The 58,922-nt window shown below is 38.8% G+C and overlaps 1 protein-coding gene and 1 pseudogene across 1 annotated transcript; one reads left to right on the plus strand and one right to left on the minus strand.

The window, feature by feature from the left end:
* Positions 1-8,978: 8,978 nt before the first annotated feature.
* LOC137030469 (macrophage mannose receptor 1-like) lies at positions 8,979-13,720 on the plus strand. Its single transcript, XM_067400803.1, has 3 exons — positions 8,979-9,312; positions 12,285-12,629; positions 12,794-13,720. The coding sequence occupies exons 1-3, from the start codon at positions 9,078-9,080 to the stop codon at positions 13,153-13,155; spliced, it is 942 nt and encodes a 313-aa protein (XP_067256904.1). The 5' UTR covers positions 8,979-9,077; the 3' UTR covers positions 13,156-13,720.
* A 26,254-nt stretch (positions 13,721-39,974) lies between these two features.
* On the minus strand, positions 39,975-42,823 carry LOC137031246 (macrophage mannose receptor 1-like; annotated as a pseudogene).
* Positions 42,824-58,922: the final 16,099 nt, after the last annotated feature.

Consider the following 58,922-nt stretch of genomic DNA (forward strand, 5'->3'; position numbering starts at 1 on the left):
ACAGAGTTAGACAGACTTCCAGTCACCGAGAGCCAAAACAAAACAGCGAAAACACCCCAACAGTTCACTCCTGAGCAGAAAAGCATTGCCAAGCAATGAGCTCCTGCTACTGCAGGTTATCACGAAGAGTAACTTTATAATTATGAGATGGAAACCCCGTGAGCTCTACTACCTGGAGCATTTCTATTTCAACACAATCCACACCAGAATAAATCTGCAGCAGTGGGTGGAACAAGTAAAACTCTGTAAGTTGTTTAATATTCATTCATTATTATTTAACATCATTTCTGTTGCTTTGAACAATAACATTTCTAAACTTGGGATGATCTCACATTGTGTAGCTTGATGGCTTTTTGGTAAAAGGCGTATTGAGGTTACACTTTTACCATCACTGGGGAGACAAGCTTCTGTTGACTGGGTACTTGATGTTGGTGGTGCTGACCCTTCCAACGTGATGAAGATATTCAGCTTTTGTTGACGTCAGCTGAAGTGTTTTTTTCTAATCAGAAGTAAATGTTCTGGAGTCGTTATATTTAATTTTATATACAGTGCATCCTATAAATTAATGGTTGTAATTTTAAAAGGATTGAACTCACTGTTGTTGCAGATGAAAGTTTGGCCATGATATTACATGGCCAATCTGTGCCATTGTCCATTCTTCATGCAGCACACTCCTCATCTCTGCACATATGGTTGTCCAGTAGACCCGGTTCGAATGGAAAACGCAGGTCCACCTGAAGACCCACATGCCATGTCAACACTCTTCTTCTGCCCGGCCAATCGAACCGCAGTTATCAGGATTGGCACTCACATTCTTCACCTCGTTCATGTCGTTCCATGTTGTCAGCAGATGGCCAGATCATGTAATTCTCTCACAAATGTCTCTGAGCACAGTCCAGCTCTTCTGCACGTTTATAGCTAATACCAAAGCGCTGAACTTTGCCTGAATCTGGGCTGAAAGCTGTGAAAGAGAGGGTTTGATTTAAATACTTTTCATAACAGGGTCAGGCTTCTGATGAAACTTCTGTATCAATAAAACAGAAACACACTCACCAATGAGAAGAAGAATGAAATATAGAGTTTGCTCCATTTCTGAGGAAGAAGCTTATTGAAAAACTCAAGAAAATTCCATATTCATCTTGTAGTAATGCACTGTGAATCATGTCATTTAAAAAAACAGTAAATTCTACAATCATTCAGTGACAATATTAACATCTCAAAGTCTGATTGTGTTTGAAGAATGAACATGTGAGTTGTTCTTACACTTTTGAAGAGGTTGTGTGTTTCTGTCCTGAATCTGATGTGTCTGTCTGCAGCTGTGAACAGTGTGATCATTATATCTGCTCTCATCCCTGTCATTCCAGTACAAAATATTTGCAACATTACTCAAAACCCCCACACTCATATTCACTTCCTCTGTATTTGAGTGTTTGTCCACTACCACTCCCTTTATTTGCATGTTAACGTCCTGTGCCAGTCAGTATTGATCTATATTAATATGGACCTCAATCAAAAAATTATATGAACATTTTATATTTTATAACACATTACACACTTTTGCATCACTGTGAGATAGTGTTATGTGAGCCTTGGATCACCTGAAGATACAATTTATATCTTAACATTCTAAATAAATTAAGCTGCTGAAATGATATTGCTGGACTGAATAACACAGTGTTTTCATCAACAATAATCTTCAAGCTAACTTGGAGACTGTCCACACACACTTAAGCTTGAGTATCCCTTACGGAGTAAAGTATATGGGAAGATGCTGCAAAAAATATAATATAAACAGAAAGGTGGTTACTGAGAGCTTTAAGAGCTATATTTGAAGATCCAGTCAAAGAGGAAGAAATGTGTGTGAGAAGGAATGAGACTTGACTATTTAGAGAGTTTGGAGCTTCAGGGGTGAGGCATTAAAAATGCTTAAAAGAAGAGGAAGGAAAGACAATCCCCTTTTGCTTTTGGTTTTTTGGGAAAAAAAAGTAGAAACTATTTTGCTCATGTGTATAAAGCTTCTTCATTTTGCTCTCACAGGAAACTGAGACTCTCCACATTCACATCAGAGACAAGATAAAGACTCTGTCCAGTGCCTTTAAAGTGCTCATATTGTGCTTTTATTCCCCTAGTACCCGTCCATTTATGATGTTGTAGTCAGTGTTGTTGGACTCATCTTCTTCTTCTGTTTCATCTTAGTTTCTGCTGTCTGAATACTTGATTGGGATTGGCTGGGATGTGATCATTAAACCATTGTTAATTTTTTTAGAATTAGTCATAATGAGAAAAATTCTTATTTTGTTTAATTTCATCTTAGTAATGTCAACGGACAGTCTGCCAGTGGCAGAGAGTTTCACAAAAACCGAGGGTTTATGGCATGATTCCTTCAGGACTATACATAAGCAAAAGTGAAAATTCCCATGTAATCATATTATATCTAAACAAAAATGTTGACAAAAATAAACCATACTAAAAGAATACAATCGTGAATGCTGCACAGACATACAAAGAAGCACTTAACATTTACAAAATCAATACCAAAATATAGGCAAACAGCCCTATAAACCTACACCCTGTGTCCTTGACCCACATTCAGAGCAACAGTATACCTGAAACTCTGGATCTCTTACAGTATGTCTACGGCCTGAACAGATCTCCCTCAGACAGTTTCTCAGCAGCCCTTCATATAAACCTCTCAAAGACACTTACACTAGAAAGGATGCCTTTCCATTGACTACAGTTTCTGCTTTTAACACAGTTATTCCCCACAAAATTCACTGATAATGACACTGTTCAACATTGCAGGCTGAACTCTAGAATTACAGAATTGGAAATATCACATCTAACAGGCATTGAGATGAATACTAGCAGTACCAAACATGGATATTTGTGTCTTTAGCCCCATGCTCTACACAATGTTCACATTCGAAGCTGCGTTGCCAACTATATGTGTAATATAAATATATATTAATTTTTATTGTTCATGGTGGAAAGGAAAAATAAGAATTCCATTGTAAAGGGAGCTTTGCATATGATAATAACGGATGTGAACTTGTGTTTGTCCACCTCTGTTCCCTTATTTGCATATAGAAAGAGAGAAAAACTTTTTTTTGCTCTGTATATTTCTTCTTGCTTCCATCTTCTGAGAGCAGGAGGCCCTAGTGGTGAGGAGGAGACCACAGCAGACATTCCCACAACAGAGGCAGAAGATAAAGACATTAAAGTGCTCATACTTCTCGGTAGCTTTCATTCCCTGAAGTTCATTTATACAATGTTAGTAAAGGTTGTTGGACTCTCATTATCCCACTGAAATAATGACATCTTCTGCTGCTACTGTTTCCAGTCTTATTTCCTCTAAATACTTGATTGCTTGATTGGCTGGAACATTAAAATATTGTTACATTATTTTTTGAGGAAATGATCTACTTTTGTGAAAATGTTTCTTTTGTTTCATTTCATTACTCTCTTGCTGCTTTACTGTTTCATTGTTTCTCAGAAACACATATGAACACATTTGCATGTAAACACATCTTTCTCATTTTGCTTATGTCCACATTTAGACATTCAGGGGTGACATTATTTACATCTCTGACATGAAACAGAAGGCCTGCCCAATCTGTGAGCTTCTAATCCACCGCCTCACTCATCTCCAAGCTCCAGTGTAACACTCCCCTGCATATCTCCATCCACCTTGACACCTTGAGCATTTTCTACTGTTTCTGGAACTCCCATAAGAAGTTGGAGAACACCACCTCCCACCTCTGCTTCAATGATTGTGTTTTCCAACTGAAGGATATAATTGTTGCTTGTTCAGTAACGCTTTTGGCTGTTGAGTTCGAGCTTTTAGATTTCTGCGTTTGCCAAAAGGAGGGATGATTTTCAGCTCTTCAATGGTGTTTGAATTTGTCTTGATCATTTCTTCAAGGGAGTCAGCTCTCCTGTTGAGGCAGTGATGATGTTTCTCTTGAAGTTCATGTATACTTGAGAGCAACCTTTAGATTTATTTGACGCTGGGATATTTGTCGGTGTTTTTTTTTTTTTTTTTTATGTAGGTTCACAGTATTTGGCAAACAGCTCTTTTAATGTCTCCAAGAGTACGTGTAAACACATTACTAGCCAATCCCAGTCCTGGTGCAGCGCTGCATGAGGCTCGAACACACCTATTGGTTTAACTGTCTTGATTATGTTCAACAAACCCTACAGGACAGTGTGTGTTGTCCTAGTCATTCAGTTAGTCGTGTGACCTTTGCAAGCCTCATGTTTGCCATGTGTCTTTGTCAAGTATTGTCAGTGTAACCATTGTGGGTCCTGGCCATGCCATGCTAAGTTAGTCTATTGGCTTGTTCGACTTGATGCAGCGCCGCTACAGACTGATCAGCGGCTGACTTGAAGCAAGAAGAAGTAAGCAAATTTTGTCCGACTTGGAGACAGGCGCTGAAGTCGTAATGTGACTGTGACGTATGGATTCAAAGTACCGCGAGAGCGATGGTCGAGATCAGCCGCCTGAGTTATTAGCCAGCGCAGTTTTCTCAAGAGGAGCTGCACCAGCGCTGATGATGACACAGCTGTTTCACGATTGGCCGGATTCACCACATGAACAACGATCATGTTGTGTTTCGGTGTTTTATTGTCACGCCTTCAGTTCCAGTAATGCTTAAAAAAATCTGTTTTTATAACAGTTAAAGCTCTTTAGTGTAATGGTGTGATGTTGTATTGTGTCATGTTTATCAAAATAAAACTGATAAAATATGGCATAAAACTCCTTGTGACATTGGTATTTAAATAATATATCAAATTTTAAATATTTAAATAGTTTTACTAGTCCTAAAATCAACAGATTAATGATTTATCTCTTATTTTGAACTACAACCAATCCCAAAAATTAATTGGATTTTTTTCCCCCACAAGGCCTACTGGGCCCATCCAACCTACAGATCTGCACAAGAGAGCAGCAAAAGCACGTGACGTTGCCATGACAACCAGATACATCGCGCACATGCATTACTTGTAACACCACGGCTGTGTCCAGAAAATTGCTCCCTATACCCTTAAATAGGAGCACTATTTGAGGGAACAGCCATTTTTAGTGGTGTCCGAAACCCATAGTGAATGATGTTGAGTGCACTCATTCAATCCCACAATGCACCGCCAATAATGAGTGTTACAGCCGATGCACATTTCCAATGGCTTGAGAATACGGGAGCCACCCATAATGCACAGTGATGAGTTGCTGGCGCTGAATAAAATTTCCCGCGTCTCGCCAGGAGATGGCGTCTACAGCTGAAGGTCAATCATCCATTCATTTCCAAACCCGTTGCTGGTCCAACATAGTATAAATTCAATTGATTTTTTAAATTGATCATTTAAATACGATTTAATTAAGGTTTTGTACATGCTAGTTTCCATGGCAGAGTTCAACATAAATATTCATTACTACTGGAGCTGCCAGTTTTGCTACGTTCACTGAGCGCACTCAGTGTCCGAATTCACTCATTCATTTTCATTCACTCCATGTCAAGTGGACTTGTTATTCTGTTAGTGAAAGTAATGTCATTAATATGAGAAATATTATAGCAATTTGAACCACTTGCAAGGCGATCATTTGTGTTTTACTTTAAAAAGCATATACAGTTGTATTTTTCCAATCGTTTCTCTAGATAAGACCCTTATTCCTCATCTGGGATCGTTTAAAGTCCTTTGGAAGCTGCTGAAACTGTCATTTTGACCTTCAACCGTCTGGAGGCCATTAAAGTCCACTATATGGAGAAAAATCCTGGAATATTTTCATCAAAAAACCTTAATTTCTTTTTCGACTGAAGAACATGCTTGGATGACATGGGGGGGGTGAGTAAATTATCAGGAAATTTTAATTTGAAAGTGAACTAATCCTTTAACTTCAACTCTGTTTCAAAGTGTTATTTTAACACTGTAGTGTGGACACACATGAACACTGAAGTTATTTTTAACACTGGAGATGCTGTGCATCATTTGTGTATGTTACTCTAATTTTCCTTCCTCGTTTACATGTTTCATTTTGAATGTGCTAAAGAATGGAGCGTCTGTGTGCAAACTGTATTTCCTTATCAGGACAAAATCTCTGGTGTTAAATAACACTGCTCTGTGTCTCCTGGGATCCACTCTACAGGAGGTGTTAAAAACTAACACTGAAGCAGTGTTACAGTTAATTAAATAATAGGAGAAGTGATTATTGAACATTAGTGATAGAGCGTGCTGTTAAGAAGCAGAATCACTGAAGGAAAGAAAGATGAACAAGCTCCTAGGCTTCATTCAGACAGACACACACACACACACACACACACACACACACACACACACACACACACACACACACACATCATGGAAGTCAAGGCGTATGACAGTTCTGTTAACAAGTGGAGAACAATCAACAAAAAGCTGAATGCAGCAATGCATGCTGGGTGCCACCATAGTACAAAAAGTCCCAGCATGGGCATTGCAGCATGCAATAAATTGTGCAGCTGAATGGTGTTAGTTCTTTTCTCCATTTGCTTTTTATTTTTGCTGTTGTTTTTTGTTGTTTTGACTTTTTGAAGCCCTGTTTTGTGATGTTCAGAGTTCGTCTTTGTTTTATTGTCAGCATTGTTGAGATTCATGTATGCTGATTCTTGATGTTTGTTTGTGTCTTTGATGATGCTGTAGTTTTAAGACTTCTTTTTGTGTGAATGATGAGTTAGAAGATTCTTTAAAGTAACTAAGTTGCTGCTGGAAGTCTTGTTGTAGTTTCACACTGCTGCTAATGTAGAGTTCACATGTACTCAGATAATCCCACATTCATCTTGAAGTAAAACATGATCATGTCATTCAAAATTCGCAATCATTCAGACAATATTAAGATCTTAAAGTCTAGTTGTGTTTTAAGATTGAATGTGAGTTGTTCTTTCTTTAGAGGGCGTTTAGTTAGGACACAGTGTAGGTTTATAGGACTGTTTCATAGTTTGCATTGATTTGTAATGTTAAGTTTGTGCATTGTGATTGCATTCTTTTAGTATGGTGGATTTTTGTCCACATTTTTATATTAAAAGCTTATATATAATATGATTACTTGGGAATGTCATTGAATGTCATATCGCCAGAAGGAATTACGTCATACCCTGATTTTGTGAATCGTTGCCACTTGTAGATCGTCCTTTGAATGTGAACGCACTTTTCTTCCTCTTGACTGGAGCCTCAAACAGAGCTCTTAAAGCTCTCAGTAACCAGAGTCACCTGACTTCACTAATTAACTCAACCCTCATTGTTCAGTTCAAGCAGAAACAGAGAAACACAAACACGAGGCCTGTCCAAATACCCACACTTGCAGTCTTGACCACTAGAGATAACTAGAGAGAGGTAGCAACAGGTGACACTTCAAAGTTAATACTGAATGAAAACATGTTAACGCATCATTTGTAATTGAAAGGGTTTAATGACAATATCTGGCTATATGGTTACGCTTTAAATAGATAAAAGAGAAGCAAAGAACAGACCTCAAGAAATAGAGAAAACAGTTATAATCTTCTTTTATTCCTTCTTTGATCATGTGACTGAAACCCAAATGTGAGACATTCAAACTGACCAATCAGCAGATTACAGCGTCCTCCACCGTACTAAAGGTGTGACAGATACAGTCGGCCCTGATGTACACACTTCCTGTAGGGGGTTAAACCAGGAAAAGCAAAAATCTTTGTTGATTTTCATTCTTGTACATTTTAAAAACATTTCAATCCTCCCTGCCAGTCACATGTTCACTCTACACCCAAATACCTGTTGCCACATACAGCCATGCACACACTCCTCACTAATCACTACACCCAGCTGCAGCTTGTTACCTGGACTATAAAAGGACTCTCACTCACACCATCCAATCGCAAAGTCTTGATTACTCTGTATCATTTCCGAGCATTATTATTCCTGTCTGCCTGTCTGCCTGTCTGCCTGTCTGCCTGTCTGCCTGTCTGCCTGTCTGCCTGTCTGTTACCGTTACTGCCTGTTCCTGTTTCTTGACCATTTGCTGCCTGTCCTGACCCTTGCCTGTTATACTGTTCTGTGAATGATATCCGCCTGTCCTCGATCTACTGCCTGTACTCTGATTACGACTCTGCCTGTTCCTTGCTGTTCCTGTTTACCCCTGATCGACCCAGCCTGTACGACTATGCTCACATTGAATATAAGCTTGCAAATGGATCTCCGCCTGAGTCCCGTTTCATTACAGTAAGTGTGTCTCGTTTGGGGATCAAACGTTCTACACACTTGAACGCTCAAGCAGACAAATGGACAAGAAAGTGTGGATGGACAGTCCCGTACATGAAGATGAGAGAGATGAAACACGAGTTATGCAGTCCAGCAAAATCATTAAAGCAGCTGTTTATTTGTGAATGTTAAAATATAAAAGGTTCCAATAATTTTCTGATGGAGGTTCATATTAATATAGACTAATACTGACTGACACAGACGTCAACATGCAAATAAAGGGACAGAGGTGGACAAACACACAAATATAGAGGAAGTGAATATATATGGGGTTTTTGAGAAATAAACAAATGATGTGAAATGAGGTGATGAAAGAGGGATGAGAGCAGATATAATGATCACACTGTTTAAAGCTGCAGACAGAAACATCAGACTCAGGACAGAAACACACGACCTCTAAAGTAAGAACAACTCACATGTTCATTCTTCAAACACAACTAGACTTTGAGATGTTAATATTGTCTGAATGATTGTGAATTTACTGTTTTTAAATGACATGATCATGTTTTACTCCAAGATGAATATGGGATTATCTGAGTTTTTCAATGTGTTTCTTCCTCAGAAATGGAAACTCTATATTTCATTCTTCTTCTCATTGGTGAGTGTGTTTGTTGTTTTATTGATGGTTTATAGTTTCATCAGGTTTGACTCTGTTATGAAAAGCATTAAATCAAACCCTCTCTTTCACAGCTCTCTGCTCCGTATCTGAATGTGTTCAGCGTCAGTATTACTTTATAAACGTGCAGAAGAGCTGGACTGAAGCTCAGAGATACTGCAGAGAGAAATACACAGATCTGGCCACCGTTGACAACATGAACGACATGAACGAGGTGAAGAATGTGAGTGCTAATCCTAATAACTATGTCTGGATTGGGCTGAAGAAGACGAGTGTTGATGAATGGCAGTGGTCTTCAGGTGATCCTGCGCTCTATCTGAACTGGTCTACTGGACAACCAGATGGCAGAGATGAGGAGTGTGCTGTGATGAAGAATGGACAATGGAGTGATGTGTCATGTAGCAACAGCCAGACTTTCATCTGCAACAACAGTGAGTTCAACTTTTTAAAATTACAACCATTAATTTATAGATGCACCATATAGCAAATATAACGGCTCCAGAACATTTACTTCTGATTAGAAAAACACGCTTCAGCTGACGCCTTAATGTTTAATATCTTCATCACAAAGGGTCAGCACCACCAACATCATACCCAGTCAACAGTTTGTCTCTCAGTGATGTAAAAGTGTAACCTCACAGCGCTCTCACTGTGTGCTCATACTGTGGTCACAATGTGAGATCACCCCAGCTAGAAATGTTATTGCTCAAAGCACAGAACATTACAATAATAATGAACACAAACAACTTACAGAGCTTTACTTGTTCCACCTGACTGCTGCAGATTTATTCTGGTGTGGATTGTGTTGAAATAGAAACGCTCCAGGTAGAGCCTCACGGGTTTCCATCTCATAATTATAGTTACTCATGGAGTGAACGCAGCAGGAGCTCATTGTTTTGGTTCAGGAGGAACTGTTAAAGGCGCCGCTGTTTGTTTTTGGCTCTCGGTGACTGAAGTCTGTCTAACTCTGTATAACCTTATGAAACGCTCTGATGACGAGTGATGCAGGTGCATATGCATTTATCAGAATTAAAAGTTTTTTTTATTTATTTATTTATTTTAGGTAGGCTAATTATGTTGCTTAAATAATTTATTTAATTTGTACAGAGCCCCTAAAGGGACATGGTGGTGGAAAAAAATTTGGGATGGGAAGAAAACATATTTTTCAAATCTTTTGCATTCTCTGACAAAACCAGTTGTGAGTTCAGACAAACACTTCCTGTTTAATTTCCCTCTGGCAGTGGTTCAGACAGCTCTGTGTCTATGTGTGCACATGCCTGGTGTTCAACAGCTGTACAACATTTTTGTAGAAACACTTTCAGGTTTTGCTCTTTGCAGACGGTCCCTTCAGCTCCTGCACATAGAGATCAATGTATTTACAGTGTGGAGGAAGACTTTTTTAGGAAAATTAGGTTTTAGCTCGTTGTCTACGATTGTAAAGAGATGTTATTGTGTTTTAATAAAGTTTAGCTCATGAGTTATTGATCCAGGAAATCTGAATCTGTGAATATGTTTCCAACTTTACCGAACTTATCCGTTCAGGTGTCTTTCACTGACGTCAAACCGTGTCTTGAACTAAACACTGAACAGATTTCTTTATATTTCAGTCTCAGTTCAGAATCAAACTCTATTAACTGCTCCATTGTTAACGTACAGAGCTGTCTGAACCACTGCCTGAGGGAAATTAAACAGGAAGTGTTTGTCTGAACTCACAACAGGGGTACGTTCAAGCTCAAACCGGTGCGCAACGTTTTTCTACTTTTTCCGGGTTGAACGACATGTTTCCTGGGAAATGGTGTGCAACGGGTTTGAGATGCGCTTTCTCTTGTTTGGTGGGCGTGTCAGAAATGTCAGCCCAATCAGCGGCAAGATGTATATAAACCACGCGGTATTAAAGAGACAGCTCGCACAATGAGTATTAATGTAATATAAAAATACTATGTAATATAATGTAATACTCTACTCCTCTGATTATATAATGGTAAATATTACAATATCAAAGCACAACAACAGTGATCAGCAATAATAAGCCTAATTAATACAAACAATAAACATAATATAGATCATAGCACAGTCCTAAAGGTAAGAAGTGGATTATCCTTCACCTTTCATGCTGAAATGCAAGGGCAAGTGTTGTATCACAATAATGAGAAGTTTCCACAAATCCTTTCACTGGATTGGGATGTTCTCTTTTATTCTGAACGGCAAGGACAGTGACTGTAACATCGAGTGTATGTTGCAGTATTAAAAACCTATAAATACCAGCTTCATCAGGCTCCGAAAATTCTTCAAAAATAACCAAAAAATGTCCTTCTCAGCTGCCATAGTTGTAACTCTTGCGTCATCAGAACGGGGTGTTCAACGCATCACCTTTTCTGTTTAAAAAACGTTTTGCAACGTTTTGTTGGGGCTGAACGCAGCCCAGGTTTTGTCAGAGAACGCAAAAGATTTGAAATATATTTTTTCCTTCCATCCCAATTTTTTTCCACCACCATGGACCATTAGGAGCTCTGCACATCTTAAGTGAGAAAAATATATAAGTTCAGAAGTTTTGTAGACAAATGTTTTAAATGTGTTCATTTTGTAGGCCATGTGTGAAATAATTTTAATGAAAAAAGTGTAAAAAAAAAAACAATACACAAACTGTATGTATACTGATAAACTGTTTGCAGATATTCTCTTTAAGTAGTCTAGATCAATTAGATTTTAAGCCAGATTACAAAACTATCACAAACCCCTTATCTGTTCCAATAATAATAATTAAAGTAAATGAATTAATTGACTCACTGTATTCCACACGAGTAAAACAGATCAGAGATGTATTATTACTCTCATTATCAATATTCCTCTATTCAGATATCTGAAAAATGCAGCAAATGAATCTGAACTCTTTTATCTTCATCAGTATTTACACTGTTTTCTTCATTTTTAATAACAGTGTTTATTATTAGCTGGTCGAATCCACAGCTTAGTTCTCACTTAAATTACTTTTTTACTCTTACTAATTACTCTTAAAGTAATTTTTACTCTACTCACAGTACATTTTATGGAAAATAATGTTAATTTTACTTGATTATATTTTTTCAGTACTCTTTCCACCTGATGATAGGTTTAAACTAACACTCATTCTGTTCACCTGTAGGTGTCGCTGTTACTAAAGTTATTATTCTACTTTTTTAAAATCATCATGATGTTCACAAATGTTACTTCATGTTAAATCTTTAAAATAATCCTGAAGATATTGAGAAGATTCAATATATCATCAGCTGTAGAAACAATCTTTGAATGAAACGTGTTTCTGATGTTTCCACTGCTGCTCCTGTTCTAACAAATCATAAAACTGTGTGAGAATAATGAATAACTTTTTTATTTTTATTTTAATTTTTTAATGTTTTTCTTAAAGCGAACACAGAACTCGTCTTTGTTAATCAGACGAAGAATTGGAGAGACGCTCAGAGTTACTGCAGACAGAATCACATTGATCTGGTCAGTGTGAGGAACCAGAATGAGAATCAACAGCTTCAGAAGTTCATCAATGATAATCTCATATCTGGTGATGTCTGGATCGGTCTGTTCAGAGTCTCATGGCAGTGGTCAGATCAGAGTGACTCCTTATTCAGATACTGGAGGTCTGGTGAACCTTATGAGGCTGCAGTTGAGATCTGTGTAGCGATCACTAGTAATGATGCTCTGAGAGAATGGAATGACGTCTCTTGCAACAACCCGTATCCTTTTGTGTGTCATGAAGGTGAGCAGATCCTCACAAACACACACAATCCATCCATCACCTCCAGATATCTTAAAGTTCACACTACATGTCTGACATGACAAATTCCTCCACAGTGTTTGTTCTGCATGTTGTTTTTGATCAGTCTCTCTCTAGTTTCTGCTTGTGGTTTGTTTTGTGTCCAGAAAAACTGATTCTGATCAAACAGAAGATGACGTGGTCTGAAGCTCTGAGATACTGCAGACAGAATCATGTGGATCTGGTCTCGGTTCATTCAGAAGAGATTCAGCGTGACGTGATGAATGTGGTTAAATGGGCGTCTACTGGGGCGGTGTGGTTGGGTTTACACAACTACTGCAGCATGAACATGTGGCTCTGGTTGAGCGGAGAGATCGTGTGCTATCAGAACTGGGCTCCAGGGAACGGAGCAGAACCGGAAGACTGCCGCCTGGAGAAGAGAAAAGGAGCAGTTCAGTCTGGAGGAGATCAGCGCTGGATCAGCCTTCCTGAGACTGACAGACTCAACTTCATCTGCAGCAGAAATTAAGAGTGAAGGATTCGTTTGTGCTGTTCTTTCACGACTGGCACATGTTTTTAAATTGGCAAATACTTTTAGTTCTGCTTTCATCAGATAATGTCAAGAAATGAATTTAAGAGTATAAAATACCAGTGTGCACTATATATGTTTTAAAGACCCCATGAAATCTAAATGAGTTTTCATCTGTGGCTTTTAGAAACATTTGGAAATTGCAGTCATTCTCTTCTGGAAAAATGGCTCAATATTTTAACACAGACTGTTCAATCAAACACACTTACAGTCAACTAGACATTAGAAGATCATGATTCAAGGATTTGGCATAAATCATATTGACTATTTAAAAGAAAATCAAAGTAAAGCACAATCACATCAGTTGATTTCATGGGATCTTGGGATTCTGGTGGTGTGGATACTTTCTTTTCTCCTGTTTCTAGTCATATCTTTACAAATTACTTGTTTAAAATGATTGTGAGCATCTATATGTCTTAGTGAAATGAAATATGGTTTATTCTTAAAGAAAAACTAAAAGTTTCTTGCAACCTGTAATTCAACACCAGCTCAAATAAACTTCTTTACAAACATCATTCTTGTGTTGTGACGTTTATAAAACACAAATATACATACAATTTTAATAACAGAATTTTTGAATGACAAAAAAAATTCTTTAAACTTCATTTTTATGGACCACTCTACATTCTTTGCAGTAAAGTAAATTAAATAATTAATAATGGAGAACGTTACATTGACGTGATTCACAGCAAAACATGAGTGTTAAATGAACAACTCTGTGTCTTTATGAGTCAATCTTCTGTTAAAGAAACACTGAAGCAACAGCATTTAATGAGATGTTTAAGTGATTGAAGTTTGACTTTATTTCTCTCATTCGTCTACAGAAGTTCGTATTGAGAATTAACAGAGGTTTAGATGTTGATGTTTCATTTAATGTTTCATTTAAATTAATTATGGTGATCAGTGTTCCCCCTAAAGAAGACTTCATCAACGTCAACATAGGAAGAAGCTTTACTAATGTGACCCTTAATGTCAGAAAACTACCATTTAAAAATGGTATCTCTGAAAAATAAATATGAATGTAGATATGAGGGGGGAAAAAATCCACTCCTGCTGTAAATTTAACTCCCTATGAATTAATGTGGTCTCCTCATCTACAGGATCCTGTATAAAAGAACATGTCGACATGTTTTGACAAAAAGTTTTTTTGAGCAGCTAGTGAGGTGACTCGTTTGGACGTCAGAGTGAAGGTCAGAGGGAATCGTTTGGCTTTTTGAAAGATTCACCACTGATTCCATGTGAATCAGCGATTCAAGATTTTCATCTCAAGAGGATTCTTCAGGAACTGGGAATGCCATCAAGCTTTATACACGTATATACTAAGGGTTCAACGAGCCGTATCGAACCATACTGTTCTCCACTTACGGTTCGGCACACACTAGTGTAGCAGTTTTACTCTGGTTGTGTTTTGTTGTTCTCAGTGAAGACAGTACGGCACACACAGAGCACAACTAAAAAAAATACACTTCTCTCCCCTTCAGTGGAAGAAAGCAGCACTCTCGTTTGAAGAGCGAGAGAAAGCACAACCGACCTCATCAACAGCAAATGTGCTTCTCAAGATTACATATATATATATATATTATTGTGCAAAATCTGTAACTTTTGACATTTTTCCCCATTTAATTCCTTTATATATATATATATATATATATATATATATATATATATATATATATATATATATATATATATTCAATATATATATATATTCAATTTGATAACATCAGGATACAGACCTCACTCTTTTTTATATCTATCAAAGTCATATAAACTCGATAGTAAACACATTTCAAACATTTCTCAACATATAACACAATAAACAATGAACATACCTGCAGAAATACACAGAGCACAATTAATTGTTTGGGATACACGTCTCTCCCTTCAGCGGTCCATACAGCATGGAGAAAGAAAAATGATGTACATTATTCCTCATTATAACTCTGAACACAAACATGAAAATATAAGAAAATAACACATTTTGATGAAGTTCATTAATGTTAATCTTTATGTATATTGTAATATTTGAACCAGCTACACTACACCACGGTCCATCTCGACACATTTATTGGTTAATATGGTTTGTTTAAAATAGCAATGTGGAAAATAGACGTTATTAGTCATTTTCACGGATTTGTATGAATGGGGATCATTTTAACGGTGGTTTTGTCTGTACTTGGAAAACACAAAGGAAAAACTTCTCTGTTTTAATCGTTGTGTAAACGCACCCTAGAGTTCAGATAATGTATGTTTCAGTCGATGGATGCGCAAAACGTTACAACAACGATAATCAAAAAGCGTGGTCAAAACAGTCACTCTTTGTAAACTGTTCACTTCGAGTGCCGTATGCTCTAATGTCCAGTCATTTACGCCGTCATCACCCAGGTGTTGATAGCTCACGAGCGCAAGTGAGACCAGGGGTTAACTATAAACCCCATATAGTCCGGCTATGTGTAACCCACTTTTAGCCAAAACAATCTTTAATTTGGTTACATGTCGTTTTTGCCAAAATAACTTCCGAGATGTATGATATTGCATCATGTAAGTGAAGTCAACAGTGATTTCAAGGTGTTTGGTTTCATATCTTTGACATGTTATATTGCGTAGGCTGTGCGTAGACATGATTTAGCTCGTAGTCAGACCGGCTATTTGTAGCCCACCTATAGTCAGTCCTGATTTATTGTAGTTTTTGGACAGGAAGTTCATGAGATGGTTGATATCCCATCATGTTCGCAATGTTATATATATATATATATATTGTTGAATAGATATAAAGGACTGTACTGGCGTTGTTATTTTAATTTTTGATCACCAGGGGGCGTCAGTAAGAACGCACAAAAACCAGAGGTCGGTGCTCAATTGATGCTCCGTTTATTATGCACGCTTTCACATACATATGGCACGTGTGTGGTGTCTAAAATAAATAAAGAAATATACATAATAAATCACAACTGAAATAATACACTATACATAATAACAGCAGCAGTAAATGTTTAAATAAAACAATCAGATAGAGCACCATTTGGTGGTGCATTACCGTACATTAGCAGAAATAACAGCCATAAATATGCCAAACAATACTGCCTGGAAAGTTTATTCACAAGCAAAAACCCTATATGCTGATTAACATATTAATATCTTAATAATCATAATGCAATACACACACTCGCTGTATTAAATGTGCGCGTTATAGATGGCTGGATACGCTCCGGACTCGCGCACTTATGAGATGACGCAGTTATGATAAATCGAATTCTCACACTAAAGACAAGAAACAAGATGTTAGAATCATATAAGCACAAGATACAAACAACACACTTACTTCTTTCAAACGCACACACACAATGAAAGCAACTTTATAGCGAGCAGTTGAGAGAGCTGTAAGAACTTAAATGTCGTCCTTCTTATGGGCGGGCCCAACTAGTCTGTCAATCATATCAACATCAAATCAGTAAATAGTATGGAAAATACTGGGCCTTATCAACAGCCGCCCCAATTTATGTAGTAAATTCAATACAGAAAAGGCTTAAGAGTCTTTGTCATCATTTGGTAATACTGGCAAACGGATTAGCTTACTTACGGGTCTAACATATTTACGATCACCCACTTGCACTTCAGTAGTTCGGATTTGACCATCAGTTCCTGGTAATGTGTCTGTGATCTTACCCACTGGCCAAAGTGCCCTGGGAAGTTGCTGGTCAACTATCATCACCACAGCTCCAGTCTCCAGGTTCTTGGCCCCTTCAGTCATCCACTTTGAACGGGTTTGTAATTCAGGTAGATACCGCTTTATTAAGTGTGCCCAGAAATGATCAGCGAGGATCTGACTGTGTCTCCAGTGCTTTTTGCTCAGTAGTTCTGACTTGGGGTATACAACCTGTGGTAAGTCGGAGTCCGGCCGCCCCATTAGAAGGATGTTTGGAGTGATAGGATCAACATCTGCCACATCTGAAGACACATACCCTAAGGGTTTAGAGTTCAGGATTCCTTCGATTTCTACAAGGACTGTAGTCAGCACTTCCTCAGGCACATGTTGTGCTCCAAGAGTCTGGTTGAGTGCAGCTTTCAGGGACCTGATTTCTCTTTCCCATATACCACCGAAGTGGGGAGCTCCTGGGAGATTAAAGTGAAACTGGATTTGCTGCTTTGCAAGTTGGCTCTGCAGGTTGGGCTGCAGGGCTATGAATGCTTCTGACAATTCTCGTTCACCTCCTCTGAAATTAGTCCCCTGGTCCGAAAAGAGTTCATGGGGTTTTCCTCTGCGTGCAATGAATCGGCGTAACGCCATGAGGAATGAATCTGAGCTGATGTTGGTCAGCACGTCAATATATACTGCTCTAGTGGTCATACATTTAAAAATAATTCCCCATCGTTTCTCATTGCGCCATCCTATTTTAATTGTGAAAGGCCCGAAACAGTCAACACCAGTTGAATAGAATGCAGGTTGGTAGAGGCGAAGTTGGGCAGGTGGCAAATCAGCCATGTGTGGGATTTCAGGTTTCCCGCGCCATTTTCTGCACTCACTGCCCTTTTGTTGATGTCGACGTACAGCCTCTCAGCCTCTCAGAATCCAGTATCGGCGTTGTATCTCAGCAAATACTCTTTCTGGACCTGGGTGATGTAATTTTTCATCAAAATGCTGAATTAAAAGTTGACTAAGGGGGTGTTTGGGTTCAAGGATTATGGGATGAGCAGTCTCTTGGTCAAGCAAATCACTGTGATGTAGACGGCCACCTACTCTTATGAGGTCAGTAGACTTATCAAGCTCTGGGGCAAGTGTGAGTAACCGGCTGTTAGAAGGCAAAGGTTTGCCAGCCATTAATGCCGCAATTTCAGCAGGGAAGCATGTCGCTTGTGCTTCCTTTAGAAGAGAGATCTCAGCTGTTGCATAGTCTGAAGCAGATAAATCTTCTGATTGTTTTGTTTGTCCATACTGTTCTAGTGCTCTTTTCTCAACCAGTTCTATGAAAATGTGAAACTGAGAGAAGTCTTGCATAGCCTTAGAAAGATCTATTGTAGTAAGACCACAGAAGCTCACCTTTTTCTCTTCTGTGCTGTCTGTGGCTGACTCCACTGGGTCATTGGGCCAGTATTTTGGGTCCTGCCTGAGAAAGTTTGGCCCTCGGTTCCATCTAGAAGGCTGAGAGAGCTGCCAGAGTGATTTACCGTGAGTGATGTCATCTGCAGGGTTGTCTTCAGATTTAACGTACCGCCATGTCTGAGGAGAAGTCAGCTCCTGAATCTCGGCAACTCTCATGCTCCCAAACACTTTATATCTGCAAGATTCTGACTGAATCAATGTCAGCACTGTTTTGAAGTCACTCCATAAGGTCAGCTGCCGAATGGCCAGGGTGAGTTCTCTTTCTAGCAGCCTTGCCAACTGGGCCCCTGTGAGTGCTGCACATAGTTCTAATCTCGGTATAGACAACTGGCATTTAGGTGCCACTCTAGATCTTGCTGCAATGAATGCAACCTCCACATGGCCTTCCACATTTTGTGTTCTGAGATATGCAACTGACCCATATGCATGATCCGAAGCATCACAAAATATATGAATGTCTCTTATGCAAGCCTCAGAATCCAGTTGGGGGCTGCTATAACATTGTGGGATGGCAATTCTCTCAATGTCCTGCAGCTCCTCCTCCCACGTGCACCAGGCTTGATGAAGGTCACTTGGCAGCTTGGGGTCGTCCCAGTCGCATTTTTTGTCCCGCAATCGTTGTACCAGGACTTTGGCTCTTGTTGTGTATGGGATCATGTAACCCAAAGGGTCATACTGACTGGCTAGAACGTGATAGATATATCTCATTGTGGGCACTTGTGGTTCTAGCTGCCGTGCTTTGTAGCCAAGAGTGTCTGTTTGGCAAAGCCAACGTAGACCCAGGGTGGATTCTGAGACATTACACTGCTTTTCTGAGAGCCACAGCTCATTCTTTTCCGATCTAGCTTCTACTGGAAGGTTGGCAACAACAGAAGGAATGTTACTAGCCCACTGTCTAAGTTCAAACCCACCTGAAGAGAGAAGAGCTTGTAGTTTATTCACCAGTTCAGTGGCTTTGTCTGTGGAAGGTACACTTTGAAGAAAATTGTCGACATAGAAATGTCTTTCTACGGACAAGCGTACATCTTCATCTGGTTGGGTGTGGTCACGGACATGCTTCAGTACAGCAAAGGTTGCACAGCATGGGCTGCAAGTAGTTCCAAAGGGTAACACTTGCCACTCATACACATTTACAGGGTTCTCAAACTGCATGTTTCTCCACAGAAATCTGAGCAGTGGCTTATCCTCTGGCAGTAGACGAATCTGATGAAACATGCCTTTGATGTCGCTTGTGATAGCCACCGTATGCTCTCTGAAGCGGAGTAGTACGCCTAGCAATGTGGAAGTGAGAGTGGGCCCTGGTAAGATATACTCATTGAGATTATGGCCCTCAAACTGGAAGGAGCAATTGTACACTACTCTGTTTTTACCATTATAGTGTACCATATGGTGAGGTATGTACCAAGATTCAGGGGTCTGGTCTACAGCCTCAGGAGCCAGTTTAACTGCATAACCTGCACAGCCTTTCAATTTCCTGGTTGTATGCTTTGGCCAACTCTAGATCTTTACTAAGACGCTTTTCCAAACCTCTGAGGTGGGGGAGGACTGCCTCCTTCGGTGCTGTCAGCTTGGGCATCTCTTTTTTGTGTAAGAGGGGTGTAGCATACCTTACCGTCTTGGCCTCAAGCATATCTATGGCCTCTTGATCACATCTTGAGCGTGTCACCACTTTCTCATTATGGTAAGGTAAAGTGTCTAACTGTCTTAACAGTCTTTCAACATGTTGCAGGAGCTCTGATGCTGGGGAGGCAACGGATGTGAAAAGACACTGCTGTGCTGGTAACTGGTGCTGAACTACATTTGCAGGCCCTTGCAGTGTCCAGCCTAACCTAGTTTTAACACCAGCTGGCCCACCTGGTGGTCCGAAACGCACTGGCTCTATAGGGGCAATCAAATGGTGGTGATCAGAGCCTATGAGTAACAGTGGTTGCACTTGAGAAAAGCCTTGAAGAGGCAGACCTTTGAGATGCTTGAATTTCTCCTGTAGATCTGGCATTGGATGTGAATGTTTGGCTAAACCTAAATGTTCTGCAGTGAATGCATCCCTTATCTTGAATCTTTTATTGGGCTGAAAGGCAGGGGAAAGTGTGAAGGACACTTTGGTGCCTGAAATGACTTGAGTGTCGTGTCTGACCGTTCTCAAGGAAAGATTCTATGGTTGGCCATTGAGTTGGAGTTGTTGTGCTGCATCATGAAGTAAGATTGTACGCTCCGAACCATCATCCCAATTTGGCATAAGTCATCAAATTATGTTTGCCATGATGTAATAGCACCTTACTGAGTTTCAGGAGAATTTGGCTACCCCCTACTGGACGATCCAGATATAGTGTTTGACTTTCTTTTTGAACTTCAGTGTTCTTTGTCACTGTGGACCTGCTATTTATGTCATGCAGGGCTGTTAGGTGCTTTCCTGTGCAAACCTTACATGTGACTTTCAATCGGCACTGGGCTGCCTGATGTTTCCGTCCACACCTCCAGCATCTCTTGTTCAACTTAATCCAGTTAGTTTTCAACTCATTTGTTAACTGTGCAAAATTACTACACTGGTTGAGGAAGTGTTGTTTATTGTCACAGTAGTGACAGTACACAGACCTGCCAGGCGTTTCTGTCTCTGAGTTAATGGCAGCTGTAATGCTTGTGGACTGCTCTCCTCTGTGCAAAATGGCAGCTGCCTGTAGAGGGTGTCTGCTCTTTCTGCAAAGCACCACATCCCTTCATCTTACCTATACAAACTCTACTATCTGTGGGCTGAACCTGCAGTTCAAACTCAAGCCAGTGTGAGAAATCAAGCAGGTTTGGTATGGGGTTTCTGAGAGGGTGAACATACCTTTTGAAATTGGCTCTAAGATCGTGAGGCAGTTTAGACATGAGTCTAGCTACATGTGAACCACACTGTAACTCAATGCTTCCTTTGTCACCCAACTGATCAAGCATCCCCACCAATGCTCTGACTCTGAGGGCAAACCTCCTGAATGCCTGGGTATCTCCGCTACGAACGTTAGGGCCATCCATCAGTTCCGCAATTCTCCCCAATGCCAGCTGGTGGGGCTGTCCATAGTGCTCAGACAGTGATTGCATGGTGTATGTATAGGGATAACGGGAGTTACTATAGGAGTCTGCGATTAGAAGGGCCTCCTAAAATTTCAGATGCTCTAACAGAATCTGGTATTTGAACTGTTCCGTGGCAGTATGCGGCAGTAAATTCTCGAGCGATATCTTTAGCCTTACAAACTGCCTTGGGTCCTCTGCTGTAAAGTCAGGAATGGAAGGTGTAGGACCACTATAGATGCTCTCTCTAGTAGGAGGTATGCGGCTATCAGGGATAAAGTCTTTGGGTGGATGATAAGGCCTTGTGCTGTAGTCTGGCTGTTCTCTAAAACTAAGAACAGGTGAGGGGGCACGATAAGGCAGCCATTGCTGATGTGGGGCATAGTTTGTGTAGCATTCTGGGCTGCGTGCTGGATAAGACTGGGTCAAACGTTTTGATTGACACTGCATGAAAAGTAGGATTTTCGTCAGTAAGCGGCACTGTAGATTGTCGTGGAAGTTCAGTTTTACGACTGCACACGGCAATTTGCAGGCAACACCGAAAACTGCCGTGAATTGTCAGAAATTGACGTGGGCCTTGCTTGGCAGTTGTCCCCCCCGTGACCCCCCTTCCCCTAATTCCAGGGGAGGCTTTAACATGTAAATGAGAATGCTGTGAGCTATACAAATGCAAATTCTCTAAGAATTGACTAATTTTGAGAGAAATGTCTGCAGGTATCCATATGCTACTTCCAGTCCATTGATGGATATGACTCTGGAGCAGAGTATGATACAAGCCTGCACAAAGTCAAGTTTTTATAATTCCTAAGCCAAAGCAAAGTTGAGTTCAAATCAGTCATAAATCCAGAATGAAACATGGTTGTTTTAGGATACAGAGTGTACTTGAAACCTAAGCAAGAAATCTTAGAAAATAAAATCAACAAAATCAGTAAAATCACATAGAACAAACACAAGCCAAAGTATCTGTTTTTTTCCCCTTAATATATGTAATCGCTCATAAAATAAATAATTTGATTATGAACAATAGCAACAACAATTAACAAGACTTGTTAATAAAAACATTAAGGACTTTGCAATTCATGTTTGCTTTAGATAGCCTACTGCTAATTTTAGCTTAATCTGTCTCTTGTAATTTGTGTTTAGAAAACATGGCAGCACACTACAGACACAATATGATACACTATTGTTGAAAATGAATATTTATACTTTACTTAATTTCGTTGACAAGTTTAACATTCATTGAAACTAGTGTCCCATGTTAACGTGGGCGTGGTTTGTGAGCGTGACGTGAGAGCATGATAAACTTCCTTAAAACTGCTCCAAAAACGCAGGAACGAACACCGCATAATCGAGGCGATTTATTACGCATTATACAGCTGGTGAAACATACGTTTTTAAATCTATAATCTGTGGAATATCGCATGTGACGAATCTGTCGCCGTCTAACATCTGCTGGAAATCCAGGTAAAACTATCTGCGTGCTCGCGTGCGCCCCCAGTTAACATAATCCCCAGTTGATCCGTAACACCGGTGAGAAGAAACTGCTGAATGCTATCAGTGGGCTGCCGATGTGAGCAGTTCACTTTAGTAAACTCCAGGTTGCTGTCCATAGAAGATAGGTTGGCTGCTTTGGATTCGAAATACTGTGTGGAAAATACTAACTCTAAGAAGAGAAGACGGGTGAACAATCCTAAGATTGCGGTAAGACTGCTATTTAAGCTAAAAGTAGCCTAAAAATAAGTTTTTTTAAGTAGCACAAGTGTAAGTAACTTTTACTATTTTCTCCTTTATTGTTTTTATTGTTTAAGTTCTTTTACATGTTGTTTTTTATTCATATCACTCTCATTTAATTGTTTTCCAGCTACCTGTAAGACATATATAGACAGTACACAGGAGCTTCAGGTAACGTACAAACATCCAGATCTTGCATCGCAGGCGGAAGCTGTGAAGCGTTCAGCTCGGAGTTGAGCGAGAAGAAAGAGGGTAAGATTTATGAGATTAGATCAGTTTTTGGTCAGTGTGACTACTTTTTAAGGTGCATTAATAGATGTGTTGAGTCCATACGCAGTGCATTGCGCAATACTGATTCTCTTTATTGGTTGTTTTTACAGCTGCTAGAAGCAAGACCGTGTGCTAGCTGAGGATGTGGTGGGCCTTTGGAAGTGCGCTACCGTAGACCTGATGTCTGATGAGGAAGACGGCATCGTTGACGGGGTGTCTGGATGGATTGCACCGAGCTCTGTGCCACGCTGCAGTCGAGATTTGAGGCGATTCCAAAGTACAGGACAACGCACTGCAAAATGGACTGAATTCAGACAGAATGCCGCTAGTTACCTACAGCTCCGAAGCGGAAAACAGACATTTCATGGTGCTGTAGGATTTTGGGCTTCTCGTGAGCTTCCCATTTGTTGTGTGGGCAGATCTCCTACGTTTTGTACATGGTTGTGTGGTTGTGTTTGTGCTAATAAAGCTCTTTCTTTGAATAAACGGCACATCTCTGGCATGTTGGAAACTGGGCATGCGCAGAAAGACTCGTCAGTGAAACCAGGAGGCGGAGGCGGAGTCGCGGTATCAAACATCCGCCCAGACGTCTGCGTCACCAAGATCAGATCACCTATTTGTTTTATTATCTATTGTTTATTATATTTTTCTTTTCCTCCTCCCTTTTTCATTTGGCTTAAACGATGCTAATTACATCTGGCAATAAGGAATTTTATTTATTTAACATTTATTTGAATGTTTATTAATGCACATTGTTCAGTTTTAAACTAATTTACTCATAACTAGGTCAAAACAACATATCGTAATTGATGTATTTTAAATAAATAAATTATACACAAATTAAAATTATACTTGTAAAAAAATATTCTGTTTCTAGAGCAATAATGCTTTTGAATCCTCGGTAAAGTTGAACTAACTCTACAGCAGATCGATTGCTGTAACGTTAGACAGTGCTCTTTAATTAACTAGAGTAGGGATTAGTTTTGTCATGATAATTATTATTTTATACCCATAAAGATAATTAGTAACTGCCAGATTATGATCACCTGCTTTTTACGTCATGGCTAACATCATAACATTTAGCTTATAAAGCCCACATTTAACGTGACCGAAAAAAACTCAGTGATCCGTCAGATCTGTAGGTCGGTTAGGACAGTTTACTGCTGAACAACAACTTTTGTCAGTGAGAAATAACACAGAAATCGAAAAATAATAGGTATTTATTCATCTTCAATCTCCCCTCAAAGCTCCGACAGTCCTCAGAGAAGCTGTCAATCAACTGTAAATCGTGACGACACGCCCCGTTTCTATAGCACCAAATTGCTTGCAAAAATCACACTGATCACAAAAATGAACTATTGAATATATATCAGCATGATAACAACTACCTTAAATGACCAAAACCATCTTTCGGAAAATTTTATTGTATGTGTTATTAATTTTTTGTTATTTTGACAAGTGCCATTCGTTTGCATTGAGAGGGCGGGTTTATGACTTGTACTGCATCCAGCCACCAGGGGGCGATCAGAGAGCCCACGGCTTCACTTTTCAGGACGTATGAGACACACCCGTGTGGCACAGATGAACGCGATGTTCACAGGCTGTAAATTGCCGTTAATTGTCGAAAATTAGGGAGATTTCCGTCCGTTTACGGGGACGAAAATCCCATTTTTCATGCAGTGTGAGGATGGCTAGGGGAACTTGAGCGATACGTGACAGGCTTGCCCTGGTGACTTGAGACTCATTCTGCACAGGTCATCTGAAATGGCAGAGGCACTAACTTGTTCATCATCCACAGACTTTGATAATACAGAAGCACGCTCTGAATCCCCTGTCTCTTTAGCAGCCTGTCTACTGCAATCTGCAATGGACTTGTGGGATCGTGGAGCGGGCATGGGTCTAAGTTTAGTCGGGGTTACAGAGGCCTCACGTGGTGATTTGGTACGGGGCAGAGGGACGGGGAATCTGTGATGAGGCTGTTTCATCCATTTCTATTTTATGTTTCATATCTCTAATGGTTTGATGCAGTTGCTGATTCTCTTCTCTGAGCTGCTGAATCACTGCTTGAGCATCTTTGTCTGCATATGGTTCTCCAGTGATTTCATCCTCCTGCTCCAACTCCTGCCATCGGGTGAGGGGTGTCATCTCGGCAGCTCCCTCTGACTGATAAAGTGCACCTTGCGTTTCTGATTCTCTGTGGTGCGCGAGTTGCAGTCTGGAAACAGGTGGGTATGTGTGCTGGAAGCCTCTCTATTCTACCTCGTAATCCACCAAGTGACGTGGGGGCCTTGGCACCCATCTGTGGACATCAGGATCAGACTCTGTCATTACACTGGCTCTGGACATCTTATTCCATGGCAATCACAGACTCCGGCTCGAAGGTCCATGTTGAATAGATATAAAGGACTGTACTGGCATTGTTATTTTAATTTGTGATCACCAGGGGGCGTCGGTAAGAACGCACAAAAACCAGAGGTCGGTGCTCAACTGATGTTCCGTTTATTATGCACGCTTTCACATACATATGGCACGTGTGTGGTGTCTAAAATAAAGAAATATACATAATAAATCACAACTGAAATAATACACTATACATAATAACAGCAGCAGTAAATGTTTAAATAAAACCAAACAATACTGCCTGGAAAGTTTATTTACAAGCAAAAACCCTATATGCTGATTAACATATTAATATCTTAATAATCATAATGCAATACACACACTCGCTGTATTAAATGTGCGCGTTATAGATGGCTGGATACGCTCCGGACTCGCGCACTTATGAGATGATGCAGTTATGATAAATAGACCGGTAACAGATTAAAACTCGAATTCTCACACTAAAGACAAGAAACAAGATGTTAAAATCATATAAGCATAAGATATAAACAACACACTTACTTCTTTCGAACGCACACACAATGAAAGCAACTTTATAGTGAGCAGTTGACAGAGCTGTAAGAACTAAAATGTCGTCCTTCTTATGGGCGGGCTATATATATATTTGACCCTCTTTGGTTTTTCTCTGGCCCGTCTTGTCTCACCCTTCATTAACACGCAACTCAGAATACGGATGATCACAGTATTTATTTGTCCTGCGCAGAGCTGCACAGAGCAGTAGAAGAAAGAGAAACAAGTGAGTAAAGTTGCTTCAGCTCCATCTGTACGAGACATTTCACCACAGCAGTTCTCTCTAGCTCTGCTGCTACCAATATAACAATAAACAATTTGACTTCTTAGATTTAATGCTTTGTGATCGTATAGTAGTTTTCAATATCAGATAATAATATGCATAGACAGAAATATTATAATATATTAAATATAAGATATAATAATCATCCACTTTATATTAAACAGAATAAAATGTCTAGAAATAACATTTTTTTTCCGTAAAACAACATGTTCTACAAAATAGTAAATTCTTAAATACAAAAACAATTACCTGCACAGAGCAGTAGAAGAAAGAGAAACAAGTGAGTAAAGTTGCTTCAGCTCCATCTGTACGAGACATTTCACTAGTTCGGGAGCACATGGAATGACGCACATGGAAAGATTCGGTTCATTACAAACGGAAATAAAACTATCAAATACACAAAAATATGAACAGAAAACACACTCTATAAGTCAACTAGTGTTCAATGTGTGCAATCCCCTTCATACATCGTCTAACATTCAACATGAAACTTATATTTTTAACTTTTAATACGGAGCTGCAGCAGAAACGACTCACCCACAGCAGTTCTCTCTAGCTCTGCTGCAGATTGTTCAAACTCGGTGGGTTATAGCGCCACCAGCGCAACCAATAGGAAGCGTGAACACATTTCAGCAGGATTTACTTAAAGAACCCTTGAACTATGATATTTATCCCGTTACAGTATATATATATATATATATATATATATATATATATATATATATATGTACATATATGTATATATATATACACACACACACACGCACACACACACCACACATATGACTGTCTTTAATTTTAAGTTAAATACAAATTTACGATTACAATTATTAACGACTGGCAGCGTGAGACTTGAACGTTAGCTCTCGATCACTGTTGCCAGATCTCGCGATAAACATTTCCTGCATTTTACAGCTATTGGAGAGCAAGAAACAGCAAATGTTAAAGCAAATTCTTTCCTGCTTTTGGTTTTGTAAGTATCTGTGTTTTTCATTTTGACATGCATTATTTATGTACATCATGTGTTATCATGTGTAGGAACCTTGACATTTTAGCTGGTAATAGTGTAGACTCAGAGTAAGCCATGTTGTGTTTACATTAACATACATGCACATGCACATGTAGTGTTTCCTTGTGCCCTAAAACTCTCTAATTATATAAATTCAAGGGGGTAAACGTGAAACCTGTGCACCCTATTATTATTTGTTATTATTATTTGTTATTGTTTCTCAAAATACTTATCTCCAAATTATTTTATCTGACAGTTTGGGGGCTCGTCCGCGAAATGGGGGGGATTCTCCCTGTGAACTGGGAAAAGAGAAAAGCGCGCCGGGGATCGGAGGACCTACGGAAAAGGGGGTAAGTGTTTTTGGATATTTCTTAAATGCAAAAGTATGCACTTACCCCTGTAGGATCCTATTATAACATCTCGTGGAAATACGAGAGTTTTTTTTTGTAATCACTAGTAGCTAGTGGAATATATCCATTGTTGTTACACTACGGCTGGCAACAGTAGTTTTAAATAACTATTATCATAACAGTGATTGGGTTGAATCACCAATTGTTAGTGGACTATCAGTTCCATTGTTGTGACACTACGGCTGGCAACAGTACCTTTGATTAAGCTATTAACTGGGGTGGTTGGAAGTGCAGTACTGATCACACTGTACTTCGGATCACGGCAGCGTATACTAATTTGCGGAAAAAAAAAAAAAAGAAAAAAGTTGTAATATTTGATATTGATGAAAATGATTTCAATTGTTATTGCATGTTGATATATTGTGACATAAAAAAAAAAGTGTTCTAGGGGTGACCTGAATTCAGTTTGGCGGGAGCCAGACTAATTTGGCGAGAGCCCAAAATTAGCTGAAAACACCCCAAAAAAAAGAAGGTGACATAGAGGCAATCAGGACGAAAAGTCTTGTGTGAGCCTAACATAGGACCATCACCCACGTCACAATACAATGCATGTACGGCAATTGAGGTTGGGCAATTGAGTACAGAAAAATTTGCGTACGCTACTAACACTGAAATTAATTACTTATACTGAAGTGGAAGATGGGGGGTTCGGTCTCTATACCACTACTTAATGAAACGCCAGTTGAATTCATGTTTAGAAACAATCAGGGATTTTACACTGAACCCTATGTCAGTAATATGGCAGGGTGGTCAGAACAAATGAAACCACAAATTGAATTATCATACCCCCGAGAGGGTTCGCACAGAAGAAAATATGCAATTGGCTAAACGTTTAGTGAAGCAGGGATGGGGGGACCCGCAATGGGATTATGATTATATGACAAAAAGTTTTAATGTCTGGAAAGAAATAAAGAAAATTTGGGATGAGGGGCCAGAAAAGAAACAGATAGCTGCTTATGTAGCCCAGAAAAAAGCACTTGTAGCAGAAAAAACCCACCCTATTGTATGGGTATTGAACCATCTGCACCTTCTGTGATAAAACCAAAAAAGTTGCAGAATGATTCGAAAGTTGTAAAAAGGGGAAGCGAAACTGAGGCGCCCAGCCTGAACGCAATGGTGTGGCTAAGAGCTGGAAATGCGATATCTGTGAAACCATTAAAAATGTCTGATATGGGGGCGCTAGAGAGCCTGAACAAGATGGCAGCATAGTTTGACGGCTCCGTACAACATCGCACATTAAACAGCTCCAGACCTTTGCAAACCTGGTCAACTTCATAATACAAATAATGCCTAAACCCCCTGTACCAAAGGAGTGTGAAATCTTCTCGAATGCTCGCAAAACAAGCGCACGAAGCGCGAAGATATCTTCTCCGGTCGAGAGTGTCGAAGAGAACAGCATGGCTAGTGTAACCGACGTGCTAACTGAGCTTAAATCACTCCGCTCTGAGTTCAGCTCGAAGCTGGACGGAATAAACAACCAACTGGGGGAGCTGACGAACTCTATCTCTGTGATCGAGAATAATTTAGGTGAAATTAAACGAGACGTGACAGCTAATGAAAAACGAATCGAGGAAGCTGAAGCCCGCATAGCCGCTACAGAGGACGCGCTGGATAGGAGTGAGAGGGATCTGGCTAAAGCAACAAGGCGGCTCGCATACCTGGAAGAAAATACAGAAGACCTAGAAAACCGCGGTAGGAGGAAAAATATTCGGCTGTTTGGTCTTAAAGAGGGAGCTGAGGGTAAGCGTCCTCTTTTGGACTTTATAACCGATATGTTACCCCAGTGGCTGGGCATCGAATCCGACAGAGTATTCATATTAGAAAGAGCCCACCGTACCCTGGCCTCAGCTATCCCCAACCAGAATCGAGCCGTCCTCCTTCACTTTCTCAACTATCAAGATAAAGAATTCGTCTTACGCTCCACAAGACAACGGGACACTGCACACGACGGATCCAAACTCACATTTGTCCAGGATTTCTCCGCGGAGACGATCTGACGAAGACGGGAGTTCAACACTGTTAAAAAGCTGTTTGTTGACATGGGGACCTTCCGAGGATTTCACCTCCAACCATGTAAACTGAGAATGCTACACAACAGGAAGATCCAGATGTTCTCCTCCCCACAAGAGGCTGAGGAATTTCACCGCAAAATTACTGTAAAATAGCCTAAATGTACCAGGTTTGATCTGAATCATTTTCTATACCCGAAGAGGGATGAGTACACACATTTCTGTGCAGAAATCAGGCTCACTATTGGGCCTGTTGGTGGACAGTTAAGCCAGGTAACGTTGGGCTCTACATCGGTGGGATATATGAACAATCCGCAGCAGGCACACACAGGCTACTATAAAACAGTCTGTTGCTTTATCTTTATTTTATTTATTTATTTTCCATGAATATTAGCAGCCTTTTTATATAACTGTCACTTTATTTTGGATATATTTGATACTTTTCTAACAAGGTATGTAGAAGAGAGCAAAGCTGTGCAATTTTTTTTATTTATTTATTTTTGTATATATGTATATATATATATATATATATATATATATATATATATATATATGTGTGTGTGTGTGTGTGTGTATATGTATGCACTTGAGAACAATTATTATACATATATCTTTTTTATGCTATTATATTGTTTATTTGGACAAATTTAAAAGGTGTTTTTTATTTATTTATTTATCTATTATTATTATTTTTTTTTTACATTACCTGCATGCTTGTTGTTATGTGGAGTGAAGTACCACCCAAGAAATTTAAGCTTTAACTCTTATCTTGCCATCCTTCTGCACAGAGACGTTGCCTTTTTCTAAATAGTTGTGCACTGTTGACAGTTAGTTGTTACTTGCCAGTCAACTTGAGGGTGTTACATGTTTCAAGGGTGTTGCCTTGTCGTTTGGGGACTAGGCTAGGGTTTTGGGGAGGCGGGGAAGGAATGGGTAGAGGGGGCCCCTCATGCTCTACCCATGTTACATTTTTGCTTTCATTAGTTCTTTGGTCTTATATTGTTTTTTCTTTTACTTCATTTCTATCATGGTCACGCGAACGCAATGTAACAGGCAAAACTCTGTATGTTTAGTACACTTAATGTAATAACGTTTAATGTCAGAGGCCTTGGCCACCCAATCAAGCGGAAGAGAGTTCTTACATTCTTAAAAAAAGAAAAAGTAGACATAGCTTTCCTTCAGGAAACCCATTTGTCCAACGAAGAGCACAAAAAACTCAAGAGAGACTGGGTCGGGCAAGTTTATTTTTCTAGCTTTACTAGCAATAAAAGGGGAACCGCAATACTTATTCATAAAAGAATACCTTTTATAATTAACGAGCAATATAGGGATTTAGGTGGCAGACAAATACTAATCAAGGGGATGCTTTATGGACAAGAACTAATGTAATTAAAATGAATGTTCTGCCCCGTTTTAGTTATTTATTTCAGTCACTGCCCTGTTACTTGGATAAAACTTTCTTTAAATCTGTAAACAAAATGTTAACCTCTTTCATCTGGAAAAATTCCTCACCAAGAATAGCTTTTAAAACTCTAACAAAATCCAGAGAGAAAGGGGGACTGGCAGTACCAGACTTACAGAGGTACTATTGGGCCGCCCAGACAAAGAACATTATTAGCTGGGTGCAAAGACGTAATAGTGCAGTCTGGATAGACATAGAAGAAGAACTCTGTACTCCTATTTCTACAACCTTGCTACCATTCATTAACAACATAAAGGAACTACATCAAATAACAAAAACGTATGTAGTTTACAACACTCTACGGGCTTGGCAAGACACAAACAAGTTCTGTGGGAATTTTGGTAAAATCTCCAGGCTTTCCCCCTTATCCCTAAATCCAGATCTGCCATCATCTATTGGTGGTTCTTTGTTTGCAGAGTGGAGAAGTAATGGCATATACCAACTCCAACAATTGTTCGATGGTGATACGCTCAAGTCCTTTGCTGTTTTAATGTCAGAATATGAAATTAAACGGGACTTTTAAAAATACTTACAAATTCGCCATCTAATAAACACCCTAAAAGGGGAAAAACGTCTATCTTTGGGGCTAACAAATCTTGAGGAGATTTTGGTAAAATCGACATCATTAAAAGGAAAAATCTCTGAAATATATAGCACTTTGTTGGATCATTACAGGTCTTCCTTAACCCCACTTAGGAACATATGGCAGAAGGATATGGGATGTGCTTTTGATGACGATCAGTGGGATACGATATGTCAGAATGTTTTTTCCTCAGTGTCCTGTAATAAAATAATCGAACAAAATTATAAATTATAAATTCATGCACAGAATGTACCGCTTAAGAAAAATGTTTCCTAATTCATCCCCCAGATGTCATCATTGTAAAACATGTAAAGGGTCAAGTATGCATGTTTTTTGGGAATGCAGGAAATTAAAACATTTCTGGAAGGCAGTTCATGATCTAACTGTTAAGATCAGGGCCGGCTCTAGCCCTTTGGTTGCCCTAGGCGAGATTGCCCAAACATTAATTTATTGCACATTTATTGGAAAGTCTGAATTTATCAGAAGTCTGAATGTGTGAATATAAAACCAACTTTACCGAAGTAACACCACTATCAGCATAATGGTTACTGTATGTGTATGAGCCTGCTAGTTATAATGAATGTAGAGTAGAGAGCAACTGTACTTTTCATAACTAGCATGCATACGTTATCCGAAATACTGGTCTTTTGACATTTACATCCATGTAGGTTATCAATGAAGTTACATTTGCTAGTAATACGTAGCAAACTAGCAAAGTAACTAGCTAGCTAGTGATAGCTTAGTGACAGCAATGAAACGTTCAAGGTAGTGGTTCAACGGATCACAAAACTCACGGTTTGGATCATTTTTCGGATCAGCAAAAAAAATAAATCAATAATATAATTAAGGGTTGGGGGTAACTTAACTTTGCATTTATTACTTAGCCCACTTTAACTACTCTGATACCACAGCAGAAACTACAAGCCTAACTAATACATTATTAAAGGCAAGTGAACAGACTGCAAAAAGGACAAATACTGTACACCAATTACAAGCATAGATAAATACAACAAAGTTACAAATAAAATATGAGTTCTAACTGTAGTATTAATTTTCGTGTACAGAAATGTAATAATTAAATATAAAATGAAACTGTTCACTGTGTAAATGTAATGTAATATAGATTAATCTTTGTTAAAGCTGTGTTTTGTTGTTTGATTTACATGACAGACAACAGCAGGTATTTTTAGGTTGCTGTCACTTTAAGAGTAAGACTCCATGCACGCGCACATCCGATAGATACACATCCGATTCCGAATTCTCACCTCGTTCAATTAAGACATAACCGATTGTGTTTTCGAGAATACTTTATTATTTTGACTGACATAATTCGTGTATGTGACCATCCAAGTGCATTGAGGACGCGCCTCTCTCTCTTTCTCGCTCTCTGTGCGCGCGAGCCTGTACCGATAACAGACCTGCGTGCGATACCGAATTAAATCCTCTTTTTCCTTTTCTAGCGCTGGAATGGTTTTATATCTATTTAATGTGTGAAATAGCAAGACAAAACACGTTCAAATTATAACCTGTTAACTCTATTGCGGTGAAACTTGCAAATGATCCGTGAATCACATGCGTCCCGATGTTATGATGCACAATACTAAGCAAATTTATTTCATTTAACACCTTAATGGCTGAGATGAGAAGATTTACCTCTATACTGGGTTTTCCTTTTATCTTCTTGCTTTCTCCGTTTTCGTCCCTGTGCACCGGAGGGTTTATTAGACCGCTTCATTTTCTTCATCAACTGCGCACTTGCCTAACGTAACGTAACGGCGACCCTAGAGGGCGCCCGCGCCCCCAACATATTTGTCGCCCTAGGCAACCGCCTAGTTCGCCTATAGCAATCGCCGGCCCTGGTTAAGATTGTGGAAACCCCGTTGGACATTACACTAACACTGTACCTCTTTGGTACTGAATTGGACAACACACTGGACACCACATGCAGGAAGAGGATTATCTTAATGTCGTATATAGCAAAGAAATGCATCTTGCTCAATTGGAAACAACAGAGACCCCATCATTTAATCTGTTTAAACAAATCCTAAATGAAACTTTAAGGCTGGAACAACGCACATATGTCCTAAAAGATAAGTGGGATGCCTTCAGGAAGATATGGGAACCGCTTATGGACCTCTGACACTACAATGTCTGGCATGTTTACATAACATTTACAAAGGTTGAACTGTGATCTATGACCATGGACTGACTTGATTTAACTTGCTGTTTTTTTTGTTTTGTTTTGTTTTTTTAAATTTCTATTTTATTATTATATATATTTTTTTCTATTCTGTGCGTTATGTTATTAAAATGTCAAAAATCAATATAAAGATAATTGGAAAAAAAAAAGTCTGACATGGAGTCAATATGCAAAAGCCTGTCTTCTCCTCAGAACCCTGGTAAATTCGTGACTGTTCTGCAAACGCATACAAAATATGCTCACCTTACAGGGGCAGATTACAGAGCAGTTCTGTTAAGAACGTTGGAAGGAGATTTCACTGAGGCATTGTTAATCAATGAATGTCCAGCACAGCTGCCTCGCCCCATGTTTATTACTGGGAAGAGCCTGAAAACTGTAATACCTTTTTTAAGGAACTGAGAGCTTTCTTAGTCAAACGCATCGGTGCAAAACAGACACCTCAAGGGATAGTGCATGACCAAAAAGCAGAAGTAAAACCACCCTTGACCCAGCAAAGAAACTCAGCAGTAGTCTGCTATTACTGTAGGTGAGAAGGTCATATACGCCGTGATTGTAGGAAATTAAAAGGTCACCAAAGGAGGAAGCAATGGGTGAAGCCACAACAACAGAGAAATAAACCACCATTAGCCACGTATCCCACTACAGAGCATGATAACCAACAACAGGGGAGCCAGAGTTCCCCAGTCTGAGTCAGTTCCGACTTATCAATGATGACCCTAACATTTTCAAATCATAGTGAAGATTTAGATTATATTAAATTGATGGTGCATGGTCAGCCACAAACGTTCCTTTTGGACATCAATGTGACATCAATGTGACATCAATGACCTCCGCACATTATGATGGTCCAATCTCTAACCAAGTAGTTAACTATGTGGGTATATCAGGAACTGACATCTCATGTCCCGTAACACCTCTTGTAGAAATTTAAATTTTGATTTAAACCATTTTTTCATAAATTTACAATTATAACAGGAACTCTAATTAATTTATTGGGGTATGATATGCATAAATTGAACATGGATATTAAATTTACTGATAAACAAGTTGTGTTTTCCTTCCAGTCCAGTTTGCCGGTCTCAGTAAATCCTTTGCCTACATGGGAGAAGCCCAGTGAACCACAGCCTGTCTCACCACAGCCTGACACACCTCAGATGGTACATCACATGATTAACCCATCATTGTGGTCATAATACAATGACAACACAGGTTTCATAGACAAGGAACCTTATAAAGCTAAATTGAAGACTAACAAACCAGTCTATATTAAACAATATCCTTTGTCTACAGATACGGAACATGGTATCAAACCATTAATTGATAATTTCATCCAGCAGGGTGTCCTCGTACCAATACATTCGCCGTACAACAACGCCTGTGAATCCAGTGGTCAAGGCTGATGGAAAACTTGGCAATTGACCCAGGACTTAAGGGTTATAAATCAGTTGATAACACCGTTGGCACCGATCGTCCCTGACGTTCCAACTGTTAACTCTATCCCGTGTACGCACAAATATTTCACGGTTATTGATTTTTGCGCAGCATTCTTCTCTGTACCTGTACATCCAGATACTCAGCCCATTTTAGCTTTTATGTTTCAGGGTAAACAGATGTCGTGGACATGCCTTGCTCAGGGCTCCATTGATTCACCCGCCGTTTTCTCGGCAGCAGTGCAAAGAACATTGGCTAAAATGACTGATTTGCCTTCTACAGTTTGCATGCTTCAATACGCAGATGACATCCTGGTTTCCGGGTAGACAAAAAAAACTGTGAAAAGGCCTCCATCATCATCTGCAATGTGCTCGCCCATCTGGATTGAAGGCCTCGAGAGACAAGCTTCAAGGGGTCTAGTCTAAAGTGACATACGTGGGACACATAATAATGCCAGGTATGAGAGCGATCTCATATGATAGGGTCCAGATGATCAGAAAAATGAAGTCCCCTCGAAGTGAACTATTATAGATCATGGATAACTGATTGTGCCATACATGATAGGCATTTGCGAAACCTGATTGACCACAGAGCTCCCCCAAGTACTTTTTTGAAATGGACTGATGAGGCAGAGCTACATTTTACTGCCTTGAAACAAGCCATCACTTCGGCACCCGCATTGGGCCTTCCAGACTATTCTCGAGATTTTCATTTGCATGTCCGAGAGGCGGAAGGGTCATGATGGATCATGTTCAAAACCTTCTGATGGCGTCTACCTTTGTGGCTATGCTGTGGTGTCAGACACTGGAGAGGTAATAGAGGCTTTTGCCTTGGATTATAATTCAGTCCAAGCTGCTGAATTAAAAGCGTTATCTCAAGCATCTGAACTGATGGCAGGAAAACGTGCATCTGAACTGATGGCAGGAAAACGTGTAACTATTCACACTGATTCAAAGTATGCATGGGGGGTGGTGCATAATTTTGCTAAAACATGGGAAGCTAGAGACTTTAAAACAGCAGATGGCAAACCCATAGCACACTCTAACCTAATAGGACAATTGACTAAGGCAGTACAGTTACCCTCCAAAGTGGCCATAGTAAAGGTTAAAAGGTCAAGCACCAGGGGATGATGAATAAGATGCAGAAACAGAAACGCAGATGAAGCCGCTAAGGAAGCAGCAAAGGCCCAAATCAAATCGACATTTGTTGTGGGTAACCAGAGTCAGGTAACTATGACTACGCATATAACTAATATACCTAACATTGACATTAAGATCCTGCAGAGTCAACCAACATAGGCTGACTTGGAGCATTGGGGAAAACATGGATGTGCCTCAGATAAAGATAGGATCTTGAGAGGTGAAAAGGGAAGAATAGCATTTCTGAATTTAGGATTAATAATCCTTATCAGGCATTACCAAGGCTTGTCACACATAAGCTGTGCAAAAGTAGTTCAGGTAATCAATCAATTATATTGTATTGCAGATGTACACAAAATGGCGAAGCTCGTTTTAGATGCATGTCTTACATGTGCAAAAGTAAAACCGCACAGACCAGATAAACATGACACACTGCCGCATCCGTAAACACTGTTTCAGAATCTGCAGATTGATTTTGCGCACATGCCGCCAATAGTAATTTGAAATACCTTTTGGTAATTGTGGATAGATTTTCAAAGTGGCCAGAAGCATTCCTATGTCCAAAAGAGGATGCTAAGTCTGTGGTAAAGATTCTAACCAAAAAAATTATTCCTCGATTTGGTATACCTACCACTATTGAAAGCGATAATGGGATGCCATTCACGTCTAGGGTAACACAGCTCTTGGCCAAAGCATTGTCGATTGATTGGCATTTCAACACACCCTTCCACATTGTCAATCATTGTCTGATGTGGAACAACTTAACCAAAACCCTCAAGAGAAGGCTCACAAAAGCCTCCATAGATACCAGAAAGAAATGGCAAGATTTGCTACCCATGGTGTTGACAGAAATAAGAATGACTCCATCTTCCACTACTAAATTATCGCTGTTTGAAATACTAATGGGTAGGCCTTTCCTGACACCATGGGTCAAAGGCCACGCAGGCATTACTTCCCTAGGTGATCTGGAGCTGATACAGGAGGACTACGTAACTTCCCTCATCAAGAAACTGAATTCTGTATATGCTGATGTTTTTCTGTGTCTTCCTCTCCCCTAAGAAAAGCCTACTTACCCCTTTGTTCCAGGACAGAGTATGCTGATCAAAAGCCTGAAACTGACAAAGGTGGGAGAACCGAAGTATCTTGGACCAGCTACAATGATCGCCGAAACGAGGACAGGAGTTCTGCCAGATTACTAACCACAGTGGATACACGCTTGGAGAATAAAGCACTGTCCTACAGGAGAGCAGGCAAGCTCCAATTCAGAATAGAATCTCAAATGGGGATTCACCTTACTGCATAACAGGGAGGAGCAAAACACTGATTAAGCTGAGGAAGGAACTACCTCTAATAGTGAGGTGGGGGTTATCCAAAGCCAGAAGATAGATGGCCCATTGAGCCAAACAGTGTTAACTCCTTACACACCTCTGTATGCACTAAGGGCCAAATTTTATTAATGAATATACCACCTCTAGAGTTTTACAGTGTTCAGTTGCAGAAGCTGTGTCTGTCTAGTCATTGGTACCCGGGTATACCTGCTTTTCTGTGCTAGATCGCTCAACCTGAAAAGATTTTCTCAAAATACTTGATCTCCAAATTATTTTATCTGACACTAATCGAGAGGTTTAAGCTGGCTCGAGAGGTGTGAATGTGTTCAGGGAGACTGAAACTGAATGGGACACTTAGCACCACAAACACAATATCGACAATACCCTTGAATAGATGACAATAAACATCAGTTAACATTTTAGAGTCCTTTCTAAATACAAGGCCAACTTCACTTTTATTTTCATAAATATATTTAATAAAAATAAATTTCTAATAACTTTTCAAAATTTCAAAGCTATTTTAAACTATTTTCTTCTTTGTGACAATAATTAATTATGAGTTTACCATAAACTGCAAAGTGTCTGCTTTCAAATGAGACCTTACTTATGCTTTTAGTGCAAAGGGTTCATGAACTGTATCTGTTTTAGTTTGGGTATGTCATTTTTTGGGATTTTCCAAAAGCGGGGGTGGCTAACAGGTTAAGAGTCACTGATTCATACGAGTGTGTTAAAGGGTTAGTTCACCCAAAAAATGTTAATTAATTACTCATCGTCATGCCGTTCCACACCCGTAAGACCTTCGTTCATCTTCAGAACAGTTAATATATAATATTGTAGAATGTAGGATTGTGTAACAATGACATTTGCTCTATCAAGATCCATTAATTTACTAAAAACATATTTAAATCGGTTTATGTGAGTACAGTGGTTCAATATTAATATTATAAAGTGCCAAGAATATTATTGGTGTGCCAAAAAAACAAAATAACGACTTATTTAGTGATGGCCGAATTCAAAATACTGCTTCAGGAAGCTTCAGAGCACAATGAATCAGTGTATCGAATCATGATTCAGATCACATGTCAAACTGCCAACAGCTGAAATCATGTGACTTTAGCGATCTGAATCATGATTCGATACACTGATTCATTGTGCTCTGAAGCTTCCTGAAGCAGTGTTTTGAATTCGGCCATCACTAAATAAGTCGTTATTTTTGGTGCACCAAAAGTTCAGTTCAGCTATATAGTCATATCTATATCCATATCATCATTTTCTATTATTAAAATTGTATATATATTTGTGTTTTATAAACATCACAACATATGAATGCTGTTTGTAAAGAAGTTTATTTGAGCTGGTGTTGTTGAATTACAGGTTACAAGAAACTTTATACTCAACTTTTAGTTTTTCTTTAAGAATAAACCATATTTCATTTCACTAAGACATATAGATGCTCACAATCATGTTAAACAAGTAATTTGTAAAGATATGACTAGAAACAGGAGCAGAAGAAAGTATCCACACCACCAGAATCCCAAAATCCCATGAAATCAACTGATGTGATTGTGCTTTACTTTGATTTTCTTTTAAATAGTCAATATGCTGTGTTAAAATATTGAGCCATTTTTCCAGAAGAGAATGACTGCAATTTCCAAATGTTTCTAAAAGCCACAGATGAAAACTCATTTTGATTTCATGGGGTCTTTAAAACATATATAGTGCACACTGGTATTTTATACTCTTAAATTAATTTTACTGTACTGATATAAACACATTATCTGATGAAAACTGAACAAAAAGAAATTGCGAATTAAAAGAAAAAAAAAGATAGAACAAGGCAAAAGAAAGTGAAAGAACAGCACAAACGAATCCTTCACTCTTCATTTCTGCTGCAGATGAAGTTGAGTCTGTCAGTCTCAGGACGGCTGATCCAGCGCTGATCTCCTCCAGACTGAACTGCTCCAGATCTCACTGCAGAATCACAGTTCTCTGAATCATCAATCGCCCAGTTCTGATAGCACACGGTCTGTCCGCTCACCCAGAACCAGAGGCCCACAGTGCAGGAGTGACGCAAACCCAACCACACCGCCCCAGTAGACGCCCATTTAACCACATTCATCACATCACGCTGAATCTCTTCTGAATGAACCGAGACCAGATCCACATGATTCTGTCTGCAGTATCTCAGAGCTTCAGACCACGCCATCTTCTGTTTGATCAGAATCAGTTTTTCTGGACACAAAACAAACCACAAGCAGAAACTAGAGAGAGACTGATCAAAAACAACATGCAGAACAAACACTGTGGAGGAATTTGTCATGTCAGACATAAAGAGATCGGAAAATTAATCCATATGAATCAAGCAGTTTAGTCCAAATTTTCTGAAGAGAATCAATCAAATTTATTATCCAGACGCCAAAAAAAGTGCAAGTGCAGAGTGTACAGCATTGTCTTGCACTTTTTGTGGCCTCTGGATAATAAATTCATTGGAACTTTTTGACTTCATTCTCGTGTGCGGATCTTTCATTTTTTTGATCTTTGAGCATTTTGTCATCAAAAATATCTTCATTTATCTTCTGAAGATGAATAAAAGTCTTACAGGTTTGGAACGACATGAGGGTGAGTAATTAATGACAGAAATTATATTTTGGGGTGAACTAACCCTTTAAGATATCTGGAGGTGATGGATGGATTGTGTGTGTTTGTGAGGATCTGCTCACCTTCATGACACACAAAAGGATATTGTTCACTGCAAGGGACGTCATTCCAATCTCTCAGAGCGTCATTACTAGTGATCGCTACACAGTTGTCATTTTCAATTCCAGGTTCACCAGACCTCTAGTATCTGAATAAGGAGTCACTCTGATCTGACCACTGCCATGAGACTCTGAACAGACCGATCCAGACATCACCAGATATGTGATTATCATTGATGAACTTCTGAAGCTGTTGATTCTCATTCTGGTTCCTCACACTGACCAGATCAATGTGATTCTGTCTGCAGTAACTCTGAGCGTCTCTCCAGTTCTTCGTCTGATTGACAAAGACGAGTCCTGTGTTTGCTTTAAGAACAAAGATAAAAAATGAACATAAAAAAAACGTATTCTTTATTCTTATGCTGCTTTATGGATTGACAGAGACTACTTAAAGAAAATATTTGCAAACAGTTATTACAATAATTTTACACATAGCCTAAAAATGTGCACATTTAAAACATTTACACATTTGTCTACAAAACTTCTGAATTTATATATTTTTCTCACTTTAGATGTACAGAGCCCCTAAAGGGACATGGTGGTGGAAATAAATTAGGATGGGAGGAAAAAATATTTTTCAAATCTTTCGCGTTCTCTGACAAAACCTGTTGTGAGTTCAGACAAACACTTCCTGTTCAATTTCCCTCAGGCAGTGGTTCAGACAGCTCTGTGTCTATGTGTGTCAGGTTTTGTCAGAGAACACAAAAGATTTGAAAAATATTTTTTCCTCCCATCCCAATTTTTTTTTCCGTCCCTTTAGGGGCTCTGTACAAATAAAATAAATCTTTTAGGCAACATAGCCTACCTAAAAATAAATAAATAAATAATAAAAAAAAATAATAAAAAAAATAATAATAATTTTGATAAATGCATATGCACCTGCATCACTCGTCATCAGAGCGTTTCATAAGGTTATACAGAGTTAGACTTCAGTCACCGAGAGCCAAAAACAAACAGCGGCGCCTTTAACAGTTCCTCCTGAACCAAAACAATGAGCTCCTGCTGCGTTCACTCCATGAGTAACTATAATTATGAGATGGAAACCCGTGAGGCTCTACCTGGAGCGTTTCTATTTCAACACAATCCACACCAAAATAAATCTGCAGCAGTCAGGTGGAACAAGTAAAGCTCTGTAAGTTGTTTGTGTTCATTATTATTGTAATGTTCTGTGCTTTGAGCAATAACATTTCTAGCTGGGGTGATCTCACATTGTGACCACAGTATGAGCACACAGTGAGAGCGCTGTGAGGTTACACTTTTACATCACTGAGAGACAAACTGTTGACTGGGTATGATGTTACTGGTGCTGACCCTTTGTGATGAAGATATTAAACATTAAGGCGTCAGTTGAAGCGTGTTTTTCTAATCAGAAGTAAATGTTCTGGAGTCGTTATATTTGGTATATGGTGCATCTATAAATTAATGGTTGTAATTTTAAAAAGTTGAACTCACTGTTGTTGCAGATGAAAGTCTGGCTGTTGCTACATGACACATCACTCCATTGTCCATTCTTCATCACAGCACACTCCTCATCTCTGCCATCTGGTTGTCCAGTAGACCAGTTCAGATAGAGCGCAGGTTCACCTGAAGACCACTGCCATTCATCAACACTCGTCTTCTTCAGCCCAATCCAGACATAGTTATTAGGATTAGCACTCACTCTCTTCACCTCGTTCATGTCGTTCATGTCGTCAACGGTGGCCAGATCTGTGTATTTCTCTCTGCAGTATCTCTGAGCTTCAGTCCAGTTCTTCGCCTCACGTATAAAGTAATACTGACGCTGAACACATTCAGATACAGAGCAGAGAGCTGTGAAAGAGAGGGTTTGATTTAATGCTTTTCATAACAGAGTCAAACCTGATGAAACTATAAACCATCAATAAAACAACAAACACACTCACCAATGAGAAGAAGAATGAAATATAGAGTTTGCTCCATTTCTGAGGAAGAAACACATTGAAAAACTCAGATAATCCCATATTCATCTTGGAGTAAAACATGATCATGTCATTTAAAAAACAGCAGAAAAACAGTAAATTCACAATCATTCAGACAATATTAAGATCTCAAAGTCTAGTTGTGTTTGAAGAATGAACATGTGAGTTGTTCTTACTTTAGAGGTCGTGTGTTTCTGTCCTGAGTCTGATGTTTCTGTCTGCAGCTTTAAACAGTGTGATCATTATATCTGCTCTCATCCCTCTCATTTCATTTCACATCATTTGTTTATTACTCAAAACCCCCATATCATATTCACTTCCTCTATATTTGTATGTTTGTTCACCTCTGTCCCTTTATTTGCATGTTGACGTCTGTGTCAGTCAGTATTAGTCTATATTAATATGGACCTCAATCAAACAATTATATGAACATTTTATATTTTAACACATTATACTTTTAGATCACTGTGAGATAAATTGTTGTATGAGCGCAGGATCACCTGAAGACACAATTTATATTTTAACATTCACAAATAAATTCAGCTGCTTTAATGATATTGCTGGACTGAATAACTCGTGTTTCTTCTCTCTCATCTTCATGTACGGGACTGTCCACACACTCTTGCTGTTTACTGTTTCATTTCTAAAACATGAACACATTTGCATGTAAACACATCCTCATCACTCCTTTGCTTATGTCCACATTTAGACATTCAGGGTGAACAATATTTACATCTCTGACATGAAACAGAAGAATAAACAGTGAGTGTTATTGTTCTAGTCATATTTCATCCAGTCTTATTCATCTGTTAGTTTTATTTCAACATCAGGAAAGTTACTCTATAACTGTGTCTCCGTTCAGAGCTGCTCCTCGAAGTCCACGGAAGTTGAAGAGAGTGTTGTTAAATGAGACGCTTTATCCTATGGATGATTTCCTGTTTGCATCCCCAGCTGTTTGTTTGTAAGAAAATGGCAGGTGATGTATCTCAAACTGAGATAAGACCATAGCCAGGTAAAATAAGTCTGGCTAAAATGTGTAATGTTTATTTATGTAGTTATCAACAAGTTAACCTAGATTATTTCTCATTATATTTAACTGTGATAATATCATAATAATTCAAATAAGCAGTGGTGGAATATCTCTCTCCCGTCATCTCATGCATTCAGACAAACCACAGCTGCAGCAGTGCGTTCCCATTCATGAATAAAGGCAGGCCTGCAAGTATCAGTATTAATAGATGTATGTGAGAAAAGAAAAAGAAAAATATTCTTCCTATATTTTTTTTTTAAATCAGTGTAAGCATCTTTCTTTGTTGCCATGAATCATACAGTAAGCTCCACAGTTCAGCTCTCTGTATTAGTTTTATTAAAGTGTTAGTTCACCCAAACTATGGGTCGTTCCACACCCGTAAGACCTTCGATCATCTTCAGAACACAAATTAAGATATTTTTGATGAAATCTAAGAGGTATATGATTCGTCCATAGACAGCAATATAATCAACACTTTCAAGGTCCAGAATGGTACTAAAGACATCGACTTTAACGACTTTATTCAGCAATCTCTTATCATCTTCTGTGTCATTCTCATGCGCTGTTTACGTTCAGCACTTCCAGGTTACGTCTGAACACCGGCTCAGTATTGTCTGAGGCTGATCACATGAGCAGCATGATGTATTTGTGTGATGCTGACGCAGGAGCCGGCCAATAATGAGTCTGTGTTTTGATGTAGAATGGGAACATTTGTCAATGTATGCTTTAGAGAGGATGAAGAAAGCCTTTTTCTCTTTGTTCTGTGCTTTTTGTACATGAGGCCAGAGCAGTGCACGGGACGCTTTTTCTAGCATAGTTTGTGTTCTTTGAGGTAGTCGCTATTTTTTTGCACTTTTCCAGATGAAGTTTCTCACCCAACGCAGCACAAAAAGGATGATAATGGCCCTCACTCGACCCAACACCGGCCTGCACAATCTGTGAGCTTCATCCACCGCCTCACTCATCTCCAAGCTCAGGTAACACTCCCCTGCATATCTCCATCACCTTGACCTTGACATTTTCTGTTTCTGGAACTTCTGGAGACACCACCTCCATTTGTAGTGCTCTGCTTCAATTATTGTGTTTTCCAACTGAGATATAATTGTTGCTTGTTCAGTAACTTTGGCTTTTAGTTCGACTTTAGATTTCTGCAAATCCAGAATTTCTGCGTTGCCAAAAGGAGGGATGATTTCAGCTCTTCAATGGTGTTTGAATTTGTCTTGATCATTTCTTCAAGGGAGTCAGATCTCATGTTGAGGGCAGTGATGATGTTCTCTTGAAGCTCATGTAACGAGAGATCAACTTTAGATTTATTTGACGCTGGGATATTTGTCGGTGTTCCCGGGAGAGTTGTAAACAGCCCGCCAACATTGATCTGTGTTCTGTTAAGATATAAAGGAGTGTGCATGAGTATGTTATCTTTCCTTTAAAGCCGTTTCATTTGCAAAAGTGTAATTAACCGAGAGAATGCAGTGTGACGTTTTATGTTGGTGTGAAAGTTGGCCTTTGAAGTGTGACTGATCATTTCTTTTCTGTGTTTGAATGTTTGGCAGGAGCAGGTTTGATTACACAACACTGATTATATATGTGGCAGGTCTAGTAAAGATCAATGTTGCTCATTGATCATCCTATCAGCGGGCAGCAGAAGTGTAAACTGGTTGTTTAGATGGAATGACCTCACAAATCACCGCCCCTTTCTTCCGGTCAAATTAATCGGCATTCAGTACGGCAAGCTGGATGAAACCCTGTATCTGGCATTGGGTTGAGGTTGCCCCTCTGCAGTTCAGAGGTTTGGGTGATTCAGGCATGGCCTGTACAAGTGGGTTTATTCCTCCAATGTTCAGATTGCCTTCAGATAGACTGGACGAGCCCTCAGCCTCTCAGCATGCGTCTGCCTGATTGTCTGGAAACCAAAACATCGCACTTGTAAGATGCTTTAAGCACAGACCGGTTGCGTGCTCATGGACGATTAGCTCGGTGTCGTTGGGCTGTGTGGGACTATCGTCCAGGGACGCTGTTGTTTTGCTTTGTTATTGAAGTTTCGTTGTGTGTGTGTGTGTGTGTGTGTGAGAGAGTCTGCTGGTTTAATTGGTTTATTTTTCCTCTTTATTATATATAGTGTGTTACTGATTTGATAAAGTGAATTTGTTTTTTTCATTGTATTTGTTTTTGTCTTGCCCTGATGCAAGGAGACAGCGGTTTAGAATAAGGTAAAATATATGAAAAATACAGCGTTTTTTTAAAAAAACGAAGCATTAAGACATGTTAAACTGTGCCCCATAAACACAATCAAGCCTAGAAAAAAAAAAAAAAAAAAAACAGTGAACCACCCCTTGAAGACAGAAAGATGTAAAGTTCTGTCAATGGCGGGGAAAGGGTTAATGTTCTTCTTTTTTTCTCAATGACTTGGCTTTAGGTGCTGCTTTCTGTATAATCATTTTGTTATTCAATAATTGTATATGTTTGCATATCTCCTGCCTTTTACTAGTGATCTGAACTTGTGAACTGTTGGATTAGACTTATATATTTACTGTATATTATTTCTTTTTGGCATCTTTTTGTCACACCTTGGTTATTTTCTCATGCATTTTTTTGAAGAGGCACTGCCTGCTTGGCTTTTCAGTAACACTTTATAGTAACAGTACATGAATAATCATGAACTAATACCTGAATTAATAGTTACTTCAACATGAACTCATGATTAGATAAGATATGAACTAATCATGAACTAATGAAGAGTGATCCTTAACTACGACAGGATTCATGCATGAAAACAGCAGCCTTAACTACGCGTTAATACATGTTTGATAATTAATGCATTAATTAACATTTAGGGGTAAACTAAATAAATCAGACTCCATAAGAGTAAACAAGAAGTACTCTGAATTTGAATTAAACGTGATTTAATACTGTCATAATTTACACTGTAATATCATAATCTGCCATCTGCAGCTTTGTGACAAATAATTGCAATGGCACATGATTGTGCCATTAATTACATAGATCTGTCTAATCAAATGTGGAAAAAAGACTAACTACCACTAATAAATTTAATTTGATCTAAACCGTTTTCTGATTTTTATAGTTTATATTTAGTCTAAATATTTAGACTAAATATTTATATTTATATTTAGTCATAGCTAAAGTATGTAGGGTTTGTTTCTGGTGGGACACTCATTAGTGGCGCACGCTCTGTGTTCTCTTGGTGCGTTTGTTGTGTTGCTGGCATTTTAAACTAATAAATGTTGACTGCTTTGGTAAACCGAATTAATAATTAAAGACATATTTACATATATGTTTTATTGGGATTTTCAGGAGGTTATGTGCAATTATTAACTGTTTTTGTATTTTTGTCATTTAAAATATATATGCTTTGATTAGGATTAGCTTGTGGATGCGCATGCTTTTACATGTAAATGTGCCTTATGTGTGTCTTTACAGGTATGTTTATGGCTTGTGTGACGGTCTTGCCTGGGTGGTCTTCCTGCACAATGGGGAACACGTAGAAATAAAGGAAACAGCACAGAGAATTAAAATCACTTCCACAGCATGTCTCATTATCTCTGCTTGTTTATTTAAAACAGTTCTTTCTTTTTTAATCTTTTTAGATCAATTAAATCTTTATGCATTGCGATTGTATAGTGTTAACAATTTTTAATTTGACAACTTCAATAGACTTTTCAATGAATTTATCACAAATAAATGAAAAACTGAACAATTCAATTCAATTAAACTGGATGAGAAGGTAAACATCCCCACCTAGTAGCAAACTTATATAATTCCATTTTAACTATTATTTAATACATTAAACATTAAAACAACACATCTTACAACATACCTGCACAATGGGGAACACATAGAAATAAAGGAAACAGCACAGAGAATTAAAATCACTTCTACATAAAAAAAAAAAAAAAAAATGCACAAATTAATTACGAGTAGGCCTCGTATTACAAACTAAAAATCACTCAACATAAAACAACACATTTGATGCCAAACACAGATCAACAGTTGTATAAGAAGTTCATTGCAGTATAAATCAGCAATAAAGCAGTTAGTTAATCATTTTAACTTATAAATCTCCAGCTGCTGATAATGTGCGACTTACCCACAGCATGTCTCATTATCTCTGCTGTGGGTGGTCCCCATTTCACATGCTATATGCCATTACGTAGCAGACAGATGGCGCTGTCCCCATTTATGCATTAATTTAACACTTTTACACACCGTTACATGCACCCCCCTTAAATTATGCTAAACTGGGGAAGCGCCTACACAGTAGAAAACTTAACACAAGAACTAGAAAAAGGGAGAGAGAGGAAAAAGAAACGGATAGATGACAGTGTGACTGTCCTTGACACATTTCAGCATAAATGTCAATTACAAAATTCCTTCATAGGAAGTATGCAAGTATGGACCAGTACCAAAATCCAGACTTAACATAGACTTAAAGAGATGCCCTAAACACCTCTCTTTACATACACAATTCAAGGATAGAAATTACTTCTTAAAAGACTATTTAAACTCTAAATGTCTAGAGCCAACTTATAAGTTACCCATGAAAAAGGCTTTTCACCACATCAAAAAGAGAAATCACTGAAGGTGATGAATCATGCACAAACTGACTATGCATCTCACATATCAATCTTTGTGGAGGTTTATTGGTTCTACCAGCCCTAGTACTAATTGTGTCTGTATGAATGTGTTTTGGTTGATTGCATATTACAGGGTCAACTGTATCCGGAACAGGGTTATTGACTACGTGTGAAAGTGGAAAAACTGGCCAGGTCAAGGAGTGCTGAGAGGAACTCTGATCTAACTCATCGTCAGGAGGTTGTTCTTCATCCAACAAATGCGGGACATCACTTCCCTGTTTGGTGCATACAGAGCTACTACGGGTATCAGAGTCTGCTCTTGAATTGGAATTGTGCACATCCAAAGAACACTGAATTTCAGACAAAACAACTGAGTCGCCATCATTATCAGGGCAGCTGTGCTGATCAGACTGCATAACCCAGTGAGCTGTTCTCTCATCACTCTCAGGATGATTAGGCAAGTCTGTAGTTGAATCACTTGAATGGGACTTGGATGGTAAATCGACCCCATCTTTGTATAGAATGTTAACAGGGAGTAAGAGATTCCTGTGCACAGTCTTTTCTCTGCCTGTTTCAGTGTCTCTTATCCGATAGACGTTAATGGGTGATCTCACTGACATCACTTCGTAAATGCTGGACTCCCACTTGTCTGCAATTTTCCGTTTGCCACGCTCACCACGGTTCGCCAGAAGGACTCTGTCACCAACAGTCAAAGGTGATCCTTTCACTTTACGATTGTAGATCCTTGCATGCCGAGCTTGCTCAGTAGAACTGTGCTTCTGTGCAATTTCCGCAGCTTCGCCGAGATCACATTTGAGCCTGGATACAAAATCTGAATATTTAACAACAGTATCATCCTTGAGAACATGTTGAGACAGCACATCGATTGGAAGACGTGGAACTCTCCCGAACATCAGAAAGAAAGGCGCAAAGCCTGTGGTCTCATGAACGGTGCAGTTATAACAAAATGTCAGCATCTGCAAAGACTGTGGCCACTTGGCTTTGGACTCGGGAGGTAAGGCTCTTATCATGTTCCCTAAGGTCCTGTTAAAGAGTTCTGTGATCCTGTTTCCCATCGGGTGATAAGGAGTGGTATGCGACTTCTTCACACCTGACATATTCAACAACTCCTTCACTAATTTGCTCTCAAAGCTAGGACCTTGATCTTTTATTTACCATACTAAATGTAAACAACAGTGTCTCTCTCATTGTTATAGAGTGTAATATAATTATATTACTAATATTATACTACTAATATACTGATATAATACTACTAATATAATACTATTAAGTGCAATAGTCTGGTGCAACTTCTCACATCGAACAAGGTGCATGGAATAAAAAATAAATAAATAGTAATTTAGGGACAAAACCAGCAACACTTGTGGCAGGGGTCAGAAATAAACAAAACACTGGAGCTATATAACTTTATTTGGCCAAACAATAAAAATCTTTCATTGTTACATATATTAAATGGCCTGCGGGCCGGCAGTTTGAGACCACTGCCATATATGATGAGCAACCTGTTTTGCAGACTGGTTCTTGCAGGGAAAAGTGTAGGCTAATTTAGTGAAATGGTCTGTCGCTACCAGAACATCCACACTCGTCACCCCGCTCTGCTGTCCAGATATCAATACAGATCAGTTCCATCGGCTCAGAGGTACGTATGTTCTCAAGAGGAGCACAATCTTTCGGTTCAGGAGTCTTTCCTACAATACATCGCATGCAGTTTCTTACATAATTTGGTATGTCATGTTCCATCCCTAACCAAAAGAACCGTTGTATGGCCAATGAAAGAGTCCTGGAGTGCCCTTGATGACCAGCTGCATCATGCAGATCATGAAGCACTTGTTGTTTCAGAGCATCTGGGACAATGAATTGATGCAACTTTTTGTTCATTTGATTGTCTCTTTTGACTTTGAAAAGCATGCCGTCTCTGATGGTAAGTTTATTTCAATGCTTGAGAAGCTTTAGGACAGTACGAGGCTCACTAGCACGTTCACGCTTGTCAGGACGTCGATGTCTCTGAACATAAAAGAGTGCTCTACTCACAGCGGTATCCTGTTCTTGTGCAGCTGAAAGTGTGCTCATATTAAGTGCGGCAGGCTGGTCCACATCAAGGAAGTGTGGAATCCAGAGTCCACACCCATGAATTGTCCTACACCACCAGAACAATGCGCGTCCAATACAGCAGCAACATCCTGCAAACTCAAAGCACCTGCTGTTGTCTGACATTTACCGCCAACTCCAGTCAATTCAGAAGAATCATCAGCAGGACTCAGTACTTGACAGTTAGTGGTAAGTCGGAAAGAATCTTGGGCGACTTGATTTACAATTCCATCAACCTGACTGAGCAAAGACTGATAAGGTTCAATGTATAACAGTTTAATGATCTACAGCAATTAAGCGTGAGCTTTGGTGAGAACTAAAATATTTAATTTCTACAGTAGTAATTTTTCGATAGAAATGATATCAAAATTGAAATATGTTGGTCAAAATCATACATTTATACACAAACTGAGCAGCAAATGCAACTTTCGGACGCCATCTTTATTTTTCTAGCTCAACTGTCACAGAATGGAAAGCACAAGATTGTGGGATATCAAAGGCAGCTAAGGATACATCTATGCTTCCTTCAAAAATCGATCAGATGAAGTTATCTCAGGAAACAGGAAGTGAGGCTAACATTGGATTCGGACGTGACTTGATGCCTTCCTACCTTGAAATGTGTCCTCAGAAGGCAGCATTTTACAGTTTTCAGATGCAGCCATAATGTTGTCTGCTAACTGTTGACCAATCTGATGGGACAATTGAACTAATAAACAAACTCAAAATTAAATGATCAGAGTGAAAAGTCCAATAAATTGAAAAAGGATAAAGCAAGGAGTCCCTTATGGAAAGGCTGTGAACCGATGATGAGCTTTCGAAACGAAAAAGGATCCTTCCAGAATGCAGCAACACAGCGATCTTTAACAACTTGCTTGTAAACGTCACCCAAAGCAACACAGCGGCATCACAACTTCAAGGCACCAATGTGACGGTCTTGCCTGGGTGGACTTCCTGCACAATGGGGAATACGTAGAAATAAAGGAAACAGCACGGAGAATTAAAATCACTTCCACAGCATGTCTCATTATCTCTGCTTGTTTATTTAAAACAGTTCTTTCTTTTTTAATCTTTTTAGATCAATTAAGTCTTTATGCATTGTGATCGTATAGCAGGGGTACTCAACAGGCGGCCCGCGGGCCGCATCCGGCCCGTCAGCATTAAATTTGTGGCCCGCATATAAATGTATTTTTATTATAATTTGCGTCCAAAATTAGCGTGAATATTACTTCATCAGCAGAGAACGCGTATAGTGTACGCGCGCAGCACAGTTTTTCTAACCGCAAGGAACAATATAAACTGAAGGCACATCGATTTTGCACTAATTTAGTTTGTCCACAAGGTGTCAGCACTGAAACGGGCTGTTGTTTCAGTCTGAAAAGAAACGGTTAAGACATAACAAGAGTAACAACAAACAATAGCCGACCATGTTGAAGAGTGCTCATTTGAGGGGATTAAAAGATACCAGCAACTCTAATTTTAAACAAGTACAAATACATTTTATTGTAACTATTTGAGCGAAAAAGACTAGAATCTCTCTAGTGCGCATGTGTCGATCACTTGTGTTCGTGAACGCCATCAAAGGCTCGAGACTGTGCGCAAGTAAAAAACAAAGTAACCTTATTTTTCCATGATGAAATTCAGTTGACATTCCTCAAACTTTGCAGTGTGTAAGTTGCCGAGCATCATGAAAAACAAACCTTTTATTCTTAATGTCAGTGTGTTAAACAGAAAGCAAGCAGCAACCATTACAGATCTGTCATCACATCATTGAGCTCACGGAGAATATTTTATTTATCATGTTTACAACGTTGGTACAATGTGGAGATTGTGATTGAACATTAAAAAAAAGAAAAAAGATTTTTGGATTCTGACCAAAATTCAAAGGTAGATAATAATAATTCAAATAATAAAACGTTTATTCTCTGAGTAGGGTAGACCAGGCACAGTTGGTTATAGGGTACAGTTGAAACACCTTAAATAAATTGCGTTCGCAACAAGTCTGATCTGTGAAATTTTCTTAGCACATGCATATTAGCGGCCTCTTCAATCGTGTGAAATTTGAAGTACATGCGCTTCTCCAGTCCGAAGAAATCGGCAAAAGTTTTTTTTAAGGTAATTTTTTCACTTCACCACGTCGCTTCCACATTGAATAGCTTCTCATCCTTACATGACTGTTAAAGTTCATTTACATTTTCGTAAACCTTATTTTGTGCTCTAAACACTGACACATGACTTTGTGTCATACAAGGTCATCGTAAAATCTAGAGAAATGTTCGAGGTGGTCAGCGGGGTACAGTTGAGACACATACCCACACCATAGAATCCTATTGCGGCCCATGCAGTTTAGTTGCACGATGTAAGTTCTATTAAGATCTGTTAATCTATTAAAATTTATAGATTTCATCTGTTTTATTATTGCTGTTTGCAATTGTTCAATGTATTTTTTTACTGTTACTCAACTTTTCAACTGTTAATATTACATTTATGGCCTAAAATTAACTTACTATCAAACGCACATGTACTAACACAACTATATAAGTACTCAGCCCAGTTAAGTGATGTTGTGTGACTTTTCATAAAGTCAGAGAATGGAGGTACAGTATGATCACGGCCTGCGTCTGGATGGAGAGTGAACTTCTGAATCTGATCCCAGCAAACGCTCCCTGACCTTAGTTCATGTTTTCTGTTTGGTTATTTTTTTGGGAACTGATTCCCCAGGAACTGTTGTAAGTCACAGTAGTTTAGTTTGATAGGAAAGAATTTCACAAAACATATTAAGGAGGATCAGTGCAAATAATGACAAACTAATCCTGTGCCTTTCAGTGATGTTTATAATGAAGCTGCTGTAGTTTAAATTCTGACAATAATAAATAGTTTAAATTTATTTCAAAGTCCAAATATTTATTATTCCTTCTTATAGAAACTGTTTGATTTAGTTTACCCTAAATGTTAATTAATGCATTAATTATCAAACATGTATTAACGCGTAGTTAAAGGTGCCCTAGAATCAAAAATTGAATTTATATTGGCATAGTTAAAAAACAAGAGTTCAGTACATGGAAAAGACATACAGTGAGTCTCAAACTCCATTGTTTCCTCCTTCTTATATAAATCTCATTTGTTTAAAAGACTTCCGGAAAACACTCGGATCTCAACATAACACCGACTGTTACGTAAGAGTCGGGATCATTAATATGTATGACCCCAATATTTGCATATATGCCAGCCCATGTTCAAGGCATTAGACAAGGAAAGGCAGTATTCACGTCTGGATCTGTGCAAGGTAAGCCAGCAAGAACAGCAGCGAAAAATGGCAGATGGAGCAATAATAACTGACATGATCCATGATAAAATGATATTTTTAGTGATATTTGTAAATTGTCTTTCTAAATGTTTCATTAGCATGTTGCTAATGTACTGTTAAATGTGGTTAAAGTTACCATCGTTTCTTACTGTATTCACAGAGACAAGAGAGCCGTCGCTATTTTCACTTTTAAACACTTGCAGTCTGTATAATGCATAAACACAACTTCATTCTTTATAAATCTCTCCAACAGTGTGTAATGTTAGCTTTAGCCACAGAGCATAGCCTCAAACTCATACAGAATCAAACGTAAACATCTAAATAAATACTTTACTCACATAATTCGAAGCATGCATACAGCATGCATGACGAACATCTTGTAAAGATCCATTTGAGGGTTATATTAGCTGTGTGAACTTTGTAAATGCAATGTAATATAGTCGAGAGCTTGTGTGGCAGGGAGCATGTGATTTAAAGGGGCGGCGCTGCCAAAATCAGTGTATAGTTAATGATGCCCCAAAATAGGCAGTTAAAAAAATGAATAAAAAAAAACAAAAAACTATGGGGTATTTTGAGCTGAAACTTCACAGACACATTCAGGAGACACCTTAGACTTATATTACATCTTGTGAAAAAGCATTCTTGGGCACCTTTAAGGCTGCTGTTTCCATGCATGAATCCGGTCGAAGTTAAGGATCACTTTTCATTAGTTCATGATTAGTTCATATCTTAACTAATCATGAGTTCATGTTGAAGTAACTATTAATTCAGGTATTAGTTCATGGTTATTCATGTACTGTTACTGTAAAGTGTTACTGAATTTACTTAAGATGGACAAAATTATATCACTTTAAAGCTGCTTTGACACAATCTGCATTGTAAAAAGCACTATATAAATAAAGGTGTCCTGACTATTAAAGTTGGGCAAAATATTTTACTAATATTGTCACATTGATCTGTTTATTATTTTACTTTAAACACATTATTATTGTATCTGCAAAATCTAATTTTCTCAACCTCTAATCTGTGTGTGCAATATGTATATATTGGTAAACAAAACCAGCAAATGACAATACATATTGAATAATGTCTTGAGTATTTTAATCCTGCAGCTCCCCTGTTTTGCTGCTGCAGCATTAAGACATTGCTGAATGTGTTTGTCAGCCTGTTAAATTAAATAAATAAAAGATTCTGAGATACATGATTATTTTGAGACACATTATTTCATAACATATGCATCACATACATTCCCACCTTATGTTGCAATCCATTTTTAATTCTCATTTTAGTTTTTGCATATTCAAATTTGGCATTTGGCACTCATTCATGGTGACCAATTATGAATTATGACACTAACCTGTGTAAATCTTCAATTTGGTCATACTCAAAGATGCATTTCTCTCTCATACTAAACATTGTATCAGATGTCTCTGGAAGACATGATCAAATTTACATTACTGTTTCAAAGTGTAGAATTGCTTAACTAGTCATTAGACAAAAATTACTGCACATCTAGTGTTAGTGATCACATCTTATCACATCACATTTTATTAGGAAGCATCAAAATTTCTCAAAGCATCTAATAAATCAAAACAAACAGTAGGTTATGAACCATGTGTGAAACATCCTCTGAAGAATCTTTATTAATTTACTGAGTAGCCACAACAGAGGCATTTAGTGGTTTGTAAAATTTTATATAAAGCTTTGTGCACTGCATGAAGTTGAACACACATTGCCATAAATGCTTGAAAAACTGACATTTCCAATACAAAAATACATATTTTTAAAGTGTATTTTTGTCTTTTATTACCAGTTAAAATAATTACAAAAATTCTTACAAGACAACAAATTTACTTTAGAAGTAACACTGCATAAGTTCTTAAGACCTGTTTACAATAAAAAGATACTATTTAAACAAGTCTTTACAAGGTGTTGCTTCTGATGTTAAATTATGTTATGTGCTCAATGCGGAAGAATTCACCCTTTTTAAGTCCCTCCTTACTGACGTACTTACAGTTTTCATGGAGACAGTTTTCATGACTTTTCTTCCACTTCCTGTTTAACCTGTACCTCTCTGTTGTTATTGTTTTTACCAATGGGAAATTCACAGAAGCTTTTGTATCTAGGCAGATTTTAAAATCTCTGTTTTTGTTCTGATTAGAACAATCAGATGAGCTTTCTAATTTGTGCTAAATGAGTACAAATGAATAGGTTCTAGTTAAGGTTAACATGTTTTAATATACTTTTTGTTTTGATTTGTTAAAAAAAAAAAATCACTTTTTACTACAAATTATATTTTTTTAATGTATTTTTCCTCAATACGCTGTCTGACCGAAACTTTCATTATATTATATTCACAATGACATTGAAATGATTCTAGTAAAGACTCTTTCCTTTTAGTTTGTCATGCACTAATAATATTGATGTAACTACAGAAATCCTGCTGCTCGTCTCAGTAAGAACTGCACCATTTCAGCACACACTAACACTTTTGTATAAAATTTAGATCTGAGTGAACGTTTGTTACTGTAAAAAGCTGGAAGAGATTACAGGAAAAATTAAGTGTTTGGAACAATTTAGAAATGCAAATAAATAAATACAAATATAAATTGTGTGTGAATTATACAAGTTACAGTTGGCATGTAACAGCATTGGCATTGTACCAGGCAGAGGCGAGGATCTAAGCGCAAGGAGTGAAGAAGCAAATCCAAAACAGAGGAACTCAGTGAAAACTAACATGCATGCTCAGAAATCGACTGACAAGCACAACGGTTATACACAAGGAGTAACAAGCTTAACAGGTTAACTAGTTAGCAATACAAACCTAGGAAGACTAATCAACAGGGAAAACTGCAAAGGAGTACAACACAGGACAGTGCTTTTAGCATCTTAAGTTTTCTAGGTAAAAATTGCACATGAATGCCCTCCCATTTTGAGGTTGAATGCGATTAGCTCATAATCATGACCACTAATCAGCAGAAGTAATTGTCAAATTTCAGATACTACGTGACGGCAGCATAAGGCCTCGGACACACATGATGATTTTCAAATCTTAACCGATTTTAAAACTGTGGGAGACTGACCCTATACATATATAGGGTTTTTTTGATCTGAGTCAAAATATTTTTTTAGCTGTTTAAACGCAAAGCTTCCGCAAAGAGAGCAGTTGCTAGTGCGAGAAGTTCAAACTAGATGGACATTTAAGGGATACATACAGTACAGTCACACCACTTATTAAACAGCATTTCACCACATAAATAATTATGGGGATAAGAGATATTGATATGAGATGAAACTGTTTTAAAATCATTTACATTTACATTTATTCATTTGGCAGACGCTTTTATCCAAAGCAGCTTACAAGTGAGGAATACAACAAGCGAGTCGTCATGACGAGGCAAATAGACAAGAAGTGCTCATAATACAAGTTATAGGCAGTGCTCAGATTGTCCTAAGATACAATAGAGAGGGATTAGAGGAAGTGAAAGGATAGGAATAAGAAGGTTTTTTTTTTTTTTTTTTTTTTTAAGATGAGGTTAAGTGCTCACGAAAGAGATGGGTTTTCAGCTGTCTTTTGAATATTGCCAGGGATTCCTCATTCTGGATGGAGGCAGGAAGATCGTTCCACCAGCAAGGGACAGTGAACGAGAACGTTCTGGAAAGTGATTTTGTGCCTCTTTGTGATGGTACCACAAGCCTTCGCTCCTTTAATGAGCGCAGGTTTCTGGTAGGAGTGTAGACTCGTAAGAGTGAGTGGAAGTAGGAGGGTGCTGAGCCTGTGGTGGATCTGTAAGCAAGCATCAACACCTTGAATTTGATGCGAGCAGCAAGTGGTAGCCAGTGAAGAGAGATGAAGAGAGGCGTGACGTGGGCTCTTTTGGGCTCGTTGAAGACGAGATGTGATTGTGCATGATGGCAGTCCAGCCAGAAGAGCATTGCAGTAAACAAGTCTAGAAATGACCAGGGCCTGGACCAGAAGTTGTGTTGCATGTTCTGTTAGAAAGGGCCTGATTTTCCTGATGTTGTATAGTGCAAATCTGCATGACCGAGCTGTCTTTGCAATGTGGTCTTTGAAGGACAGTTGGTCATCAAGGATTACTCCAAGATTTCTGGCTGAATTTGACGGGGTAATTGAGGATGTACCTAGCTGGATGCTGAAATCGTGATTTAGAGTCGGATCGGCAGGGAAGACGAGAAGCTCAGTCTTAGCCAGGTTGAGCTGTAGATGATGTTCTTTCATCCATGCCGAGATGCCCGCCAGACAGCTTGAGATTCGTGCAGCTACTGTGGGATCATCTGGTTGGAATGAAAGGAAGAGTTGTGTGTCATCAGCATAGCAATTGTAGGAGAAACCATGTGCCTGAATGATGGGACCAAGTGATGTAGTGTAAATGGAGAAGAGGAGGGGTCCAAGAACTGAACCCTGAGGAACACCCGTGGTCAGCTGATGAGCTTTGGATACCTCCCCTCTCCAGGCAACCCTGAAAGACCTTCCTGTGAGATAGGATTCAAGAGGATCTCTCAGAGGAGAGAGTTGAATGTTTTGAAAAGTGTGTGTGTGTTTGGAGCGCTGTTGATTTTGTTCTGGAAATAGGACGATTTAGCAGCATGAATTTCAGCAGAAAAGGATGAGAGCAGAGATTGATAGCTAAAATCATACCTGTTTGTTAAATAATCCAAACGTATACAAAATAATAGTCACAAAATGCAGCAGCTGTGTTTGTATGAAACAAGAGAGAGCGAGTCCATGATTGGATTAAATATGAATTAAGATACACATTGATTCGTAACATTACAAAATTGATCAGTCAGAAGGTAAAGCTGCCATCATATCATCATATATAACCCAGTGATAATATACTGAGTGCAAACTAATAGGCCTGCAAGTTTGAATCTAAATTGAAAATCACATCCTGGCATACAATGTCATGATTACAAAATTATACCTGAAAAGACAATTTCATGATAAAATTATGACACACATCTATCTATTGATGTGAGATGATTTTGACGTCAACTGAACTTAAATTGCATTTTGCAACACAATCCATGAGTGTAAATC

This window comes from Chanodichthys erythropterus, chromosome 11 (genome assembly GCF_024489055.1).
Source record: "Chanodichthys erythropterus isolate Z2021 chromosome 11, ASM2448905v1, whole genome shotgun sequence".
NCBI lineage: Eukaryota > Metazoa > Chordata > Actinopteri > Cypriniformes > Xenocyprididae > Chanodichthys > Chanodichthys erythropterus.

Coding starts and splice junctions, on each gene's coding strand:
- LOC137030469 (XM_067400803.1), top strand. CDS start 9,078: ATGAACGACATGAACGAGGTGAAGAATGTGAGTGCTAATCCTAATAAC. Junction 9,313..12,284: donor GACTTTCATCTGCAACAACA/GTGAGTTCAACT, acceptor TTTTTCTTAAAG/CGAACACAGAACTCGTCTTT. Junction 12,630..12,793: donor TCCTTTTGTGTGTCATGAAG/GTGAGCAGATCC, acceptor TTTTGTGTCCAG/AAAAACTGATTCTGATCAAA.